We start from the raw sequence: 72,089 nt of genomic DNA on the forward strand, positions 1-72,089 counted from the left end.
TGATTTAAAGGTCAAAATGAATAGAACCCACCTAGTTTTACTATGTTCTCAATGAAGTTGAATTGAAAGCTTTGACTCCAAAATAAAAGTTTATGAAAGCAAATGTTTATGATTAAAGGGAGTCTTATAAAATCAAAGAGTGATGATATGATACATTCCACTTGTGAAAGGCCAATTCTAACTTATGTGAATCAAATGAAAGGTTTTAATGAGCTATTCTACTGAATGATGTTTGATGATCTAAAGCCATCTAAATGACTATGTTTTTATTATATGAACTATTCAGTGGGATTGACTTAGCATCAAATGGGGCATTAAGTAGGATTCGGTAAGGGAATCTTAGTAGCAATCTTTTATCTCATTAACTATGCGCTAACATAAGAGCCCTTGTAGTATTAGGCTAGTGGATCCACAAATACCCCTTAAAGTTAAAGTTAACAAAATGAATGAGGTTGATGAAGTTCTACCCGACAAGTAGTCTCCTCGTGCCAACGTAGGGGGTTATGTTGAATTCCATGTAATAGTTTGCATGATCTTAAATGTCGGTTATGGTCATCTTTCCACAAAATTAATGTTTCAAATACTATGTACATGATTGATTATGCATGCATCACACTATGTTTCCTACTACACAAATGTTCTAATATTTCTTCAATGTTTATGCATGGCTATATACTTAGTACTTTAAAGTACTAATGCGTACTCTTTGCTACGTGATATCACCATGAAGGGATTGGTGTTGCTCCACATTCACCTCCATGTGGCTAGTTGAATTGTTGAAGGCTACATAGTTGGTGTGTTCCCATATTTCGTAAACAACATCCCACCCCTTTTTCTAGCTTATGACATGTATAGACTTTCAGATTTCTTTTTGGTACTTTTGACACTTATCATGAGGGTGAGCTAGGGACATGTCTTAGCCCTGCCAAGTCTATGATGTAGAGGTATTGTTGGACATATGAAAGCAAAGTTGGACTATTTTGGTTCTCATTTGAATGTTTCCCTTAGTCCCATTTTCCCCTTCTTATTTCCATTATTATTGAATGCCATTACCTATGAAAAGCTAGATGATTGTTAAGAGGCTTGGGTGAGGTACCTCCGGGTGTCTTATTCATTGTGTCATGTCTAGGACCTAGGCTTGGGTCGTGACAAACTTTGTATTAGAGCTCGAGGTTTTGAATGGTTATCAAAGTCCAACATACCACGTCAAATAAGGTTTTATTCATGATTATGAAGTACGCCACAACTATGAATAGGAGATTATGGGACGTTTAAGAAAGTTTTCATAAATTTCAACTTCATGTTGTGCCCTAGAGTGTCCTAAGACTTCCTCCAACTAATGCCTTATTTTGTGTCTTCTAGATCATGCCTCTAAGAAGAATACCCCCACCTAGAGCAAGGGTTGATGATGAGGACCAAGCTCCTTCAGTTCCCGAAGCTCCACATTATGAGGAGGGAGTGACCTATGCAGAATTCCAGAACATTATCACAATATTGGCTCAAGACATAGCCAACCAAAATAACCAAGGTATTGTTTCTCCTCCTCCTCAAGTCTAGGATTCGGGACTTCAAGAGAATGAATTCGCCTGAGTTTGATAGTTCCAAAGTAGATGAAGACCCTATGGATTTCATTGATGAGGTCTATCGTATAGTGGTTATCATGAGTGTGCCTTCACATGAGAAGACCGAGCTAGTGGCCTATCAAATCAAAAGAGTGACAAGGGTTTGGTATGAACAATGGGTCATCAAGAGGGGTGAAGATATAGAGCCTATCAAATGGGAGAAGTTTAAAGGTAACTTCCTAGACCTCTTCTTTCCTTTGGAGCTAAGGGAGACAAAGGTCCAAGAGTTCATCAATCTTTGCCAAGGGGGCATGACTGTGAGGGAATATACCCTCAAGTTTACTAAATTGCCTAAGTATGCTCCTTTAATGGTCTCCTATCCAAGGGTAAGGATGAGAATGTTTATTTTCGGTGTTTCTAGCTTGGTATCCAAGGATGCAAGACAGCAATGTTGGTCAAAGAGATGGACATCTCCTGACTTATGTCATACGTGGAATAAATCGAGGATGAGAAGTTGAGGGAGACGTCAAGCGGGTTCAAAAAAGCTAGAGTTGATGGAGGAGGGTTCAATCCTCAAAGGTCCGGTTATGTTGGTAGTTATAAGGGCCAAGGTGGTCAATAATTCTGTCACGAACCATCCCCGTAGGCCGTGACTGGTGCCCGGCCTAGACACCCGTGTACGTACCTATCAGATGTAGTCAAACTGAACTACAAACAATATAAAAACTTATAAAAGAACTCCAATGGTTCATAACTTCTTCATATAAATATACCCATATCAACTGTCTCCTAAGGAGTCACAACTAATCATATCATGAAAGGATACGCAAACCGATAAGGTTACCATTACATAACAATATCATATGTAAGCTAGCAAGGCTGCCACTACATATCAATATCCACAGCATATCATATAGACACAGCTGAACAAACTTATACACAACCCACACATATGTCTACAAACCTCTAAGAATAACAATAGTAACATATGATAAGATAGGGCCCCGCTGTACCCTTGGATAAAGCACATATATACAACAAAAGGATCTGTACCAAAAATCTAAGCTCTGGGACAATAGAGCTCTCTAAGATGGTTGAGTAGAGGTCCTATGCTGAAAGATAACATCACCATCCTCGGAATCAAACAATCAAACTCCCAAATAGGCTAATATATGCACATCCTGAACTAACTCTTTCTTATCATTCTCAATATTGGAAACACTACTCATGGAAAATCTAGTAAGAGCATCGGCAACCATATTTGCCTTACTCGAATGGTATAGTACACTCATATCATAATTTTTCAACAACTCAAGACATCTTCTTTATCGAATGTTCAATTCCTTTTGAGTGAAACACATATTGCAAACTCTTGTGGTCGGTGAAAATATCCACATGGACACCATAGAGATAGTGTTTCTACAACTTCAAAGTAAATACCACTGCCGCCAAGTCCAAGTCATGAGTTGGGTAAATCTTCTCATGTCCCTTGAGTTTCCTTGAAGTATAAGATATTACTTTATCATTTTGCATTAGAACACAACCAAGACCAACTAGTAAAGCATCATAATACACAAACAAACCATCAAAACCTTCTAGTAAGGTCAACACTAAGCGAAGGTAAGCCTATTCAAGTATTGTTTGAACACCCTGTTCATCAAATCCATAAAAGCTGTAGGGGCATATGTTAGTTCAATAGACATAACCAAGAATTCAAAGTGACCATACGGAGTTCTAAAAGACGTCTTCAAAATGTCACATTTTCTTACTCGGAGTTGATGATAACCCAACCAAAGATTAATCTTTGAAAAGCAGCTTGCTCCTTGAAGTTGATTGAACAAGTCATTAATTTTTGGGATGGGATGCTTATTTTTAATTGTGACCTTGTTTAGTTGCCGATAATCAATACACTATGAAGAAAACCATCCTTCTTCCTGATAAAAAGGACAAACACTCAGTCTAATGAAACTTTTATCTAATAAATCCTTTAACTGATCCTTTAACTCTTTCAATTCTGTCGGGGCCATTCAGTCATATCAATATCTATAAGATCAACTTAAGTGAAATTATGAAAAACTAAAACCAGACAATCTCTATAAACTCTTTTAGCCACAACTGAGTCACCAATCAGAGTATAGACCAAAAAAGGCTCTAGCAAGATCTTAGGGCTAACAATGAATCTCATAGCAAAATAAGGAGTAACAAATGATAGAATATTACCCGCATCTAATAACACATAAACATCAAAGTCAAAGACTTTCACCATACCAGTCACAATATCGAGGGAGTCCTCTAACTCTTGATGAGTTTGTAGGGTATAAAATCTGTTTTGGCATTGACCTCCACTTGAAGTAGTAGCATGCTGATCCAGACGACTAATAGCCTGCGTCTAAACCTGGGTTCTAGCCCCACTTCTACACTCCATTTTATGATGACCCAACTTTTCACTCTTGTAGAAAACATCCAATCCCGCTAAGCACTCTCCCCCATATTTTTTCGCATATTTCTTACATAGAGGGATGACTTGACCACCCGAAGCTCCTCCTTATGTCTTAGGATTTGGAACCTTGTCCTTCTCAAATTTTGGAACCGGAGTGTTCGAAGAACCTTGGCCTTGAAACTTTTGACCTTGTCGGAAATGTCCATTACCACTACCAGATTTGTTTCGAGAAAACCCACCTTCAAATTGAGCCTTCTTTGACTTCCTTACATTCTTCTTCTTAAGCTTTTCTCCATTGATTTTCTCGGCATAAGTCATGAGCCTAGAGATGTCCACCTCCTTGATAAGCATAGAAGTTTGGCATTTTTTCATAACTAATTCTGACATTTCCAAAATAAACTTGCTCATTCGGGCAAGAGGGTCAGCTACCAAAGAAAGAGCATACTTGGAAAACTTTGTGAATTTAAGTGAGTACTCCCTCACACTCAGGTTTTCTTGCTTAAGGTTGATAAATTTCAACATCTTCGCCTCTCTTAACTCCAGTGGGAAGAAGTGGTCGAGAAATGCAACTTTAAACTTTTCCCAACCTATGAGACCCTCTTCATCCCTTTCGGCTTTCCATTGGTTGTACCACACTTGAGAGACACCTTTGAGTTGGTAGGCTGCCAATTCTTCTTTCTCCTTCGAAGAAACTCCCATAATTTCAACAGTCTTGTACAATTCATCAACAAAGTCTTGGGGATCCTCATCAATCTTAGATCTATGAAACTTGGGAGTGTTCATCCTCGTTAAGTCTCTAACCCTTGAAGGTAGAGTAGATCTATTTGGAGGAGCAACCAATCCTTGGTTCACTTGAGTAGTCATATTATGGGCTAGCATATGAAAAGCGGCTTGGAACTCCGCATTAGTCACTTGTTCATTCAAAGGGGCATTTGGAGCTTGTGGATCATTTTCAACATTACTTTAGGTGGGAGCTTTTCATAGAGGCATGATTCTGTAATTGTAAAGAGAAAGCATTAGAGGAGGAAAACTTAGAGTTCAACTCTATGGCACGATGAGATCTTAAAAGAAGTGAAGTATTTCCTAAGATGCCCTATAGAATCCATTCATAGATGTGGTGTGCTTCAAACCGATGAACAAGACTTTACTCAACGCGGTATATTAGAATCCCTAGGACACTTGAACCTTATGATTTGATACCAAGTTTCTCACGATCTGACCTAGCGCCTAGCCGTAACATAGAGATTAGAACCCCGAAGGACCCCAACCGAGCCTCTTAGCATAACATTCATGAGCATACATAAGGTAAATAAACAACTATCAAGATCAAAGGGTATGAAAGCATAAACTCAAATAAGCATAAGTCTCAAAATGAGAAAGTGGCCACATAGACTCTTACTATCTAACATACCTCTACTGACTCAATGGAGGCATAAGACAGGCTCCTAGATCACCCAAATAGACAACATAAGAGTAATAAAGTAACAACTGTCAAATATAAAGTAATTTTCATGTCCTCGAACTATAAGGTCTCACCAATAATAAGATAATAGTAAGCATTAGCCACGAGCGGGAGGAGGATGAGCATGATCGTCAGACCTTACATTATGATACAATGTAGGCAAAAAGTATGTGTTAGTACTTCGAATGCACTAGGTATGTGAGAAGATGCATGAACAATAAACATAGGAAATAATCAATATGAATCCTGGGATGCAAGACCAATATCTTTAAAACATGAATAAAGACATGAAAACATAAAAACACTTAACTCATTGATCAATGCATCAAAACCTCATTATCATAAGAACTCATAACTTAACTGAATCTGGTGTGGGATAAGACCTTTAACCGACATATAAGACCATGCGAGCTAATACATAGAATCTGATGACTCCCACATCGAGACGGGGGAGGCTACCTTACCAGGGCATACTTAATTAAATAACTGTTTTAACTTTTCTATGTGGATCCACAAGCTTCGCCATATTGGCATCTATGAATCTATGCGGAAAACATAGTTTGGGACTAAAGGTTGTTACTAAGATTCCCTTGGGTAACAAATGTTTGGTTACCGGACTAAACCACACCTAAAAGTCCTTTCGATGCTTAGTCATTATCCCAGCAAACTCTCATAAAATATGATCATAAACATCATAGGGAAAAATAGTTATAGATATCAATCCATATTTATAAAATAACATAAGAATAGCTCATTTAGCGTCATCATAGTAAAGTCATAGGATTAGCTCATCTATCATATAACTCATGTAATGTGGGTGTAGGCCTTCCATCGTTACATATATTTATTCATAAAATATCTTTAGGGACTTAACTTTTCCTATTATTAACTTACTTGAAACATCATAGAATCATCATTCATAAACTTTTTTGCATAAATTATCTTTAAACTCATTCATAAAGCTTTACTTGAAATAACTTGAAAATCATGATCATATCTCATAAATCATACTTGAAACTAGCATATAGCATGATTCATTGAAATTCAACTTGAAATCATGCAATATGATGTGAATTATGCATAATTAGGCTAATAACATTGATGTATATCATAATTGAGAAGACCCAACGAAAATTATGGAATTAGGGCTTTTAATTAAAGAAATCATAAGTCAAATTGAGAAGAAATCTTTGGGATTCCATGGGTGAAAGGTACCCATCGATGAAGTCCCACATACCTTGACATTTATGATCCTTAAATTTAAGAGAATGAAAGCTTGAACTTGAAGAAATCATTTGAATTACTTGAGGGAGAAGAAGACTCTTGGGAGGAAACTTGGGAGAGAAGACTTTGGATTTTTGGGAATTATGCGAGAATGAGAGGGTTAAGGGAATTTAGGTCAATTGATATGTAAGAATATAGTCCCAAAAAATATCCATATTCATTAATGAAATAAAGGAAAATGACCAAAATAACCCCAACTTAAAACAAAATGTGAAACTCAGGACGGACCATCACCACGGACCATTATGGACAATACGGTCCGTGGTCCCCTCCATGGTAAGGGACTTGAGATTTTTTGAAAAGAGGTGCCCAACACGAGACCTACCATGGTCCGTGAAGGGAAATATGGCCTGTGGTGGTTGGGCCGTGTTACCTGACTTAGAATAAGTTCTGAGGGTCTCTGGGGGGGTCACCATGGTTGGCACTATGACTCGTAGTGTTCACCACGGTCGGTGGTCCCTTTCGTGGACCTATCCCTACAGAGTCTGAGTCTCTAAACATCTACCACGATAGTGCATCATGAACCATGGTGAGGAACATATCTAATTATAGCCTTCGTGGTCATCACATGGTGCCTAAAACAAAGTTTTTCTTGAAATTCATCTTTTGAACCTCTTTTTCTGACTTTCTAACTTTTGGAATCTTACAGAAGCATAGACTATCGGTTTACCATTTTGTATCAAAACACAACTAAGACCAATTCCCTAAGCATCACAATACATAATAAACCCAACAGATCCTTATGATAAATTCAATATCGGAGCAAAAGTTAGTCGATCTTTTAACTCTTAGAAACTTTTATCACATGCTTCGGACCATTGGAATTTCAAATTCTTTTGAGTCAAAGTAGTCATGTGTGATGTAATGGAAGAAAATCCTCCAACAAACCATGTATATAACTGGATAAGCCCAAGAAGCTTCGAATGTCGGAAGAAGATAAAGGTCTAGGCCAATTCTTTACCACCTTGGTCTTCTTAGGATCAACTTGCATACCATCACCAGAGACAATATGGCCAAGGAACACCACCGACCTAAGCCAGAACTCACATTTTCTAAACTTAGCGAATAATTGATAATCCTTCAGAACTCACAAGACAATCCTCAAATGATCTGCATGGTCCTTCTCACATCAAGAATAGATCAATATATCATGAATAAACACAATGATAATATATCCAAGTATTGCTTGAACACCCTGTTCATTAAATTCATAAAAGTTGCAGGAGCATTTATCAGTCCAAAAGACAACCAAAAATTCAAAATGACCATACCGAGTTTTGTGTGACACCGTAAATTAAAAATTCAAACAAAAAGAAAATTTCAAGAAAAGTTGAAAGACCTTAAGCCTACGAGTGGGTCTATGACTCGTAGGGATCTTTATGGGTCATAGAAACAAGTCAAAAAAAGGGCTCAGGGATGGGAAAATTGGTTAAGGCAAGAGTTGGGTTGACGAGTCTATTTACGACCCATAGAAAAAACTACAAATCGTCAAGGCAAGGTATAATGAACCCCAAGCTGTCACCCTCAGAACTTCATCTACGACTTAACAGGACAAGACGTAGAGGAGTTCATTACTCATAGAAATGAGTTCAGATACTCCTTAACTTGCAAGTTTTCATACCTACAAGACGGATCCCTTTGACAACCCGTAAGCTCTACGATAAGTCGTAAAGATAACTCATAACAAAAGTATTGAGGAACGATTTTCAGGCCTTTCTTAGGACCTACAGGACGAGTCGTAATAATGAATCATCATCATATTTATGACCTGTAGACTCAAGTCGTAGGGTTGCCCAATTGGAATTTTAATGATGGGTAGTTTGATCTTTTTCTATGTTCTAGTAATGTATGTGGACATTTTTAAGGACTAGTTTTATTACGAATTGGATCCTAAATGCTCCTAAACTCTTTATTTTCCCTCATTAATTCCCAAAACAATTCTAGTCTTCTTTCCCAAGGTTCCTCAAGAGTTATTCAAGCATTGACTAGGGTTTCTTCAAGATCAAGTCTTCTTTCTCAAATTCAAGTCTAATTTCAATCAAGGTATGTGTGGATTCATTCATGAATCCCTTCCACTCATGGAGTCCAAGGTTTAATCCTCAAAATCTCATGAAATCTCATTACTTTTGAACTTCAATTTTGATAAATTATGTTTGGTTATTTCAATTTCATTTTAAATTATTGTATATGATCATCATTAGTATGTTTCTACGCAAATGATATGATTTCAAGTTGAATGTTGAAAGACCATGCATGAAGCTATTTTATATGATGGATTATTCATTATGTTTATGGAGTTCAATGCTTTCAAGGTATCTGCATGGTTTTCAATCAAATTGATTGTGTATATGAGTTTTACCCTAAGTTGAAGTATGAATTATTATCATGAATTACAAGTACGTTCAAGTTGTGATTTTCATGCAAGTATGAAGATAAGTGACTTAGGGCCCTATGTGGTGACTTAAGGCCTAATGATATGAATTATGTATGTATGAATTATAATATGGAAGGAAAACACTCACATAGCACTTATGTTATGAAATGAGAACTTATAAGAATTTCAAACCTATAATCATGTCTATGATATATTAACTATGATTACTATGCTACGTATGTATTCCGTGGGATTTGACTTAGCACCGAGTGGACTTGAGGTGAGGGCCCTACCAAAAGCCTTTGTAGAAGCTTTATGTCCCATAAACTACGTGTCATCATAGGTTGCCTTTATGGCCTAGCTAGTGGATCCACATATAGCGTATGTACATGATCTGCCTAGTGGGGTAGAGTCTACATTGGCAAGTAGATTCCCCTTTTTTCCAGTTTAAGGGTAGTATCGGCCATGTTGTAGCTCACATTGTATTATTATCGGTTAAGGTTTCTATCCCACATATGTATATGAATATTATGCTATTTTATGATTTTCAACTATATTATTTAAATGCTTCGATCATCATGGCATATCTCATGACTTTACTTATGCTTTTATCATGTATAATATTGATCATTGCATCTTATGATTTATGTTGCATGTTATGCCCACATACTTAGTACATTCAAATATACTAATGTATATTATTGCCTACATTGTCTCATAATGTAGGGGTTGTAGTTGAGGATCATATCCATCCACGTGGCTAGTGAGCTTTCTTATTCCGGCAAAGTCTTGGTGGGTCCTCATCTATCGAGGACAAGTTATGAGTTGACATTTCTTATTTTTAAAGACTCTTGTTATATTTTCATAGTGATGGTGAGCTAGGGACATGTCTTAGCCTCACCCATGTTCATGAGTAGAGGCATCTAGTTGGATAAATATTTCGAGTCTATATGGTCATGTGATTTTCTTTGTTTACTATTCATGGTTTAGACTCTCATGTGATGTTTCCACTTTTACTTTACCTTTTGTTTGATTATGATATTAAAAAAGGCTTGGTTGGAGCCCTTTGAGGTTCGATCGCCATGTTACGACTAGGCTATAGGTCGGATCATGATAAACTTGGTATCAGAGCGTAAGGTTTTAGAGGTCATAGGGTGTCTAACATGCCATGTCGACTAGAGTATTATTCATGGTTGTTAAGTGTGCCACTTCTATGAATAGGAAGCTATAAAATGTTTTAGAAATTCTTACTTCTTTCATGATCTATGTCGTTCGGTTGAGTGTGTTCTAAGACTTCCTTTCCCTAATGATTTTTATTTGCAATTTTCAAAAAAATGGACTTAAGAAGACTACCATTTCCAAGGAAAAATAATTCTAATGAGGCCCGAGCTCCTCCGGCCCATCAAGACAATGGTCCCCTATCGGACCAAGTCACTAATGTGGATTTCGGACCGCCATCACTATGCTAGCCCAAGTGGTGACCAACCAAGGGGTTTTAGCTCCTTCTAATATTCCTACTCTGGCCTCAAGAGTGAGGGACTTTGCACAAATGAACCCTCCCAAGTTTTATGGCTCAAAGTTTGATGAGGATCCTCAAGAATTCATAGATAAGGTCTATAAGATAGTGAGCATTATGGGGGTGTCATCTAAAGAGAAGGAGGATTTAGCATCCTATCAACTTAAGGGCATTTCACAAGTGTGGTTTACCCAATGGAAGGTGGAAAGGGTAGATGAAGGTCCCATCGAATGGGAAACCTTCAAACTCGCCTTCCTTGATCGCTTTTTCCCTTGAACTAAGGAAAGCTAAGGTGTTGGACTTTATCAATCTTCGAAAAGGCAATATGGGGGTAGGGGACTATGCCCTCAAGTTTACTTAGCTCTCTAAGTAAGCTCGTTTATTAGTTGCCGATCCACGTGCCCAAATAAGTAAATTCAGATCGAGGGTGTCCGACTTGGTTGCTAAGGAATGTCTTACCACTATTCTTGTTAAGGAGATGGGCATATATCGGCTCGACTTTCTCCGAATAAATTGATGGAGAAAATCTCAAGGACATAAGGATGAGGGATTCTAAGAGGGTCCGGTATAAAGATAGGTTCTCTAATGCTAGGACTAGAGGCAGTAATAGTGGCTGCTCTCAATAAGGCCATGGTTCGATAAAGAAGTTTGTGAAGAAAAAGGTGCCATACCCTAAAGCTCAAGGAGGAGGAGGAGTGAATGCTAGTATCCCTTGTTTTCCTAAGTGTGCAAAGTATGGAAAGAATCATGAAGAAAAATTCTTGATGGGAATGAGTGCTTTCTATGGATGTAGCAAGGTGAGCCATAAGTAATTCGACCGCTCTTATATTGCCAACAAAGGGGGAGAAGGTCATCCTCAAGGAGGCCAAGTCCAACAAGGCACCCAAGCTCAACCTAAGGATGGTAAATATAATAACTGATTCTATGCTCTTCATGTTAAGCAAGATATGGATGAGACTCCCGATGTGGTTACGTGTATGTTACGGAGTCTTTAACTTTGATGTTTATGCATTGCTTGATTCGGGTGCCAACTTGTATTTTGTTACTCCTTACCTTTCTATGAGATTTGATGTGTGCCCTGAGGAGCTATTAGAACCTTTTTCGGTTTATACTCCCATTGGTGATTTGGTATTTTCCAAGAGAGTTTATAGGAAGTGTCCCATGTCGGTCTTGCATAAAATTATTCCATGTGATCTTGTTGAACTTGACATGATCAATTCTGACATCATTATTAGTATGGATTAGTTACATGCCGCTTATGCATCTATATATTATAGTACTTGTGTGGTTAAGTTTCACTTTCCTAATGAGCCTATTTTTTGAATGGAAGGGTAACGATTCGGTAGTTAAGGGTCGATTCATCTCATTTCTTAAGGTTTGGAAAATGATTTTCAAAGGGTGCATTTATCATATTGTGCAAGTTAAGGATGTTGATGTCGAAACTCCCACTCTTGAATCAGTCCTTATAGTTAACGAGCTTTCCGATGTGTTTCCTAATGATTTGCTCAATATTCCTCCTGAAAGGGAAATTAATTTTGGCATAGATCTCCTTCTCGATATCTAACCTATTTCTATCACTTCTTACTATGTGGCTCTGAAGGAACTTAAGGAGTTGAAAGAGCAATTGAAAGATTTGTTGGATAAGGGTTTTATAAGTCCAAGTATCTCACCATGGGGTTCTCCTGTGATGTTTGTTAGGAGTAAGGATGGGTCACTCCGAATGTGTATATATTATTGGGAATTGAATAAGGTCACCATTAAGAATAAATATCTAATCTCGAGGATAGATAACTTGTTTTATCAATTGCAAGGGGCAAGTTACTTCTTCAAGATTGATCTCCATTTTGGTTATCATCAATTAAGAGTAAGGGAGTGTGATATTCCCATAATGGCATTTCAGATAAGATATGGTCATTTTGAATTTGTAGTAATGTCGTTTGGTTTGAATAATGCTTCTGCTATCTTCATGGATTTGATGAATCATATTTTAAGCCATACTTGGACATGTTTGTTATGGTGTTCATTTATGATATCTTGATTTATTCTCTAAATGAAGAAGATCATATGATCCACTTGAGGATTGTGTTGCAAACATTGAGAGAGAAGCTGTTATTTGCTAAATTTAGTAAGTGTGAGTTTTGGGTAAGGGAAGTTGCATTTCTTGGCCATGCAGTGTCCGGTGATGGGATTAAAGTAGATCCAAAGAAAATGGAAGCGGTTAAAAATTGACCTAGACCATTATCCCCTTTGGATATTAGAAGTTTCTTAAGCTTAGTCGGATACTATATAAGGTTTGTTGAAGGGTTTTCGTCTATTGCTTCGCCTTTGACTAAGCTGACCCAAAAGAAGGTGAAAGTTCAATGGTTGGATAAATGTGAAAGGAGTTTCCAAATATTGAAGGATTGTCTTACGTCGGCTTCTATTTTTACATTTTCTGAAGGTTCAGAGGGGTTTGTTATTTATTGTAATGCCTCACATGTTGGTTTGGGTTGTGTCTTACTGCAATATGGCAAGGTGATAGCCTATGCTTCTAGGCAACTTAAGGTACATGAAAGAAACTATCCAACCCATGATCTTGAACTTGCGGCGGTTGTATTTGCTTTGAAAATTTGGCGTCACTACCTTTATGGGATGCATGTTGATGTGTTCACTAACCATAAGAGTTTGAAATATGTGTTTAGCGAAAGGGACTTGAACTTTAGGCAAATGAGATAGCTTGAACTCCTAAAGGATTATGACTTGAGTGTGTTGTACCATCCGGGTAAGGAAAAGATTGTAGCCGATGCTCTTAATCGATTGTCCATGGATAGTGTTGCATATGTTGAGGAGGGTAAGAAGGAGTTGGTTAAAGATGTTTATAGATTGGCACATTTAGGTGTGAGTTTGATTGATTCCAATAATGGAGTTATTATTGTACATAATGGCTCGGAATCGTCTCTTGTGGCGGATGTGAAGGACAAACAAGACAATGATCCGGTGTTGGTTGGGTTGATGAAGTCAGTTCCCAAAATATCCATTGAGGCTTTTTCCCAAGGGGAAGATGGGATACTACGTTACCAAGGATGGTTGTGTGTTCCTAATGTTGATGGATGAAGAGAGTTCATATTGAATGAGGCCCATAGTTCTCGGTGTTTAATTCATCCACGATCCACCAAGATGTATCGTAATTTGAGGGAAGTGTATTGATGGAATGGAATGAAAAAAGACATAGCGGAGTTTGTGGCTAAGTGTCCTAATTGTCAAAAAGTTAAAGTTGAGCATCAAAAACCAGGAGGTTTAGCTCAAGACATAGAGATTCCTACTTGGAAGTGGGAAGATGTGAATATGGACTTTGTAATAGGTTTGCCTCGTACTAGAAGACAACATGATTCCATTTGGGTTGTTTTAGATCAGATGACTAAGTTGGCTTACTTTCTACATGTTAAGACTTCTTATGATGCTGAAGACTATGCTAAGTTGTACATTTATGAACTTGTGATAATCCATGGTGTTTCTTTGTCAATTATATTGGATAGAGGTACTCAATTCACTTCACATTTTTCTTCAAAAGGGTCTTGGTACTAGATTTAAACTAAGCACCGCTTTCCATCCTCAAACTAATGGACAAGCCAAAAGAGTGATTCAAACGTTGGAGGATATGTTAAGGGCATGTAAAATTGATCTTAAAGGAAGTTGGGATGAGCATTTGCTATTGATTGAGTTTGCCTATAATAATAGCTATCACTCTAGCATCCAAATAGCTCCTTTTGAAGCATTGTATGAGAGAAGATGTAGGACTCTAATAGGATGGTTTGAAGTGGGTGAAATAGCATTGATTGGTCTAGTTTTTGTGGTTGATGCTATGGAGAAAGTAAGGCTCATAAGGGAAAGATTAAAGACAACTCAAAGTCGTCAAAAGTCCTATTCGGACACTAGGAGAAGAGAGCTTAAATTTAATATGGATGATTGAGTGTATTTAAAGGTCTCACCTATGAAAGGTGTAACGTATTTTAGGAAGAAAGGAAAGTTGAGTCCTAGATATGTAGGATCCTATAGGATAGTGAAATGCTTTGGTAAAGTGGCATATGAGTTAGATTTGCCATTTGAGTTGGCTATGGTTCATCCGATATTTCATGTATCAATGTTGAAAAAATTTATGGATGATCCAAACTCCATTGTACCCTTGAAAATTGTGAATGTTGAAGAGAATTTGACTTATGAAAAATTCCCGATGGAAATCTTAGACTGGCAAGTGAAGAGGCTAAGGAATAAAGATGTTGTGTCCATCAAAGTGCTATGGAAAAATCAACAAGTAGAAGGTGCTACATGGGAAGCAGAAACGGACATGATGAAGCGTTATCCATATATCTTTCCTTCCACTCAAATCTAAGGTAATAAGTTGTTCATGATCGAATAGGTTAAATTTGTACGTTTCAGTTTCATATGTCATTCATATGCATGCATGAATAATGAAATTGATTTTTCAAAAAGGCCATGTTTTACGTAAAGAGTGAAGTTTACATGTTCTATGTTCCTATGTTCACGTTGGGTTGCTAGTCCTCTTTCTATGCCTTTCCTACATTAGTTGCATCTCATTCGAGGACGAATATTCTTAAGGGGAAGATATTATAATACCTTGTAAGATGAAAAGTCAAACAAAAGGAAAATCTCAAAAAAATTTGACTGACCCCAAGCCTACGAGTGGGTCTACGAATTGTAGGGATCTTTATGGGTTGTAGAAGCAAGTCATAGACAAGGGCTCTGAGGTGGGAAAATTGGTTAAGGCAAGGGTTGGGTTGATGAGTCTATTTACGACCCGTAGAGAAAACTATGAGTCGTCAAGGTAAGGTATAATGACCCCCCATATTTCACCCTAGAAACTTCATCTACGACTCAATAGGACGAGCCATAGAGGAGTTTACGACTCATAGAAATGAGTCATGCGAAAACTTTAGAGACTCCTCAACTTGAAGGTTTTTCAAACCTGCAAGAAGGATCCCTTTAACGACCCGTAAGCTCTACGAAGAGTCATAAAGATGACTTGTAATAAATGTATAGAGGCTCAATTTTTAGGCCTTTCTCAGGACCTACAAGATGAGTCGTAACAATGACTCATCATCATATTTATGACCCATAGGCTCAAGTCGTGGGGTTGCTCGATTGGAATTTTAATAATGGGTAATTTGGTCTTTTTTCTACGTTCTAATAATGTATATGGACATTTTTAAGGACTAGTTTTATTATGAATAAGATCCTAAATGCTCCTAAACTCTTTATTTTCCCTCAATAATTCCCAAACAAATTCTAGACTTCTTTCCCAAGGTTCCTCAAGAGTTCTTCAAGCATTGACTAGGTTTCTTCAAGATCAAGTCCCCTTTCTCAAATTCAAGTCCAATTTCAATCAAGGTATGTGTGGATTCATTCATGAGTCCCTTCCACTCATGGAGTCCAAGGTTTAATCCTCAAAATCTCATGAAATCTCATTACTTTTGAACTTCAATTTTGATGATTATGTTTGGGTGTTTCAATTTCATTTTAAATTATTGTATATGATCATCATGAGTATGTTTCTATGTAAATTATATGATTTCAAGTTGAATTGTGAAAGTCCATGCGTGAAGCTATTTTCTATGATGGATTATTCATTATGTTCACGGAGTTCAATGCTTTCAATGTATTCACATGGTTTTCAATCAAATTGATTATGTATATGAGTTTTATCCTAAGTTTAAGTATGAATTATTATCATAAATTACAAGTACGTTCAAGTTATGATTTTTATGCAAGTATGAAGATAGGTGACTTAGGGCCCTATATGGTGACTTAAGGCATAATGATATGAATTATGTATGTATGAATTATAATATGGAAGGAAAATACTCACATTGCACTTATGTTATGAAATGAGAACCTATAAAAATTTCAAACCTATAATCATGTCTATGATATGTTAACTATGATTACTATGCTATGTATGTATTCCGTGGGATTTGACTTAGCACCGACTGAACTTGCGGTGGTGACCCTACAAAAAGCCTTAGTAGCAGCTTCGTATCCTATAAACTACGTGCCACCGTAGGTTATCTTCATGCCTAGCTAGTGGATCCACATATAGCGTATGTACATGACCTGCCTAGCTAGGTAGAGTCTACATTGGCAAGTATATTCCCTTTTCTTTTAGTGTAAGGGTGGCATCGACTATGTTGTAGCTCACATGGTCTTATTGTCGGTTATGGTTCCTAACCCACATATTTATATGAGTATTATGCTATTTTATGATCTTTAACTATGTCATTTAAATTCTTTGATTATCATGGTATATGTCATAACTTTACTTATCCCTTTATCATGTATAATATTGATTATTGAATCTTATGATTTATGTTTCATGTCATGCCCACATACTTATTATATTCAAATGTATTAATGCATATTGTTGCTTACATTGTCTCTTAATGTAGGTATAGAAGTTGAGGATCATATCCATCCACGTGGTTAGTGAGCTTTCTTATTCCCGCAAAGTCTTTGTGAGTCCTCATATATCGAGGAAAAGTTATGAGCTGACGTTTCTTATTTTTTAAAGACTCTTCTTATATTTTCATATTGATGGTGAGCTAAGGACAGGTCTTAGCCTCCGCCCATATTCATGAGTAGAGGTATCTAGTTAGACAAATGTTTCGAGTCTATGTGGACATGTGACTTTCTTTTTTTACTATTTATGGTTTAGACTCTCATGTGATGTTTCCACTTTTGCTTTACCTTATATTTGATTATAATTTGAACAAGAGGCTTGGTTGGATCCCTTTAGGGTTTTGATCTCCATATTATGACTAGGCCTTAGGTCGGGTCATGACAAGTTTGAAATCCATCTTCAGAATGTCACATTCCCTCTTTATAGTTGATGATAACCTCATCAAAGATCGATCTTGGAGAAATAACTTGCTCCCTGAAGTTGGTCGAACAAGTCATCAATACTTGGAATGGGATACTTATTCTTGATTGTGGCCTTGTGCAACTGTTGGTAATCAATACATATGCAAAAAGAAGTATCCTTCTTCCGAACAAAGAGTAGAAATACCACATGTAGAGATACTCGGTCTAATGAAGCCCTTAGCCAACAAATCCTTTAACTCTTTTGGTTCTGCCGGGGCCATTGCATAAGAAAGGATAAAGATTGGATGGGTATCAGGAAGAAGATCAATGCCAAAGCCTATCTCCCTTTCAAAAGAAATACCCAGAAGATCACCGGGAAACACTTTTGAAAACTCATTAACGATCGAAACTGACTAATATTGGGTGCATTTATCATCCAATATCCAAAATAACCCATGTTCGTAGTAGAGTTTGAGAGCAAATTCTTATAGTTTAATTTATTTTTCGAATACTTGTGTATGAATATATCTAACCAACATGATTAGTCACTTCCAAGTCTAAATGACGAATAATGAACATTCAAAAGATGATTGGATTGAAAATGGAGCTTGAAGGTGAAGTTGGGAACAAATGTGTAGAAAATACACCATGCTGAAGTGTGTCCACATCACGCAGTTAGCTGCAGCTATTTAGTTTTAACACTTGGAATTTATTTAGCTAAACAGAGGAGTACATGCAAAGTCCGTCACAGACCTGGTTCAGGATAGAAGAAAATGCAAAATTACACTATGAAGAAACATCTCCGCGTCGCGGACTTCACTTTATGGGTTTAAACTTTAATTTTTTTGAGGATATAAATAGTCCACTTGTATTTTATTTTAAAACATTCAGTTTTTATTTGAGGTTTGACGAAGGAAGATGAAAGGAGAACTCTCCTAGGGTTTTATTTCTTCTTCTCTTTTATTTGTAAGTAGATTTTTCATGCTATTAATTATGTTTTAGATTCTTTCAATCATTATGAGTGGCTAAAATCCTTGTTCTAGGGTTGTATCCATAAGATGAAGGTTTTAATATAGTTTTCTTTGGTTAAAAATGGTGTCTTACATATAATTACTCTTATATTCTCATGTATACTATTTTAATGCCTGATAAACATTAAAATACATTAGTTGTCTACCCGGAACTCGAGAGATGGAAAGGAGATAGAACACTAGAATATAAGGAATATATTTTTTCTAGAATTGACAAGGATAATTTATGTATAGGATGCGCATCACACATACCTATACACCACACTTGGTTATTAGACATGATGATATGACTAAAGCATCTGTGTTGGTTCATCCCTATTCCCACTCAATGATGTAGTTTAGCTGTCAACATATGTAGGTAATTAGAGGTCGAGAGACCATAATTGTAAAATCAACCTTGTAAACCAGTAATTGAAAGACCCATTAAACGTCAGAGTGAAATATGTTCTACCTAAAATCTGCCAGTGCTACAACCCTGGAATTGTTTACTCATTTGATCACAACTCACTAAATTTCTGAATCATTTCTTAATAGTAGTTTTAATAATTTAGTAGGTACTATAATTGAAATCAACTTTGTGCGACACACACAGATAATATTTTTTGGAGACGTTATCGGGGACTTTAAATTTGGCAATTTTTTATTTTGAATGTTTCTTAGTTGTTTGTATTAGTTTTAATTACTTGATCTTAGCCGTGATTTCTTGCAGGGGAATTTTCAAAAGAACATTGGAAAGAAGTGGGAACATTGTAGAGTCGCTAATCGAGCCGGAGAGATTTCTACATCTGCAAAGGAGGAGAGTGACTCCTCTATACCCTGTACCACAGGTCAATCTGGGTGATAATAACGAAGTGCCGGTAGAGGTCCCTATAAATATGGCAGCTAGGATAGTACGTGATTTAGCAATCCTACTCACAGCAAATGTCACCTACAACATTCATAAACCGCCAGTTGGAGGAGATTTATAATGAAACAGTACATGGTGCAGCTATTGCACATTAATGGATAGTTCATGAGGTTGCCTTATGAAGATCCCCAATTCCACATCCTGAACTTTTTGGAAATCAGTGACACTTAAACACCAACTGGAGTGTCTCCTGATTACATAAGTCTGACCTTATTTCTATTTTCGCTATTGGGAGAGGTAAGAGGTGGTTGAAGTAAGAACCACCCAATTCCGTTATTACATAGAATGATTTGGCTCGTAAATTCTTAATTAGGTTCTTTTCTTTGGGGAAGACAACAAAGCTAAGAGCCGAAATTCTAAGATTTAAACAAAAGTCGGGTGAAAATTTATATCAAGCCTGGGACAGGTTGAAATCTCTGCTTATTAGTTGTCCTCACCATTACTAAGCTAACGAGTTGTTGTTCCATACCTTTATTGAAGGAATGGAACCTAAAACCAAAAGTATTTTTGATTCAACTGTAGGAGGATTGGCTTTGGAGAAGACATATGACGAGATCTACACATTGCTGAGCCACATATCTCAAGGAAATCCAGAATGGAATGGAGGAAACTATAGGCTTGTCATCCAAAAACAGGCAGGGATGGTTGAAGTTGATGCTGTGACAACTTTGACAGCTCAGATTGTAGCAATGCAAAATATGATATCCACTCACTTTAGCAATTTAGGTTTGGGGCAGCAATAGGCTCCAATAAATATAGTTCAGCAGTAGCAAATGGGGTGTTAAGTGTGTGTCAGTAGTGAACACACGTTAGAATACTGTGGTGCAAATCCTTAATCGATAAATTTTGTAAGGACCGCATAGAGGGGTGGAGGCCAAACAAATTATGGCAATACTTATAACCCAGTTGGAGGAACCATCCAAACTTATCTTGAGATGGAAACCAATAGAACTGGAACTAAGGCGAGGGTCAATATAGGTAGGCAATTAGAGGAGGAGGCCAGCACTACAATCATCAAGGAAAGAATAACCAACAATCAAGTAGAGCAGGGAATATGATCGTGGATGACATGCTTAAGAAACTCATGGCTGACCAAGCTAAGTTAGCTATAAATTTTTGTCAGTATAAAATCACTACTCATAATTTAGAGAAGCAGGTGGGACAACTAGCAAGTGCTCAAAATTCTCACCCATAAGGTGGTTTACCAGGTAACACTGACCCAAAATCCAAGCAAGTAAATATTGTGAGCACACGAAGTGGACTCTCACTAGCGGATCTAGCTACAAAACAAAGGTAATAAAGGATAAGGTAAAGATGAAGAGGTTGAAGCTGGTGAACCAAGCTTACCACAGAAGGAGAAAGAGCCAAAGACAAAACCATCTCCCCCATTCCCATAAAAATTTAAAAAGAAGAAGGAGGAAGAATTTTTTGAAAAATTTATAGATATGCTTAAGCAGGTGCAAATTAACTTACCTTGGATTGATGTGTTGTAGGGTATCCCCAAACATGTCAAGTTTGTCAAAGATATTGTGGCCAACAAGAGTAAGTTAGCTGAGTATGAAATAGTTGCACTCACCGAAGAGTGTAGTTCAAGAATCTTGAACAAAGTAAAGCTACCTGCTAAGCAGAAAGATCTAGGTAGTTTCACGGTACATGTAACCATTGGTAAGTGCAGTAATGCAAGAGGTCTCTGTGATCTAGGTGCAAGTATAAACTTGATGCCTAAACCAACCACCATTTTGTTACAATTGGCTAATTGTTCTGTAGCTAGACCTGAAGGTATTATTAAGGATGTGTTAGTTCAAGTAGGATCTCTCATCTTTTCTGTTGATTTTGTTATATTAGATTTTGAGCCTAATCTAGAGGTGCCATTAATCTTGGGATGTCCGTTCTAAGAAATAGGAGGTGTACTCATTGATGTAGCTACATGTAGGTTAACTATGAGAGCATATGACAAAGTTGAGGTGTTTGATGTGTATCAGGCACTGAAATTGCCTATAGTCTATGAAGAATTATCTGCTATAACTGCCATTGATGAGGAAGTGGTAGCTCAGTACATTTTAGGAAAAGACCCTTTATAGAGAGTGTTGATGGGTCAAGATATTGAGGGTGCCATGGAAGCTAAAGAGCTAGCTAGTGTGCTTGACATTCCAAATTTTAGTGTGTGGAAAAAAATGTGGAGCCATTAAATAGACAACTGGGTCCTTGACCCAAGCCATCTCTAGAAGAAACTCCTAACTTGGAGTTAAAGCCGCTTCCAGCCTATCTATGGTATGCTTTTTTTGGTGTCGATAATACTTTACTCATAATTCTATAATCGTCTTTGTCTAATATGCAGGTTACAAAAGAACTTAAAGTTTTAAAAAGGCACACAAAGGCAATCAGGTGGCAAATGGCTGATCTTCATGGAATTAGCCCAGCTTTGTGCATGCACAGAATTTTTATGGAAGACAGACATAAAGCTAGTGCATAGCCACAGTGCAAGTTGAACCCTATCATGAAAGAGGCAGTGAAGAAAGATATAATTAAATGGCTAGATGCAAGTATAATTTATCCTATCTCGGATAGCAAGTGGGTAAGCCAGTTTAGTGTGTACCTAAGAAAGGGGGAATGACTGTGGTGACCAATTAGAGAAATGAGTTAATCCTCACCAAAACAGTGACTGGATGACGTATTTGCATGGATTACATAAAGCTAAATGATGCTAGAAGGAAAGATCATTACCCAGTGCTATTTAATGACTAAATGCTTGACAGGTTAGCAGGCCAAGATTACTATTGCTTCCTAGATGGATACTTTGGCTAAAACCAAATTACCATTGCACCAGAGGATCCATGAAAGACAACTTTCACAAGCCCTTATGGAATGTATGCATTCAAGTGTATGCAATTTGGTCTTTGCAATGCTCCGACCACTTTCTAGAGGTGCATGATGGCTATCTTCCATGATATGATGGAAAAGTTTGTAGAAATATTTATAAATGACTTTTCAGTATTTGGAGAGTCTTTTGATTTGTATTTGAACAAAGAAGGTATTAGCGAGGTGTGAGGAAACAAACCTCATCCTAATCTAGGAAAAATATCACTTCTTGGTAAAGAAATGTATTGTATTGGGGCACAAAGTTTCTAAAGATGGTCTAGAGGTAGACAAAGCTAAAATTGAAGTAATTAAGAAGCTCCCACCACCTGCGTTAATAAAAGGTGTCCGCAGTTTCCTAGGGCATGCTGGATTCTACTGGCGATTCATTAAGGATTTTTCAAAGATGGCTAGACCCATGTTGTAACATCCCCTAAAAACGTTGTATACGATGTTTCAATTCTCGCCTAAAAATGATACAGCCTTTGTATTTTGGGCATAACCTTTTATAGGATTGTCCAAATTAGGTGATTCAAATTTTTGAGTAACCACAAGATCATTAACTACAACTTTTGTGAAGACCATAATTTACGTTTCGGAGGTTAAGTAGGTCAAATAAATTAATTATTGTAAGATAGTGTGCTGTGATGAAATGGAGTATTTGTAGAAGAAAATTCATATCTCACTGTAGGATGCTCAAAATTAGTTGATTCTTGAACAACATGAAACTAGACTTCTATATCTACAATTCTTATGAATACACCAAATCCTAATAAGGAATTTATCTTATTCAAAAGTAGCTCTGAAAAAGAGTATTCTGTCAAAGATAACTCATTTCACCTACCATGAAAAGATCTAGATACATTTGACATCACTCATGACATAAATTGTCCTCCAATTAACATCATCCATGACATCATAATTTTCTATTAAATTTTCATATTTTTCTTTATAATTATTTTATTTATTGTTAGGTCCCTCTTTCTCACCTATAAATACCCACCTTATTTCCTCATTTTATTCATCAAGCTTTCTCAAGCAAGTCTTCTCTCTATACACTTCTTTACACATTCTCAAATATAGTTTTAGTTCTTAGTAGTGAAGAAATACTATTCTGGTGATTCATATACTCCGGCTAGTACACAAAACGTTCTGACGAGAAGAAAAGCTAGGACTCAAGAGTGTTCATTAAGTCTTTCGGTTCCAACTAAAGCTTCGGATTCTAGGTATGTAAGGCTTCAATGAGAGTATTCCTTCTACTCTCATGTCTAAATTATTTTGATTATATGATAAATTATATTTATTTTCTTTAAGCTTTACTCTAAGTTATGTGGGTGTTTATCCATGGGTTCTTTCATACATGTATTTCAAAACTCTTTCAACTAAATCTCTTAATTTCAACTAAAATAGACCAAATGAATGTTTGTGAAAGCAATATCTATGATCAAAAAGGAGTCTTATGAAATGAAAGAATGATAAAATGATATGAATGATGTATTTTTTTTGCAATAAGGACAATTCTTGCATATTTGAATTATCAAATGTTTTAATGAGCTATTCTACCGAATATGATGTTTGAATTCTCAAGTTATATGCTATGAATATTTTGAAGTATTAAACTATTCCGTGGGATTGACTTAGCATCGAATGGGGCATTGAGGTGGGATTCGGTAAGGGAATCCTAGTAGCAACCCCTTGTCTCATTAACTATGTGCCAACATAGGAGCCCTTGTAGGCTTAGGCTAATGGATCCATAAATAGACCTTAAAGTTAAAGTTAAAGAAATGAATGAAGTTGACGGAGTTCTACCTGGCAAGTAGTCTCCCCGGCCAACGTAGGGGGTTATGTTGGATTAGCTTGCATGGTCTTAAATATCGGTTATGGTTATTTTCCCACAAAATAAATATTTTAAAGGATATCTATATGATTTTTATGCATGCATTACATTATGTTCCATATTACATAAATATTATAATTTTTCCTCAATGTTCATGCATCCTTACATACATAGTACATTCAAAGTACTAACACATACTCTTTTGCCTACATGATATCACCATGTAGGGACCAGTGCTCCTCCTCATTCTCCTCCACGTGGCTAGTTGAGATTTCGTTGAAGACTACTTTTGGTGAGTTCCCATGTTCCAGAAAAAATACTCCTTTATCTTTCTAGCTTATGATATGTTAAGATATTTTACTATGGCATTTCTTCTATTATGATTGAGGGTGAGCTAGGGACTTGTCTTAGCCCCGTTAAATCTAATAGTTAGAGGTATTGTTGGACATATGTAAGTTAAAGATTTACTATTATGATTTCCGCTTATTTATTTATCATCATTACCTATGAAAGGCTAAAAGAATGCTAAGAGGCTTGTTTGAGGTACTTTTGGGTTCCTCATTCGCCATGTCACGTCTAGGCCCTAGGCTTGGGTCATGAAAAACTTGGTATCAGAGCCCGAGATTTTAAATGGTCCTTGGAGTCCAACATACCACGTCGAATAGGGTCTTGTTCATGGTTGTGAAGCGCGCCACAATTATGAAGAGGAGACTATGAGGCGTTTAGGAAAATTTTCACTTCTTTCAAATTCATGTCGTGTCTTAGAGTGTCCTAAGCTTTCCTTTAACTAATGACCCATTTTTTGTTCTCTAGATAATGACTCAAGGAAGAGCACCTCGAATAGCAAGGGTTGACGATGAGGACCAAACTCCTCCGATTCCTAATGCCCAACATCATGAGGACGGGGTAACCCATGCCGAGTTTCGTAGTGCTATTACTTTGTTAGCTCAAGTCGTAGCTAACCCAGGGAATCTAGGTGTTCCTCCTCCCCAAATGCAAAATCCATCCTCTAGGATTCGGGATTTCCAAAGGATGAATCCGCCCGAGTTCGATGGTTCTAAACTAGATGAGGACCCTATGGAGTTCATTAATGAGGTGTATCGGATTGTGGCTATCATGGGTGTGCCACCAAATGAGAAGGCTGAGCTAGTGTTCTATCAACTTAAAGGTATGGATCGAGTGTGGTATGAACAATGGCTTATTGAGAGAGATGAAGAAATAGGGTCGATAGGATGGGAAGAGTTCAAAGGTGCCTTCCTAGACTGCCTCTTCCCATTAGAGCTAAGGGAGGCCAAAATACAAGAGTTCATCAACCTCCGTCAAGGGAGTATGAGCGTGAGGGAGTATGCTCTCAAATTCACTAAGTTGTCCAAGTATGCTCCCTTCATGGTCTCTGACCCAAGAGCTAGGATGAGCAAGTTTATTTCCAGTGTCTCAATCTTGGTGTCCAAGAAGTGCAAAACAACCATGTTGGTCAAAGAGATGGATATCTCTCGGTTAATGACTTATGCAGAACAAATTGAAGAAGAGAAGCTTAGAGAGAGATCAAGGGGTTCAAAAAGGCTAGAGTTGATAGTGGAGGGTTTAACCCTCAAAGGTCCGATTATGGTAACAATGGCAAAGTCCAAGGTGGACAATGATTTATGGGATAAGGTTCCACCAATACTTCTCCTCCAAGGTTCAACAAGGACAAGAGTGGTAAACCAATGATTCCAAGAGAGAATATTGCTACTCAAACTTTCCCCACTTGCAAGAAGTGTGGAAGGACTCACAAAGGGGAATGCTTAGCTGGCTCCAATGCATGCTTTAAGTGTGGCAAGCTGGGCCACCATGCTAAGGATTGTAGAGATGGTGGTGGTAGGACTCAAGGCCAAATTGCTCTTGGTCAATAAGTCCAAGGAGGTGTCCAATGCACCAACCGCTTTTACGCCTTGCATGGGAGATAAGAGGTTGAGGATGCACCCAATGTCATTACCGGTATGTTAAAGGTCTTTTCTTTTGATGTATATGCACTATTAGATCCGGGTGTAAATTTATCTTTTGTTACTCCATTCCTTGCTAATATATTTGATATTTTACCTAAAATGTTATTAGAGCCCTATTTGGTGTCTACCCCCGTTGGTAAGTCAGTTATAGCTAGAAAGGTCTATAGCGATTGCCTTATGTCTATCTTGCACAAAGTTATTCCTTGTGATCTCGTTGAACTTAACATGATAGATTTCGATGTCATTCTTGGGATGGATTGGTTACATGCATCTTATGCTTCCATAGATTGTAGGACTCATTGAGTCAAGTTACAATTTCCAAATGAGCCTATTATTGAATGGGAGGGTTGTGATTCGGTGGTGAAGGGTAATTTTATACTGACCATGCAGCTCTCAGGTACTTATTCAACAAGAAGGATGCCAAACCCAGATTAATCAGATGGATCTTGCTGCTCCAAGAATTTTATATAGAAATCAAAGATAGGAAGGGATGTGAAAATCAAATAGCAGACCACCTATCTTGATTAGAGGATTATTTCCATGTGGGTGCACAAAGGTCGATAAAGGAAGAGTTTCCAGATGAGCACCTGTTGGCATTAGAGGTCAAAAAACTCCCATGGTATGCAGATTTTATGAACTATATAGTGAGTAGAGTGTTTCCCCCCAAAGAAAAATCCTAGTAAAAGAAGAGGCTGATGTATAAAACAAAGTTCTATACATGGGATGAACCTTATTTGTTCAAACAAGGTGTTGATCGGATGATAAGGAGATGTGTGCCTAAATCTGAGGTCCAACTGGTTTTACAAAGTTGCCATTCATCTGCATACGGTGGATATCATTGGGGAGAACGTACGGTTCATAAGGTATTGCAGTATGGTTTCTTTTGGCCTACTTTATTTAAAGATGCTGCAGGTTTTTTCAAAATCTATGATAAATACCAAATGATGGGCACCATATCAAGAAGACATGAGATGCCATTGAATAACATCCTGGAGATAGAAATCTTTGATGTGTGTAGAATAGATTTCATGGTTCGCTTCCCACATTCATATGGAAATCAATACATACTGGTGGTGGTGGATTATGCTTGTAAATGGGTTGAGGCCATTGCTTTGCCAACCAATGACTCTAAAGTGGTAAGTCGCTTTCTCAAGAAGCATATTTTCACAAGGTTTGGCACTCCAAGGGCCATCATCTGTGATAGAGGTAAGCATTTCATAAATCAAACGATAAAGAATCTTTTAGGTAAGTTTGGTGTCAGGCACAAGGTCGCCACATCATATCAATCCTAGACTAGAGGATATGTTGAAGTATCGAATCATTAAGTGAAGAAAATCCTTCAAAAAACCATCAATGCTACAAGAAAGGACTGGGCCATCAAGCTAGATGAAGTACTCTAGGCCTATCGGACAGCGTACAAAACACCAATTAGCACTTCACTATACCATATGGTGTTTGGAAAAGCATATCACCTTCCGGCGGAGCAGGAATATCAACCATATAGGGCCATCACAAAGATGAACTTAGACTTAGAGTTAGAAGGTAGAAAGCATATGGATCAACTTCATGAATTAGAAGAATTCAGGCTCCACGCTTATGAGAATGCAAAATTGTATAAGGAGATGATAAAGAGATGGAACGATAAGCATATTATCGCTTGCACAATTGAGGCAGGCCAAAAGGTATTGCTCTTTAAATCTCATTTGTGTCTCTTTCCAGCTAAGCTCTGATCTAAATAGAGTGAACCATTAGGTACGAATATTGGCACATGGAGCCGTGGAACTATGGGATCACACCAAATCGACCACGTTTATGGTAAATGGCCAATGAGTGAAGCAATATTTTGGGCAAGATATCAATCGTGAAGAGGAGGAAATTGAGCTCGAGAAAGAGTGAGGCCAAAGCTAATTTGTGCCATGACTATAAATAAGGCGCTACGCGGGAGGCAAACTGTGAGGTAGTGTAAGAATTGGTAGTTATAGGTTCATGGTTTTTAAGTTTGTTAAACTTTCATTTTGTTTTGAGTATATTATTAGGATAGTATTATTTGAACATGAAAAACAAAATAAAAAAAGGAGAACTTTGATGATCTCTAAGAAGTGGTGTCTGTGATCTCTCCGCATCACGGACCTAGTTCATCCCAGCTCAAATTTTCCCAAGTATGTCTCAGAAGAATTTTTAAAAAAATTATGTCCAAGGAAAGTGAGCGCCAGGTCCGCATCGTAGAACTGGATTAAACCTATGTAAATTTAATTTTTAAAATTTTAGTGCACTAAATAGAAGAGTCCGCGACGTCTCCGCGTTGCGGACCTAGGGTATTTTTTAAGCAGCTTCTGTAAAAAAAAAAGATGGGCCTCACCCATTTTAAATTATTTTAACCTGACTCGTTCCCCTTTTAACCCTTCAAATTCACCTTTAACTTCATATTTTCAACCCTTCACCGCACTACACCCATTCAACTCTCATCATTTTCTTTTCTCAAGCAAAATTCGCAACGCCCTAGCGTAATTCAAGTAAGATTTTTTGAGTTTTTTCATCACCCACACAAGGTATGTGTTCTTGAACTAGTTTTATTATATGGGTAGTTGAATTTCACATAGGTAAGAAAATGGGCCTCAAGTTGTGCCTTCATAACATTAATTCTTGCTTTTTTCTTTGATTTTAATTATTGTGGGTATGTAAAGACTGCTGAAAAGTTGCTTAGTGTGGGTAATTGTTTATGGGTTAAAGTTCTTGAACTAAAACCCTAGTTTTGATATTGCGGGGAGTAGATATATGTGGTTGTGATGGATCATATGTTGTGAAGTTTTGAGTAAGCATGCATGCTATATGGTGATAAATTTAGTTTGTTTAGTGAGTTTAAGTGTTGGGTGAGCTTCCATTGTCCTAATGTTTGGGTTGAAGTTTTAATTGAAGTTTGGGCATTTACTTGGGATGATGCATTGTTGTTTACTTATGTATATTTTTGTGTGGCATACTAGAATACTGGGAGATTTCTATGAGTTAGTATTATTGGTTTCACCCTGTTGATTTATTCAAGTACGGATTGGTGTAAAAGTATGTATGCACATATTGTTCGGATAAAGGGAAGTTTGAGTAGCTTCATGTAACTTGCATGCTACTATAAATTTTAAGTGTGGGGTTGACGGTTCATGTTATAAGCCTTCAGTTTGCGAATATACGAGTAGGTGCTTATATGTTTTCTATTTTGTGTCTCATTTGCAGGCAATTATGTCATCCCGTCGAAGGCACGGTAAGGAATAACAACTTTTAGTAGTAGAAAGAGGGACAGAGGTGTTCTCTCCATACCATCTGCACCCTCCATGCCATTAGGATAGACTCGAACATTTTGGTTAAAGGCGATAAATCAGGCAGGAAATAAATGGTATAAAAAGTACTCTGAATCTCACTGTATTTACAATGTGCCTATAAAGGATGAGAGCTTGTCCAGAGTGTACCCACAGATTATAAGGAGATTAATGCAACTCAACATGAATTTTTTATTCCCTGACCCAAAGCCGTGCAACTTGCACATGGTAAGGGAATTCTACGCAAACTACCAACCGGATACTTGCACTCATTATATCATAATGCGGGAAGTTAATATTCTTCTGTCTCCTATGGCCATAAATGAGATATTGGGAACTCTGGAGTTTCCTACTACCTCCTTGATGGAGCTCAATATTTTTCATGACCCGACCTAGGGCCTAATCATAATACGGCGGTCGAAACCCCGAAGGGCTCCAACCAAGCCTTTTGTTCATATCATAAGCATACATAAGGTAAAGTAAAAACAGAAACATCATAAGAGAGTCTAAGCCATGAATAGTAAACGAATAATGTCACATAACAACATAAACTCAAAACATTTGTCCCACTAAATACCTCTACTCATGAGCACAGGCATGGGCTAAAACATGTCCCTAGCTCACCCTCAATATGAAACATAACAAAAGTCTTTGAAAATAATAACTAACTCGATGACTAGTCCCCGATAAATGAGGACTCACCACAAATACCATCAGATAGGAAAGATTAACTAGCTATGTGGATGAATATGATCTTCAATCTCAATCCCTACATTATGAGATAATGTAGGCAAAAAATATGCATTAGTAATTTGGAATGTACTAAGTATGAGGGTGTGACATGCAACGTAAATCAAGAGATGCAATGGTCAAGTAAAACACATGATAAGATGAGGTATGTAAAGTCATGAGAAAATCATAATGACCAAATCATTAGAAAAGCATAATTTAGATAATGAAAATACATATGAGGTCGTACATATGTGGGATAGAAACCATAACCGATAATAAGACCATGCGAGCTATAACATGGAATCCCGTTGTCTCCCCATACAATGAAGAAAAAAGGAAATCTACTTGCCAAGGTAGACTCTACCCCGCTAGACGGGTCATATATACGCTATATGTGGAAGGTCAAATCCCACGGAATACATACATATCATAAAAATCATAATGACATATATCATAGTCATGATCATAGATTTAAAATCATAGAGTAGCTCATTTCAATAATACTTGTAATGTGAAAATTGTCCTTTCATCATTACAATTATATTTGCATAATTCATATTGGTAGGTCCTAGGTCACCACATAGAACCCTAAGTTACCTTACTTCATAACTTGCATGAAATTTTTACCTTGAACGTACTTGTGATTCTTGTTCACAATTCATACTTGAATTTAGAGTAAATAGCAAATCATAATCAATTGACTTGAAAATAATGAAATTGATTTGAAAACATGCATGATGTATCAGCCCATACATAATTCATAAAGATGATATCATTTGGAAGTATAATTGAAAATACGTATAATTTACATCATGAACCTTAGATATCAATATAGGAGAATTCATGAAAAAACTGTTCAATTCAACGCAATAACCATCAATTTATATCAAAATAGAGTCATAATCATAATTTGAATCATAATTCATGCAATTGGAATAGAGATCATAAAACCTATAAAATTCATTCTTGAATTTAATAGAAAACTTGAGAAATTGATTGGGATTCATTGATGAAAGAATCCATGAATCAACATCCACATACCTTAAGTGAGAAAATCAGACAATTTAGACGAACTTGAGAGTTTTGATGGAGATCTTGAGTGAATTTATTTGAAGTCTTCAATGGAGTCCTTGAGAGTCTTTTGTAAAGAGAAATATTTGAATAGGTGAATTGTAGAAGAATAAATTGAATTAGAGTTTTAGGTTAATTTATAGAGCTGAATTAGGTCCTAAAAATGTCCAGGTTCATTAGCTAACAATTAGAGAAAGGTCTAAAGTGCCCTTACTTAAAAACTAAATTCTGACAAAAACTATCGCCCAGGTCCGCGATGCAGAGGTGTTCCTTGATAGGCAAATTTTGAGCGAATGAGATTTTTGACAGATTTTGACTCGGGGAAAAACTTCACTAAATGGGAGAAAGTCCACGATGCGGAGATGCCGCGCACTTTACTGTTTTGCGCAGTTTCTCAAAAAATTTACTTTTGATATACGGGTCCTAAAAATCCATCGAGACTATTTTTCCGCAGGTTTTCATCCCCTGATCAATATTCCAAACTCGAATTTACTAAAAAGATTAAGGATAATGCATTACATGAGCGGCCTATTCTCAAGGCATTCTTAAGGAACTTGTGAGCATTTTGAGGAATGTTATAATATCTCCTTCTTGGGAATATTCGTCCTCGAATGAGATTCAACTAATATAGGAAGGACATGGAAAAAGGACTAGCAACCCAACATGAACATGAGGACACTTTGAAAAATGCATAGAACATATAAACTTCATACTTAACATAACACAGTCTTCGAGAAAAAAAATCATTTTCATGAATCATGCATACATATGAATGACATATGGAACTGAAAAGTTGTATTTTAATCGATTTGATCATGAACAACTTAGTACCTTTAGGCTTTAGTAGAAGGAAAGAGATATGGATAACACTTCATCATGTCCGATTCTGCTTACCATGTAGCACTCTCTACTTGTATATTCCTCCGTAACACTTTGACAGACACAACGTCTTTATTTCTTAACCTCTTCACTTGCCGGTCTAAAATCTCAATTGGTATCTCCTCATAAGTTAAATTCTCTTCAATACTCACATTCTCCATTGGCATAATATAATTTCAATCACCCACAAGCATCCTCAACATTGACACTTGAAATACCGGATGAACCAAAGTCAACTCAAGTGGCAAGTCTAACTCATATGCCACTTTGCCAATGCGCTTTAATATTCTATAGGGTCCTACATATCTATGACTCAACTTCCCTTTATTACCAAACCGCATTATCCCTTTCATAGGTGAAATCTTCAAATACACCATATCATCCATAACAAATTCAAGCACTCTCCTCCTAGTGTACGAATAGGACTTTTGACGACTTTGAGCGTTTTAAATATTTCTCTTAGATCCTTACTTTCTCGATTGCATCAACTATCAAATCTGGACCAATTAATGCCATCTCACCCAAGTTTATCTTCTTCCCCAAGTCAAGCTATGTTTTCAAGATCAAGTCTAAGTCTCCATTACTCGATCTTGATGTAGGCTTTGATTACCAAGGTATGTGAGAATTCATCCATGGATCCTTCCATCCATGGAGTTCCAAGTTTTTTTCTAAATTCTTCTTTATGAATTGAAATTCCTAAAGCCCAAATTGTTATGAAATTGTCTTGTATCACTTTGATTATAGATTAACTTATTATCCTTGATTAAATTATGCATTAATTGAGTTGAATTGTATGTTTCCAAGTTGATTGCAGTGGACCCATTCATTATGATATTTTCAAGTATGAATTTATGAAGCTATGAACATGAATTAATGAAATATCTTATGGAAAGCTATAATTTTGATGAATTATATATCAATAATACTTCAAGCAAGTATCTATAGTGTGAAAGGTCATTCTCATACAATCATGTTAAGGAGGTGAAAATATTTTTCTCACCTATTTAAGTATTCATAAGGATTGAAAGGTATTTCTCATTCTTATATGAATCAATCATGTTTATGAGATACTTTTATGACTATTTTCATGATGATGTTAAGCATTATATTTTAATGAATTTTGTTGGGATAATGACTAAGCAACAAGAGAATTTTCAGGTAAGGTTCAGTCTGGTATCCAAAGTAGCTTTCCAAGAGAATCTTAGTAGAAACCTTTAGTCCTTAACAACGTTGCCCTTATAGGTTTTCCTTTACGGCCTAGCTAGTAGATCTATGTATAGCTCATGATGTTAATAAAGGTTTTCATGGAGTCTACTTTGGCAAGTATCCTCTCTTTTCTCTATGTGGGAGTTACATCGGATTCCATGTTATAGTTCACACGGTGTTAAGTATCGGTTAAGGTCCTATCCCACGCAAAGGTATATGCTATGATATGATATCTTATATTGATTTATTGATGCATTAACCATATGCGTATGATGTCTTAAATGTTTTCAAGTTTTACTCATATTTTTAAGATATTGGTCATGCATCCCATACTCATATTGTTTATGTTATTTTTTATTGTCCATGCATACTTCTCACATAATTAGTGCATTTCATGTACTAACACATATTTTTTCCTACATTGTATCGTAACGCAGGATCTGATGATCACGCTCCTCCCCCTCGTGGCTACAGTTGATTTTGTTATCTTTACTTGATTGGTGAGTCCTTATGTTTTGAGGGTGTAACCAATATGATTTTATGTTCTATTTTAATGATGTTTCTTTCTTCTATAGGTAAGCTAGGAACATGTCTTATTCCCCCATCAAGACTATAGTAGAGGCATGCTTGGATGTTCAGTGAGTTGTGGTTCTGATTGTTCGTACATTTTACTTTATGCTTATCTCTTATTGAGACTTCATTGGGACTTACCTTTTGCTTATTATTTCATTGATTTTTTAAGTTACCTTATGTATGCGATGTATGCTAGGAGGCTTAGTTGGGGTCCCTTGAGATTTATATCATCGTGTCATGCCTAGGGCCTAGCTTGAGTCGATATAAATTTGATATTAGAGCATAAGGTTTTAAAGTGTTCTAGGGAGTCTAATATACTGCATCAAGTAGAGTCTTTTCATTAGTGTGAAGCATGGTACACCTACGAATAATAGGCTATGAGGCATTTTAGAAAATTCCATTTCTTTCATGATCTTATTGTGTGATAGAGTTGTACTCTAATGCTTTCCTTCTAAACTTTCTCTTTGCAATTTTAGAAAAATTCCTCCAACAAGAATCCCTATTCAAAGGAATGTTGAGTAGGAGTAACAATCTATAAATGATCTATAAACAAGCAAGTCTCTCATGTGGAGTTCCGAGCCGCATTCCAAATTATTTCTCAATCTGTAGCGGCCCAAGTCAACCAAGAGATGGTTTCTCCTGTGAATCCAAATATGGGTACAGTGGAGATAAGGGTTCATAATTTCATGAGGATGAGTCTCTCGAAGTTTCATGGGTGTAAAGTGGATGAGGAACTACAAGAGTTCATTGAAAGTATTCACAAAATTATGGAAATTATGGGGATTAGTCTGGTGGATATGGCAGAGTTAGCCGTTTATTAATTGAAAGTAGTAGCTAGTATTTACTTTGACCAATGGAAGGTTGAGAGAGCTAGAGAAGCATATCCTATTGCTTGGGATGAGTTCAAGGTTCCTTGACCGTTTCTTTCCCCTTGAGCTAAGGAAGGCTAAGATTTAAGATTTTATTAATTTGAAACAAGGTACCATGAGTGTGAGAGAGTGTGCCCTAAAATTCATCCAATTGTTAAAGTATGCTCCTTTTTTGGATCCGGGGGCTGCTTCTGCACTGGCTTTGCTAGCTTGGATGACGGGTTGTAAGACACTCAATCAATCGAGCGCTATCCCGCCCTTCTTCCTTGATCTACACATTCACGCCCTTTAGAGTTAATAAATGATGGTTAAGAGTCCTTGCTTTTGAGTTCCCACTCTGACTATTTAGAAGGCTATATAGAATAATACCTTAATGAATTAAAGTGGATAAAGCTCAGCATTTCTCTAATTTGAATCAAAAGTTGCTTTTTACTCCTACGCCTTTGAAGGCTGGTTACATCTAATATCTCCTATGAGCCCAAATGAGTAAATGTGTATTGGGTGTTTTTGACTTGGTGTCCAAAGAGTGCAAAACCTCTATACTAATTAGAGAGATGGATATCTCAAGGCTCATGACCTATGCTGAGAAAATTGATGATGAAAAGTTTACAGAATAGGCAAGAGAATCTAAGAGGGGAAGGACCGATGGCGATGGCTGTTTCGCACTCTAGATCCAATAATACTGATTGGCCTTAAATTTTTCAAAGGTACTCGGGCCAAATTTCTTCAAACACTCTATCTCCAAAGTTTGATAAAGATAAAATGTATAAACCTAAGGTTCAAAAAGGAGCTCCGAGTGGCCAAGTCATTCTTCCATGCAAGATATATGGGAGAAACCATAAGGGAAAATGATTGGCGGGTTTGAATGTGTGATATAGGTATGGTAAGCCCCGTGATCAAGCAGAGTATTGTAGAGGTGGTGGTCGACCCAGGCATAAACTCAGCCTATAGGGTGTTTAGTTAAGCAGGGTGCTACTACGGGTGCCGGTGGAGGTCAACACCAAAATTGATTCTCTGTTTTTCATACTATGAAGGATTTGGAGAAGTCTCCTGATATTGTGACGACTATGTTGAAAGTCTTTGACTTTGATGTTTATACTTTACTAGATCTGGGTGCTACTCTATATTTTGTTACCCCTTATCTTGTGATGAGATTTGTTGTCGATCTCGAGATATTGATAGAGCCCTTTTTAATTTATACCCAGTTGGTGACTAGTTTGTGGTTAAGAGAGTCTATAGAGATTGTCCAGTCTCGATTTTTCATAAAGTTACCCCATGTAATCCTATGGAGCTTGATATGATTGATTTTGATGTTATCCTTAGTATAAATTGACTTCATGCACGTTATGCTTCCATATGTTATAGGACCCATGTACTTAAGTTTAAGTTTCCTAATGATTCTGTCCTAGAGTTGAAAGGTGGTAATTTGGTGTTTAAGGGTCAATTCATTTTGTGCCTTAAAGCTTAGAAAATGACTTCCAAGAGTTGCATCTATCATCTAGTCTGGTTTAGGAATACAAATTCTAAAGCTCCTACTCTTGATTGTTGTTAATGAGTTTTCAGAAGTATTTCTCGATGATCTCCTAGGTATCCCTCCCGAAAGAGAAATAGTCTTTGGTTTTGATCTTCTCCCTGATACCCAACCTATCTTTGTTCCTTCTTATAGAATGGCACTAGTGGAACTTAAGAAGTTGAAAGATAAGTTGAAGGATTTGTTGGATAAGAGTTTTATTAGATCGAGTGTCTCTCCATGGGGTTCTTTGGTTCTCTTTGTTAGAAAGAAGGATAGTTATCTTTGAATATGTATTGACTATTGATAATCGAATAAGGACATGATTAAGAACATGTATCCCATTCCGAGGATTGATACTTGTTCAATCAACTTTTGGGAGCAAGTTACTTTTCAAAGATTGATTTTCAATCGGGTTATCATCAACTCCAAGTAAGGGAATGTGACATTCCGAAGAAGGCTTTTCAAACTTAGTATATTCACTTTGAATTTTTGGATATGCCTTTTGGACTAAAAAATGCTCATGCAACTTTTATGTATTTGATGAACAGCGTGTTCAAGCAATACTTGGATATGTTTGTGATTGTGTTCACTGATGCTATTTTTTTCTATTCTCAGAGTGAGAAGGATCATGCTAATCATTTGATAATTGTGTTGCAAGTCCTCAAGGACTATCAATTGTTTGCTAAGTTTAGCAAGTGCGAATTTTGGTTAAGATCGATTGCTTTTCTAGGTCATATATCTGCAGTGAAGGTATGATGGTTTATCCTAAGAAAACCGATGTGGTTAAAAATTGACCTAGACCTTTGTCTACTTTGGATATTTGAAGTTTCTTAGGTTTAGCTAGTTATTATAAAGGGTTTGTGGAAGAATTTTCAGTAATTGCTTCACCTTTGACCAAGCTGACCCAAAAGAAGGTGAAATTCCAATAGACCGAGGTATGTGAGAAAAGTTTTCAAGAGTTGAAGAATATACTTACTTCTGCTCTGGTGTTGACTTTGCCATATGGTTTTGATGGGTTTGTTGTATATTTTGATACTATAGGGGTTGGTCTTGGTTTTGTGTTGATGCAAATAGTAAGGTAATAGTCTATGCTTCTAGGCAACTTCAGGTGCATTAGAAGAATTATGTGACTCATGATTTGGAATTGGTGGCAGTTGTGTTTTCTTTAAAGAGAAGGAGGCACTCTATTTATGGTGTCCACATTGATGCATTCGCCGAGCATAAGATTTTGCAGTATGGGTTTAATTAAAAGGACTTGAACCTACGACAAAAAAGATGGCTTGAATTATTAAAGGACTATGATATGAGTGTGTTGTACTTTCTAAGTAAAGCAAATGTGATTGTCGATGCTCTTAGTATATTATCAATGAATAGTGTTTCCCATGTTGAGGATGAGATAATTGAGTTAGTTCATGATGTTCATAGACTGGCCCATTTGGGTGTCTGTTTGGTTGAATCCGATGAGGGTGGTGTGACTGTTCAAAATGGTTCAGAATCATCTCTTGTGGTGGATGTGAAGAAAAAATAAGATAATGATCCGGTCTTGGTTGAGTTGAAGAAGTCAGTTTTCAAAAAAGCCATTGAGGCTTTCTCTTAAGGGAGAGATGGTGTGCTTAGATATCAAGGTCGATTGTGTGTTTCTAACGTTGATGGTTTAAGGGAAATGATATTATTCAAAGCCCATAGTTCTTGGTAATCTATTCATGCTAGATCCATCATGATGTATCAAGATTTGAGAGAGGTATATTGGTGGAACGACATGAAAAGAGATATAGCTGATTTTGTAGCTAAGTGTCCTAATTGTCAACAAGCTAAAGTTGAGCATAAAAAATTGGGAGGTTTAGCACAATACATTATGATTTCTACTTGGAAGTGGAAAGATGTGATTATGGACTTTGTAACGCATTAGTCTCGTACTCATAGACAACATAATTCTATTTGGGTAATTATTGACCGATTGACTAGGTTAGTACATTTCATTCTCATTACGACTTCCTATTCGGCCGAGGATTATGCGAGATTATATATTCGTGAGTTGGTTAAGCTTCATGGTATTCCTTTGTCTATCATTTTGGATCGAGGCACTCAATTTACATCACATTTTTGGAAATCTTTCTAAATGGGTCTTGATACTAAAGTTAAGATATGTACCACTTTTCATCCTCAAACCAATGGCCCAGACGAAAGAACAATTCAAACCTGGAAAGACATGTTGAGGGCATGTGCTATTGACTTCAAAGGAAATTGGGATAAGCACTTACCATTTATTGAGTTTGCTTACAATAATAACTACCATTCAAGAAACCAAATGTCTCATTTTTGAAACTTTGTATGGTAGGAGATGTAGGTCTCTTATTGGGTGGTTTGAATTTGGTGAGGTCACTTTGATAGGACCCGAATTGATATTTGAAGTTATGGAGAAGGTTAAACTAATCAGAGAGAGATTGAAGACCGCCCAAAGCCGACAAAAGTCCTATGCCGATTAGAGGAGAAAGGAACTTGAATTTAAGATAAATGATTTGGTCTATTTAAAGATTTCAGCTATTAAGGGTGTCATTTATTTTGGAAAGAAAGGGAAGCTGAGTCCCCGATATGTAGGCCCATACCAAATTGTGAGGAGATTTGGCTAGGCGACATATGAGTTGGATTTTCCTTTGGAGTTGGAATTAGTCCATACGGTGTTTCATGCCTCCTTGTTGAAGAAATGCATTGGTGATACTAAGTTTATTGTTCCATTGGAGAGTGTGGGTGTCAAGGAGAGTTTATCCTACAAGGAGGTTCTGATGGAGATTCTAGATCGGCAAGTGAGAAAGTTAAGAAATAAGGAAGTTGCATCTGTTAATGTGCTATGGAGGAACTAAGAGGTTGAATGTACTATATGGGAGGCTGAAACCGATATTATGACAACTTATCTTTATCTCGTTCCCTCCGTTTCAGCCCAAGGTATCTAGCTTCCTCATGATCTATCCATCCAAAATCCTATATTTCATCTCTTTCGTGTATTTTCATATACATGCATGTTCATGAAGTTGAATGTTTTTTTAAAAGAAATGATGTGTTATGTTAGTTTGAAAATCTTATGGTCTATGCATTTTAAATGAGCCATTGTATTAATGTTGGGTTGATAGTCCTCTTTCCATATCCTATCTTTGCTAGTTGAATTTCATTCGAGGATGAATGTCCCCAAGAGGGAGATATTGTAAGACCCCAAAAGTTTCAAGGACGGGAACAAGTAAAAAAAAGAGTGCTTAGTTCGTCGAATGATTCTGCAAGCCGCAGAACGGGTTCGGCAAGATCGAGGGTGGCTGCTGAGAGTTACAAAAATTTGGGTTTTGATCAAATCCTAGTTGGTGATGGAAAGGAAACTCAGTGGACCACTGATCCAATTGACGATCTCGATGAACACCACCAAATAGACCAAAAACTTTGACCTCAGGAACTGTCCAAGTCAGCAATGGAAGGTGCCATTCGGCAATTCGACGGACTCGACCGACATCATCGAATAGGCCCATCAGTTATTTTATTCAGGTTATTTCAATACTTTCCTACCCAATTAATCCCCAATCTACGTCGTTTTAGACTATTTTTACAGGATCTATAACTACCCAAACCCATTGAATCCCCCTCATTCTCTCTCAAGCTATTACAATCAAAAATCTTTTTTGTAGAATTCTCTACCATGGTTATTTTCTTCCCCAGTCAAGATAGGATTTTGAGATCAAGTCCAAGATTCTATTAATGTAGCTTGCTATAGGATTTAATTACCAAGGTATGTGAAAATTCATCCATGGAGTCTCAAGGTTTTCCCTTAATTCTTCTTTATGAATTCAAATTCCTAAAGCACAAATTGTTATGAAATTGTCTTGGGTCACTTCGATTATAGATTATCTCATTGTCATTTATTTAATTATACATAAATTGAGTTGAATTACATATTTTCAAGTTGATTGTTATGGACCCGTGCATTATGATATTTTCAAGTATGAATTTATGAAGCTATGATCATGAATTGATAAAATATCTTATAAAAATCGATGAATTTGATGAATCATGTATCAAGCAACTATTTATAGTGTGAAATGTCATTCTCACACAATCATGTTAAAGAGGTGAAATAATTTTTCTCAGCTAATCAAGTATTCATAAGGATTGAAAGGTTTTCTCATTCTTATATGAATCAATCATATTTATGAGCTACTCTTATGACTATTTCATGATAATGTTAAGCATTATCGTTTGAGTAGTAGAGCTTTTTATTTCGTAAATACTCATACCGTAAATACTCATACCGTAATGGGTATTTTGGGCTATTCGATAACTACGATTATTTAGTTGAAGGGTAATTTTAGATAACTAATTTAATTAGTGAGTTAAATTAATAATTCATTAAATACCCTAAACCCCATAATTATTAAAATAAAGTAGAATAGGGTAGTAAATAATATATTTTGTATTCTCAACTTTCGAAAAGAGAAGATAAACAAAAACTAAGATGGGCAGTCGGCTACACGAGAACAACATTGGTGCTTTAGGTAATGGATAGACTCTTCATGCTAGTTCTGCATATTGTTACGATAGATAATATGTATTATAAAATTACTTGATTCAATTTAGTTGTTGGGTAGTGAAAGTATATTATTAGATTAGTTTGGCAGAAATTAAGAGAAATAGTAGGAAAATAGGTATATAATTCTATGGGTTTATGGCCAATTATGAAAGCATGATTACACCCTAATCATTGGAAATCATTATGATAATATTTGGGGTGAATATGAAATGAAAAATATTAGGAAAGAAATGGCGGTTCTGTATATGTTTAATAGTGCACCGCCACTATTTTCTACCAGTGGTCTCGTCTTTAACTATTTTTATTTAATTATCACATTATAATTTATGTTTTGATATATTGAGATAGGTAATTGAATATTAGGTGTATTTTATTATATAAATACCATCAATTTTATGATATTTAGAGGGAATTGAGAATTAATCCTAGGCTTGAGATTTAGGAAATTGATTATAGAATTGGGTAGATTTTTGGGTCTAGGTTAAATATATATAATATTGGTGTCTACGAACTTGTTTACTTACGAATATTTATACTTATTAGATTGGAAACATTCTAAGTCATCAAAGAAAGAAAAATCACAAGTGAATTAGCTTGCTTGACTTCAGTTCTTCAGTTGAGGTATGTTATGATTTATTCTATGTCATAGATAGACTCTTAATAGTGATTGATAGTCATTGATTAATGCGTGACGTTTACTATGCATTTAATTATTCTGGTTTGCATGATTGATAGGTTGTGGTGATTAGTCTATAATCTCAAGACCGTGAAATCGATAATCTTGAACTTACCCTCTCAAAGGTGATGCCTTGAATAAAGAAGGTCTGATAAAATATTGTTAATGAAGTGGAATGTGATAATAAGAATAATAGTTAATTATATTATGGGATCGGGTTCCATGATCCGGCACGAGATTTTTAGATCGGGTGTCATGAGCCGAGATGATATAATTGGATCGAGTGTATCGAGCCAACACAATATATTTGGATTGGGTGTCACGAGCCAATACGATATTATTAGATCGAGTGTCACATTCTGACATGGTAATATTAAAGGAAAATAAATTGAATGACTTAATATTGTCCAATCTCAAATAACTCATTTCTCAAAAGACCCTGGTATAGATGCCTGAGTCCTCATGTATAATCTTGATATTGTCGACTGATTACGTAATTATTTTATTGTGTTGTCACTTGATCTTGATCTTGTTGTTTTGCACATGTTAAGTGCTATAGTTGATTTACTTCTATTACTTTATGCATATTGATTTCTATTTTGAATCGGACGATAATACCTACTCAGTACATGTTGCCATGTACTGACCCCTACTTGTATTTTTCTTTATTTTATTTTGTGAAGTGTAGCGAGTGTTCTATCAACTTGGACTCGACCTCAGCTATAGTGAGTGTCTAGCACATCATATTCCAGGGTGATCTAGTCCTTCTAGCTCGTGTTGAATTCTCTCAGTCATGATAAGATGTCCTTAGTTTTTGGACATAAACTATGTTATTTATTTTTATTCTAGCATTCGATACTTCCAGACTTAAATGTCCTTGATGTGATGACTTTCAGATTCTGGAGAACGTTTGCAATAGAATTTAATGGTTTTTTTATTATTTCTTACTTTCATAAATTGAGCTTCCACATTAGTGTCGTATCTTATAAGTTGGTATTTGTACCATTGATTCTCTCACTTAGTAGGTTAAGTGTGGGTGCCACTCATGGCCATTTTAGGTCATGATAATGAGGCTCACCAGTGTGAGAGGAATGCATGAGCACATTATGAGAATGCGAGACTTAGCGGCTCAACTAAAGATTCTTGAAGTCGAAATGTCTGAGACTTTTCTTGTGCACTATATTTTGAACACTCTGTTTACACAGTATGGTCCATTTAAAGTCTCTTATAACACACATAAATACAAATGGTTTATTAATGAACTTATGGCCTTGTGTATTTAAGAGGAAGGCCGATTGCTGATGGAAACAGGAGAAAGTGCATTCATGACTACTCAAGAAAAAAAGACCAATAAAGCCAATAAGAATTGAAAAGAAAAGACACCACTTAAAACTGACATTACGAAAGAATCCAAGTTTCGCTTGTACAAAAAGAAGGGGCACATCAGGAAGGATTGTGTCAAGTTTCAATAATGACTTGTTAAGAAAGGTGCTTCAATCTCTCTTATTTGTTATGAATCTAATATGATTGATATTAATCATAACACGTGGTGGATTGATTCTTCTTCTACAATCCATATAATGAATTCCTTGCAAGATTTAAGAAATTTGCGGAAGCTAGTGGGAGCTGGGTAAAGCATTTTTTCTGAAAACAAGATGCAGTCACATGTGGAAGCTATTGGGACATGCAATGTGGTTCTTAATAGTGATTTTATTTTAGAGTTAGAAAAGACTTTTTATGTTCCTAATTTTTCTGGGAATTTAATTTCCATATCAAGGATTGTATCTTTGGGATATTTCTTCGTTTTAGAAGGTTATTCCAAACTATTTTATAAATCTAAACTTGTTGGATATGGTACATTGTCTAATGGTATATTCTATCTTAAATTACAAAATGATTCCACTCATAATACTACGCATGTCCAAACTGGCACTAAATGATGTGTTATGAATGAAGATTCTTTTATCTTATGGCATCGAGATTGGGATATATATTCATAGATAGAATAAAGAGATTAGTAAATTATGGAGTATTTAGTACTTTAAATTTTATTGATTTCAATAATTGTGTGAACTATGTTAAAGGCAAGCAAACTAACAAGTCAAAGAAAGGTACCAAGAGGAGTTCAACCATATAGGAAATTATACATTCAGATATATGTTGTCCAGACATAGACGCATATGGTCAAAAATACTTTATCACTTTTATAGATGATTACCCATGATATATGTATCTCTATATGCTTCATAACAAAATCAAAGAATTAGAAGCCGTTACGATTTTCAAGGCTGAAATAGAGAAACAATGCGAAAAGCAAATTAATATTGTGAGAACCGATAGAGATGGTGAGTATTTTGGTAGATACACTGAGAATGGACAAGCATAAGGTTCATTTGTAAAGTTTCTTCAACAAAATGGGATTGTTTCCCAATACACAATGCATGATTCTCCGAATCAGAATGGTGTAGTTGAAAGAAGAAATCAAATATTATTGGACATGGTATGTAGTATGTTAAGTAGCTCTAAGCTACCTAAGTCCTTGTGGATTGAATCTCTTAAGATGGCAGTGTATATATTAAATTGAGTTTCAACCAAGATTGTTTCAAAGAGACCTTTTGAATTATTTAAAGGTTGGAAACCTAGTTTGGCACATATACGCATATGGGGATGCCCGTCTGAAGTTAGAATTTACAACCCATAAAAAAGGAAACTGGATCCTAGGACCATTAGTGAATATTATATTGGATATGTCTAAAGGTCTAGAGGATACATATTCTACTGTCCATCTAACAGTACTAGGATTTTGGAATCAAGAAATGCAAAATTTCTTGAGAATGACTTAATTAGTAGGAGTGATCAATTTCAAAATATAATTTCTGTAAAAGATCGACCTTCCACTACAAATCAAAGATTGATTGTCGCACATCATATCCCTTAAGTACAATTGGGTGTTGAGCAACCAATCAATGAAATTCTACAAGCTACTGAAATTGTCCCCATAGACCAAGTTGTTCAAGTAATTCCTGAAATTATTGAACAACCACTTGAACAACATGATCCTTAGGAAAATGTTGGTGTAACATTAAAAATATCTACTGGGAAAGAAAATCAGCAATTTCTAGTGACTTTGTTGTATATTTGCAAAAATCTGATATTGGAGTGAAAGCGATCCTAAGTCTTTTTCACAAGCCATGAATTGGAAAGAGTTAAAATTATAGTACAATGCCATGAAATAAGTGATAAGTTCTACGAAAGGTGGATCTTGTCAAGCTTCCGAATGGTGTTAAATCCATTATATGTAAATGGATCTTTAAGACTAAAATGGACTCATAAGGAAATAGATAAAGATATAAAGAAAGACTCGTTGCTAAAGGATTCACTCAAATATAAGAAATTGATTATACATAAACCTTTTCTCCTGTGTAAAAAGGATTCCTTGCGTATTATATTGGCATTAGTAGCACACTTTGACTTAGAATTGCAATAGATGGATGTGAAAATCACATTTCTCAATGATGATCAGATGACTTGAAGTAATTGGCTACTCTGATTCAGAATTTGCTAGCTATGTTGATTCACGAAAATCAACTTCCGGATATATTTTTATGTTAGTCGGTGGAGCTATTTCAAAGAGAAGTGTCAAACATACTCTGGTTACTACTTCCACTATGGAGGTTGAGTTCGTTTCTTATTTTGAGGCTACCTCATATGGTGTATAGATTTTTTTTTTATTTTTTTTATTTTAACGATGCTTGAGGGGGTTAGGGGTTGAGCAACACCCCCACATCTTAACATTAATAACAAAAAAGAAAAATACAAGGAGGGGGACATAAATCTTACATCCAATCCTATTGTGGTTCATAAGACGGTCAACCTACTAAGGTCGGCTAACTCATCCCTAATACTATTAAAAAGTAAACCTAGACACTATGCACCTAAAAAAATAGGACTCATCTCGATACAAAGAATCTAAGAATACATAAATATGGGAAACTCTCCCCTTATAAGATATAATAATAAAATATCTTCAAAAAAGCTATAACTAACAACCTAGAGACAGCTTATGTAAAGAGTTCTAAGTGACACCAAAAATTGCCTTATGAACAGGCCAGTGCACATAATTACATACATCTAAGGGGGTTCTTTGATCTTCTTCCTCTTTCTTCTTTTAAAAGTGGCCATTCCCATTTTATCAAGGTGGAGATATACTTTGGTATTCTCATGTAGTTGCTTCCTATTGAAGTAGATTTTAGGTGTAGTGACAGTGTTGCTCAATTTGGAGAGTTTATCAGCAGGGAAGTTGGCTTCCCTCAAAGTGTGAGTGCACTGGAAGTTGGACAATTGTCTTATGATACTTTGTAGCTTTGCAAGAAGTTGAATAATACTGCGTGGAGGGATCACTTGCTGCTTGATCCATTTTAACAGTAACTCAGAGTCAACCTCAAAGATTACATTAAGGTATCCCAAATGGATGCACCAAGCAAGACCAAAAATAGCTGCAATAATTTCAAATTGGTTATTGCTTCCCTCCCCAAGGGGTGAAGAGTAAGCACAAATCATATCCCCTTGGTGATTTCTTAGAACTCCCTCAGCTCCCATTTTTCTTGGATTACTCAAAGCACTTCCATCAGAATTAAGTTTAACTCACTGATCAGTATGTTTTGTCCGACACACAGTAGTTTCATTTATGAGCTTAGAATTGTCGACTCTATATCCAATCCATTGAGATTATATTGTGACAATTCAGCTACTATTTTTACCGCTAAGAATAACAAAAGTGGTAGTCGAAGCAGGCACACTAACATCAAATATTTAACCATAAAAAATGTGTTGAAGATAAGAAAGTGATAATTCAACACGCTAGCACTAAAGTTATGCTGGCTGATCCTTTAACTAAAGGCATGCCACCGCATAAATTTAAGGATCATGTAGTAACAATGGGACTTAGTCCCACTATGTAAAAATTTCATTGTAACAATGAATGTTCGTGAAACTCTGTTTTATATGATAATTCTTGTTAAATGTGTGCACATTCAGTTTTATTTTCAGAATTATCGCTAAAATAGGGACCTAGAATAAATATTGAGTTTATTCATTAATTAATATGGGCTAAAGTTTAGAAGCATAACACATAGTGATACATGGAAGATACTACTCGCTCCTAAGAGGAACTATCGCTATGATTCATGTATTATATTTCACTTATTGGATTAGAATAAGGGACCAAGTGGGAGAATGTTAGAATGATGGCCATAATTTCCATGGGCCATAACTTCCATGGATGTGGCCATAACTTCCATGGATGTGGTCCATAACTTCCATGGAAGTTTACAACTATATCCACTATCTCCACTACTCTTCAACTACTCCACTCCCACTAATGATAACTATCACTTCCCACTAATGTTCTTGATGGTAGAACAATTATAAATAGAACATGTCTAGTTAAAGGTACTCAAGCACAAATTTCTTTCTAAACTTCACACCATCTTGAGTGAGGTTTGAGTTCTTAGAAGACTCATCGGATTGGAAAACGAACGCCGACAACTTCTACTATTGTAACTATGGCTGAAGGTATGTCGATATGTTATTTCCACTACGCTGTTGGACTGTATAATCTTACAGAAATAATTAATAACCCCAATCTCTCAACGGTTAGTTAAAATCCTTGTTCAAATTAGCTTCATTAGAGTAAACCAAAAGTCTTGCTAAATCATAAATCCTTTGGGTTTAATATTGACTTTTTGAGTCATTGTTGCACTTGCACGACCACATACATTTACATGTGTTTTTGGAGGGAATATTGTGCTATACGAAATCGAACTCACAAAGTAAGGCATAAGTTAAAATAGAATATATATATATATATATATATATATATATATATATATCTTTCTGGTACATGAATTTTAACAAAATAATATATTTCAAAATTGTGGACCTTTGTAAGCAAGGAGATGTAAATATTACGAAAGTATTTTAAGTAGTATGAGTAGGGAAGAATTCTAACATTCAAACAAATTATAAAGTCAACAGGTACGATGGAGCAACATGAACTATTACAGTACTATATCAATGTGCAATAATATATTTCTAACAACCTTTTCCCCATGTGCAATTTGGTCCTACTTTTTAGAATTGTGGTCATAGAGAATAGCGGCTAGTTGACTCACAGTATATAGTAGGTGACTCCATTGGCTGAGTTAGGATAATCATTACGAGTTTAGAAAGAAATGGGTAATTTTTATTTAAATTTTCTGTCTGATTAAAATTTAATTAATATATGTATTGGGGATATATTCAGATATTAAAAATCAAAAAAATAAATAATTCAAAACTCATAAATTAAAATTCTTGAATTTATTTTTTGAATCACAAATAACAATCAAAAGGAGAGAGAATTATTAGTGTAAAGCCTATTTGAACGTTTGTTGTCTCTCGATGTATTCTTCCGCTATTGGCTGTTCCTTATTAGACTCACGACTCAACTCATTAAACGACTATGATTTGATTCAATATTGTATGTCTCTATCTATTTCAAGCAGATATCTTAGTTTATTGAACCAACTCTCTCTCTCTTTAATTTCTTCTCTTCTAGGCACACATCACGACTTGTATATTGAGTTGCACGTGGCAAAAGGATGGAGGAGGGACTTATGTCCGAGTGATGTGGCTAAAGAGACAAAACGAGAAAATACGTGGACATCATTGTATGGATTGCCTATGCATTACATTAATATTGGATGACTCTACAAACGGTATTATCACGCGATTGACAATCATTGATCTTAGTACTTTAAAACTTTTTATTGGTTGCTACCCTGTCTTTATAGCCTATAAATAGTTTATTTCATCTATTTATAAAGACATAAGGAATACAATTATAATACATTTATTCTTGAGCTTCAAGTTTTCATTATTTACTTAGTCTTTGTTCTTTAGCACTGTTCACTCACAATCGTTACCGGAGTTAAGACCTATCCATGGATCTAGTGCTCATGACATCGTCAAAGCTTGAAACTTCATACGATTTACTCATTTACTTATTTACTGTTATTTCATTTATTAGTCTTACTATAGTCAACTACTAATAATCAGATCTAATGAATGTCCTTGATCTCATACAAATTTAAATATATCTTTTTCCGATGAATAACTATTGAATATTGAAGAAACTCGAGAAAATAAAAAAATCATATATAAAAAATAAATATAGTGCATGTTCATTGTCCAACATGACTTGTGTTAGGATTGTTTCGTTACGAACAAAGTTATCCGAGATTTAATGATCCTAGGATCTCGATCGTAATCGCGGTAACCAAACGACCCCTCAATGTTTACAAACCTGTTTATGATGGTGTAGAGCTGCTCCATAACAACAACAACAACAACGAACCCAGTGTGATCCCACCATGTGGGGTCTGGGGAGGGTAGAGTGTACGCAGACCTAACCCCCACCTTAAAAGGTAGGGCGGCTGTTTCCGAAAGACCCTCGGCTTAAGAGAGAAGAAACAAGGGAGGAGAAACAAGGAAAAACAAGACATAGGTCAGTGAAGCCAGGCATATAACAGACAATATAAAGATATGAATAATGAGAGCGATAAAGCGATAAAGTTAGGGTAGGAAAGATCGGGGATAAAGGAGCATTAACTACTATAGATAAAATAGGATACCCAAAGTAGACTGGGCCAACTAATATAAGCAGTAATCCCATGCAAAATCATATGTTAAGACAGATGAGCGCGACTACGACAACTATGGAGAACCGATCGGCCACCTAGCCCACTATCTTAGTCCGAGTCCTCCATAGCCTCCTATCTAAGGTCATGTCCTCGGAGAGCTGCAACTGTGCCATATCATGTCTAATGACCTCTTCCCAATATTTCTTCGGCCTCCCTTTGCCCCTCCTGAAACCGTCCATAGCCAGCCTCTCGCACCTCCGCACTGGAGCATCTGTGTCTCTCCTCTTCACATGCCCAAACCATCTCAGTCTCGCTTCCCGCATCTTGTCCTCCACCGATGCCACTCCCACCTTGTCTCGGATATCTTCATTCCTAATTCTATCCATCCTAGTGTGCCCACACATCCACCGCAGCATTCGCATTTCCGCGACTCTCATCTTCTGGACATGAAGTTTCTTGATTGGCCAACACTCCACCCCGTACAATAGGGTCGGTCTAACCACCACTTTGTAGAACTTGCCTTTGAGTTTTGGTGGCACTTTCTTGTCACACAGCACTCCGGAGGCGAGCCTCCATTTCATCCACCCTGCACTGATGCGGTGTGAAACATCGTCGTCGATATCCCCATCTTCCTGTATAATAGACCCAAGGTATTTGAAGCTTCTTTTCTTTTGAATGGCCTGGGTACCAAGCCTCACTTCCCCGTCAGCCTCACGCGGCAGTCCACTGAAACTGCACTCCAAGTATTCTGTCTTGGTCCTACTCAATTTAAATCCTTTAGACTCCAATTATTCTATATTTTAAATTGATTTTCAGAAAAATGATATCATACTATTTTCCTCTAAATAACTTAAAATCTTCTTTTCTATTTCATAAAATTGCGGATGATTTTCCCCTTTGGCATAGGATAAGATTATAAACTTGAAACATATCTAGAAGACTTGCCAAAAGTAATGCAGGAAGGAAATTCATTCAATGTATCATCATTTTCAAGAAAATTAAAAAAAAAGTACTCCATTAGGTTGGACTTTGAATCGATCAAACATACTTACTTTTGGATGTTCAAATTTGGACTCATTCATTTGGTCTTCAGTCTTCACTTGCTAGTTAACATCAATGGTAAATATTGGTAACTTGCTCCAATCACAGGAGCTAATAAACACGTGCTACAAACTTTTATTTACTTCTCTGCTTGGAAAAAATCGTTTTGCTACTCCCTCCGTCTCTTAAAATATTTATCGTGTTTTTTATTTATATGTCTTTTAAAAATATATTAATTAAAAAAAGATGTTTGATTATTTTACGCCTATTTATGTCTTAAAATATAATATTTCTCTATTAAATATTTACTCTATTTATACGTTAAAAGTAAGATATTTATAGTTTTCAAAAACAGTTATTACTAATAATAAAATTAAAAAACAAAAATTATCTTAAACTTTTAATATGACAAATATTTTAAAACCAATATTACTAATAAAGACTACGAGTATTTTGAGAAGGAAGAAATAATTATTAGATGTAAGAATTTAGTGGTTCGAGATGTGAAAGAGCTACCAGTCCTAACAATGAAATTAAGAAAAAAAAATCAAAATATCCTACTAGAATTTGAATATATATTTTATTTATGGTAAAGGAATTCAAAAATTTTATATATGTGAAAAAATGTTTTCACTTGACCCTATTTATGCGGTATAATTTATGTTAATGGGATTTAATTTTATATAAATGAAAAGAGGTTTTGATTTAAAGTTCATTTGGACATGCGATATAAAATTATGATATGAAATTGAAGTTTTGTTTAGAGGACGTACAATTTGAATTTTTTAAATTATATTTTTTTCGTAAAGATGAAAACCTCACAAGTTGGAAAAACTATCAAACAATCCCAAATTCTTATACAATCTTACTAAATGAGTAAGTCATAGTTCATAACAAGATATTGAAAGGTCACGATCCAAGCTAGACCCTAGACGTGACACGATGATTAGAATCCCGAGGAATTCCAACCAAACATCTTAGCATACATAGCATGACATAAGAATAACATGAAATCGAAAGTAAACTAAAATGCAGGAGATGAGTCTTAAAAATGGAAAATCTCAAAAAATGAGAAAACAAACATAGCATCCGAAATAAACAGAAAAACATACTCTTCTTGTCACGGCCCAAGCTAGGCCCTAGACGTGACACAATGTTTAGGATCCCGAGGAACTTCAAACAAGCCTCTTATCACAGCATACATAAGGAAAATAAGAATTATCGAAATGAAATCATATTTGCGGAAGATAAGTCTCAAAAGATGAAATCTCGATCGAAAGAGAATTCAAACATAATAGTCAAAAATAACGTTAACATGCCTCTACTAACTAGATGGGGTCATAGGAAAAGCCCTAGCTCACCTAGATCATGAATATAAAATAGTTTGAACATCACAAAATCCTCTCGTTGCTAAGTTAATCCCAATTGAATAGTAAATTATTTATAATTCATATCATTAGGAAAGTCAATAATCAATACCAATCCACATCATAAAATATATCATAGTAATAACTCCTTAAATCATGAATTCATAACTTTGTTCATATAGACACTTAACTTTCTAAACATCTAAATCATGATTTTTTTCATATTGTGAGAAAACCTTTCACAAATTCATTCATTCATACTTGAAAACATAGTTCAGAGCTTTCCATAAATCATTCATAAATCCTTTCTAAGTTCATGATCATAAATTCATAGTTCATAATGAAAATCATTGACATAATGCATGGGTCCAAGTGAAATCAATTAGAATCTTATAGTAATGTGAATTCATGCATAATAGAGTAGAAAAACAATAATTGAAATCAATTGAGAAACGCCATGAAGAATTGACATGAAACCCTCATAGAATTGGGTAAATTGAAATTGGAGAATTGTATTCCTTTGGGACCCAATGAATGAAAGGAATTTATTGGTGAATTCCGACATATTTGGAAATCAAACTCTTAACAATAATGGAGTTTGAAGAACTTAAAAATTGAAACTCTAGATTTTCTTCCTTGAACTTGAGAGAGAATTGGAGAAGATGAGTTGAGGAAATTTTGAGAGAAGGAGAGAATAAAAGGAAATAGGGTGTACTTTAAGGGTATAAATGGTTATGAGGGTAGTTATAAGTCCAAAATGATGTAGTTTAGGGGTTAAACAAGTGGAAAAGGTCCAAAATATCCTTACTTAAAATCTGCCGAAGTGACATTACAGACCGAACCTACGATTTGTAGAAAATGTTATGGTCTGTCTAATAGACTCGTAGAAACTTAGGTCCAAAATTTAGGTGCATTGGAAAGTTACTCATCGACCCAACAACCCGTTAAAATGGATCATAGAAATCCCTACGAGCCGTAACACCCTCTTCGTAGAACCTTGAATCAAAACACCCCACTCCTACAACCACAACCATATGGGTCGTAGGAAATCTTACTGGTCATAAGACCCTTCCGTAGGACTAGTGCACCAAAACTTGAGCTACTGGAATTGAACCTTGGAATTCATGACCTTGGTCTACGGATCATATACTTTCTTACAGACCATCAAAAGGGTTAGAAGAATTGGTCATATACCTAAGCCTTAGAAGTTACTATACGATTCATTCCTACGGATTGTAGAAATTTTTATGGTCTGTAGGAACCCTTCGATGAATGATATCACACAAATTTACAATCCTTCAATGCCTTCCTACAGTCCTTAAGATCACCTCGTGGGAGGTAGCACCAGTTCACTTTTCTGCAAAAAAATTTCTTATGTTTGGCTTCAACCTTCTGGGGTCTTACACTTCTAGCTTGAACATGCCTCTACTAAACTAGATGGGGACATAGTACAAGCCCTAGATCACCCAAAACATAAGAAGTGCACAATTCTGAACATAAAAAGAAAAAACATAGAAGGTTGATGTGTTGCGAATTAACGACACTTCTGATGCTCAAAATGATGAATTGTAGGGAGTTCTAAGCATGTTTTTTTAGATATGATGTGTTTTTGTGTTAATGTGTAGGAAAGTTAAATCATGTACATGTAAGAGCAAAGTTGCATAAAAAGAAATGAAGCTGGAAGTCCACGAGACCCTCCACGGACCGTGAAGACTTATATGGTCTATGGACTTGGCCATTAAGGAAATACTGAGAAAATCAAAGAATTCTCCAAGGACATTGTCATGAGACCATATACGGGCCATGAAATCTTTGATTTGACCGTGTACTTTTCCATAGAAAACTGCTAAGAAGACCAAGGAAAAAGGCCAAGGGAATTGAGAGGGGACCTAATACGGATCATGAAAGTGTTCACGAATCGTAAATTGCTCTGTGAAAGGCAACATAGGAAAAACATGAAGGAACTTATACGAGACCCTCCACAGGCCGTGGAGCTCTTCACGGACCATGAAGATGCCCGTGGAGGAAAGATGACCAAGATGGTTGTGCAACTAAGTCAAAGTTCACAGGCTTTTGTATGGCCTGTGAACATCAGTACGGGTCGTTAAGAGGATAGTTTGTTTAGGATTTGATTTACTTTCTATAAATAGCCCATGTAGGGTTTATTATGATGTTACACAGATTTCATGCAGTTTTAAGAAGTCTAAACACATTGAACAAAGGCATTGAGTTTTTGTGAATGATTTTTGAAGGTTTTGAACGTGATAACAGTTATTACATTCTTCTTGATTCGGTGTTCTTCCATCGTTTTGAGATTAATTTCTTAATTATCATAAGTCATTGCTACATGAATTCTACACAAATTTGTGACATCTTTCTTACGGTCATGAGTAGATAAACTCTACAACTAGGGTTGTGGAAATTATCATAAAATAATAAAGTAGGCAACTTATAAGTTATTCTCAATCAATGAATTAGCATGCATTGTTGTTATCATCATTTAGATTTATTTTTAATTAGTGCACGCATTAAAACCTTCTTAAATTCAATACTTACTCGGGACAGGGGTAGTGATTAAAAAAAATAAGTAAAACAGAGATTCAAAGTTACAAACCTTTGTTTAAAGACTTGATCCTGGGAGGGGATAGTCTTTTGAGGTCAAAAGCAAGGGTTAGGTAGTAATACATTCTAAGACCAAGAGGTAAAGTAGGTAGTAATACATTCTAAGACCAAGAGGTAAAGGATGAAATTCATCTAATAGGGCCAAAAGGAGTTTAGGTGTCCATAACTTGCTAGATATTGCATGCGATGCATTGAAACGGGATCACTAATATGATACGTCTACTGAGTTACGTGTCATGGGGAACACAGTCCTACCTACATTCTCATATTAATTACAACTCTAACTTTGTTTTACTATTCTATTGCAAACACGATTACCAATTACTAAGTTAAACATAAAACCCCAGTTTACTTCATGCATTTTTACTTTTGGGAAATATTGACCACAACCGAACATAAGTGCTTGTAGACTTATTTCCTCCGCATTCCCAATGGGATCGAACCCAACCTAGTTGGGTTCTATATTTGACATCGGTCGCTTTATAATTCTTAATTGAAGTGTAAATTTCGAAGTATCAAATTTTGGCGTTGTTGCCGAGGAATACGGCTTCGAAATACTCTATTAGTACTTATTTCAGTTTATAGTCCTATTTCCTAATTTTATTTTTGTTTCTGCAGCGTACATGTTAGTGCATGCCAAATACTTAAAGTAAGGGTGAACTACTAATCCCTTATAATTTTGAGCTTTAAAGAATTACTTAGTTAAATGAATGCACAAGAGAGTGAAGTGCTGAGGTTGAGAGAACTTCCTGAAGCTCAAGCTAGAGCTAACAATGGTAACAATGATAATCTGGGGGTCGAATAGGAATATATGAAAGATGGGTTGGATTCTCAGCATCGTCAGTTAGTACCACAAGGTAGGAGGTGATGTGTTGCACATTTACGACACTTTCGAAGCTCAAAATGGTAAACTAGTGTGGGTTTCAAGAATGTGTTTGTAAATATGATGTGCGTTTTGGCTATTTTGTAGGAAAATTAAGTCGCGCACTAGTTTTAGGCCATGTTGCTGAGTTTTGATGAAAAACCACTGATGTTGATGATCACAATTTCCACCACAGGCCATGAAGCCTTATATCGCCCGTAGAGGTTGGCCGTTAAAGGGTAGGTGCTGAAGAAATTTTACTTAGTCAAACTCCACGAGACCCTTAACGGGTCATGGAGTCTATCACAGATCGTGGTAGGTGGTCGTGAAAGGCATGCTGTAGATTGTTTGAAAAATTCAAGTAAAGAATCAAGGACCCTACCACGGCTCGTGAAGAGGACCACAAATTATGAAGCTTGCCCGTGAAGGATCAGACAAAACTCATAGTTGTGGAGACAAATCAAATACGACAAGCATAACCACGAGGCATGAACAACAATACGGGCCATAAAGATTGGACGTGAACATGTGCCGACTTAAGTTTTCCTAGTTGATTTAGGATTTAGTTTTTTATTATATAAATAACCAAAACTCATTTTATTTTAAGGGTTATGCAATCTTACAGATTTTGAGAGCTTTGAACATTGTGTGAAGTATATTTTAGAGTACTTTCTAGAATCAAAACGTTAATAGAAGTTTAGTTGGTTCCTTGATTCATTCTTCGATCTTGTGATTCAATGTTTATTATTGCATAAATGTCAGTATTATTTTTATATTCTACATCAATTCTTGATGCTTTACTTATGAATATGAATAGTTAAAACCTATAACTAGGGTTGTGGAAACCATGATGGAATAACGAATAAAGAAAATATATAAGTGGTTTTGTCCATTATTTAGCATGTGTTGTAATTGTCTTCAACTTATTTTTCCTTTAATGAGTGCACGTGTTAAAACTCACTTGTATTTATTACTTGTTCGGAAAAGGGGTAGTGATTAGGAAAATAAAAATACAATAGAGATTCAAAGTTACAAACCTTCGTCTAAGAATTTGAGCCCTGGAGGAGATAGTTTTCTGAGCTCAAAAGCAAGGGTTAGTTAGATACACATTTGGAGACTGAAAGGTAAAAATTAAATTCATCTAATATGAAATGAAAGTGTTTAGATTTATATAACATGCTAGATTTTTTATGCAACGCATTGGAATAATATCACTGATATGACACGACTACTGAGTTACATGTTATGGAGAATACAATCCTAGCTACCTTCTCATATTATTTAAAATCTTAAGTCAATTTTACTTTGTTACTGTGAACATAGTTACTTGTTATTAATTAAACAATGGTAACAATGACAATATGGTAGATGATCACAGAGATGTAGAAGATAAACCTCAGCATGCTCTACCAGTGCCAAGAAGTAAAGGGTAACAGCGGCCCATTGACTTTGCTTTAGAGGATGACGATCCGATATGGATGAGTTGGAGCCACTAGGGCTATATTTCTTTCTCCACTACAACCAGGCATGAAGTTCACCATTACTAGAACCATGCTTTAGTTCCTGAACTTGAAAGGAATATTTAAAGGAGCAGCTAAGGATGATGCACATCAGCAATTAATGAACTTCATTGCTACATACAAATCTTATAATATCCCTGGAGTTAGACAAACAATAATCTGTCTAAGGTTATTTCCATTGTCTCTATCTAGGGAGGCAATCAAGAAATTAAATAAGCTTCCGCATGATTCTATCACCAACTGGAGAGAGATGAAGGAAGCATTTTTGGATCAATTCTTCCCACCTTCAAAGAAGCTGCAAATCAAAGATGAGATCAATGCACACAAGCAGCTACCTCATGAAGCATTACATGACTCATGGTTGAGATTCAATAAAAAGTTAAATCAATACCCAAATCATAATTCACAAAAGAGCACTTGATGGAGCTATTATACAGATCTTGCAATTTTATGACTAAGTTGGTCGTTGATCAAGCTTGTAGTGGATCATTCATGTCTAAAACTTTTGGGGAAGCATCGTCTATCTTGGATCAGGTTTCCAAGGCTAGCAGAGATTGGCACACAAGAGATTTTGAGATAGGAGGAATGGGCTATATATTTGAGATGTCGGTTGAGCAAAGACAGAGAGAAGAAGAGCAAGATCAGAACATGGCTCATATAAAAACCCAAATAGATTTACTGACCAAGCACTTACTATCTGGAGGTGCTGAGAAAGTAAATGTAGTAGGGGGTGCAAATATTTATGATGACCTTGAGATAGAATTTGATGAGAAAGCTAAATATATCAACAATGAGAGGGGTTTCCAGAATTATAAGTCTAAAAATCAAGTCAAAACTTTCAGAAGGATGGCTATTATGACTGATCTAGAAATCGTAATCAAGAGAGCTAGAAAAATAAAGATAACTTTAAGAATGACTGAAGCAGTATGTATGTACCTCCTGGAAACAGAGATCAAGTTGGAATTGGTTCTGGAAATTCAAGAATAGAAGATATGATGGCCAAGATTCTGCAAAAGGTAGAGTCGACTGATGCGGGTGTTAGAGATTTCAAAGGCGATATGTATAACATGGGTGAATTGGTAGATTTACACTCCACTACTATTAAACAATTAGAGCATCGAATATAAATGTTATCACCGGTATTAAATCATATGAAAATATGGCACACTTCCCAGTAAAACTGTATAAAACTCAAAGAAAAATGGGCAATGTATGGCAATGACAACTTAGAGTTGTAAGATGATTTAGGGACAAACACTTGCATGTAATGAGCAGAAAAAGGATATTGCATCTGACACTGATGAGTAGGCAAAGAGTAGTACAAATAATGTTGTTAAGGTAGATAATAATGATAGTGAGGAGATAGTAGTAGAGCCAAAGTTGATGGAGAAGTCAAAAGGCAAACTGTAAGTTGATGTAGAGGTAGTATAACCATTGCCACTGATTCATAAACTGCCTCTTCTATTCCCATAGAGATTAAAGAAGAAGGCTGAGGATGGAAAATTCTTGAAATTCATTACTATGCTGAAAAAACTGTCTGTGGGAATTTGATTGGTGGAAGCATTGAAGAAAATATTGGGATATACAAAGTTTATGAAGGACCTTGTTACTAGAAGAGGACAATCACTTTTGAGCCAGCCGATAACCTACACCATTATATTACTATTGTTATAAGGTCATTGGTTGAAAACAAGGAAGATCCAGGCACACTCACCATTCTATGCACTATTGCTGCATTTAACTTTGCAACGGCTTTGTGTGACTTGGGAGCTAGTATAAATCTCACGCTACTTGCTATCTATAGACAGTTGGGCTTGTGAGCCCCCAAACTAACTATAATGAGGTTGTTGATGATTGATCGTTCAGTGAAGAATCACATAGGGATTTTATGTTATATACTAGTGAGAGTCGACATGTTTATAGTCCCTACTTATTTTTTCATCTTGGACTGTGAGGTAGACTTCAAAGTTCCCATAATATTGCGAAGGCCATGTTAAACCACAGGCAGAACTTTGGTAGATATGGAAAGCGGGGAGCTCACCTTCAGGATGAACAATGAGAAAGTCAAATTCAATGTGTGCAAATCGATGAAGCAGCCTAGAGACATGACCGTGATGTTTGTGATCGATGTAGTTGATGAAGCAATCATTGAGTTATTTATTGAGGAAAGTTCATTGTCGAGACTTTGGTTGCCGTGATCATGAATTTTGAGGGTGATATCTTAGAGGAGTATGATGAGACTGTAAGTGCTTTGTAGGGCATGGGATGATACTCTTATGCGCTTAAAAAGTTAGATCTTGATCTAAAAATAGACTAACGCCTCCCGCAAAACCATCCATTGAGGAGCCTCCTGCACTTGAGATAAAAGAGTTGTCGTGTCATCTGAGGTATGTATTTTTGGGTGATAATAATACTTTGCCAATCATTGTTGTTGTATATCCAAATGAAGGGGAGGTTAGAGCAATTGTCAATGTCCTGAAGAAATACAAAAAATAATTGGTTGGACCATTGTTGACATCATTGGCATACCCCCTGACATCTGCACTCATAAAATTCTGGTAGAGGAGGATTGCATTCCTAGCATTGAGAACCAGCAGAGATTGAACGCACTTATGCAAGAGGTGGTGAAAAATGAGATCATTAAGTAGCTTGATATAGACGTGGTTTATCCAATTTCAGACAACAGCTGGGTTAGCCTTATCCCGTATGTCCTTAAAAGGGAGGTATGGCGGTTGTTGCTAATGAAAAGAATGATTTAGTTCCCCCTCGATCGGTCACAAGAAGGAGAGTCCGAATGGACTATAGAAAACTCAACAAGTGGACCCTCAAAGACTATTTTATAATACCTTTAGTGTACCAGATGCTAGACAGGCTGGTAGGTAGAGGTTGTTATTGTTTCCTAGATGGGTACTTTCGCTATAATTAGATTTCTATAGCGCTGGAGGATCAAGATAAATCCACCTTTAAATGTTTGTATAACACATTTGCGTTCAAGTGCATGTCTTTTAGACTACGTAATGTGCCTACCACTTTTCATAGGTGTATGACGTCTATCTTCTTAGATATGGTGGAGGATACTCTGTATGCTGGGTGATACTTTTGATGACTATTTGTTCAATCTTAGCATGGCATGGTAGAGATGTGAAGAGGGTAACTTAGTTCTTAACTAGAAAAAGTGGCATTTCATGGTCAAAGAAGGTATAGTGTTAGGCCACAAAATTTTTGAGAAGGCCTGGAAGTGGACAAAGAAAAGATATAGGTTATTAAGAAGCTACCTCCTCCAATCTCTGTGAAGGGTATTCTATGTTTCATGGGACATGAAGGCTTCTACATGTGATTCATGAAGGACTTCTCCAAAATTGCACATCCCTTGTGCATGTTGTTAGAGAAAGAGGTAAAGTTATATTTTGATGAGGCATGCATGAAAGTGTTTGAGTACCTAAAAGAGAAACTGATTTCATCTCCAGTGGTTGTTTCTCCAGACTAGTCTACACTATTCTAGATCACGTGTCATGCTAGTGGTGTCTCTTTGGGGGTTTTCTAGGGCAAAAGTGCAAAAAGATCTTTCATCCCATGTACTATGCAAGAAAGACACTTAATTCAGCCAGAAGAACTACACTTTCACTCTGTAGGAGTTGCTAGCAGTTGTTTATACCTTTTAGAAATTAAGAGCGTACCTTTTGGGAATAAAGGTGATAGTGCACACTGACCACGCAACTCTGAAGTACTTAATAGCAAAGAAAGATGTAAAGCCACGGTTGATCAGATAAGTTCTTTTGCTACAGGATTTGACTTCGACGTCAAGGACAGAAAGGGTTGTGAGAATCAAGAGGCGGACCACTTGTCAAGGTTAGAAGTTGAGAAAAGAGATGGGGATAAGATTGAGATTGATGACTCATTCCCAAATGAGTAGGTATTAACTACTACTCTTGACCTCATTCCTTAGTATAATGACTTTGCCAACTATTTGGTTAGTGATATAATGCCTGAGGACCTGATATTCTAGAAGAAGAAGAAGTTCTTAGATAATGTGAACATGTATTTCTGGAATGAGCCTTGATTTTTTATGATGTGTGGTTATAATATGATCAGGAAGTGTGTGCCAAAAGCTAAGATGCTAAGTATACTTGAGGCTTGTCACTCTTATCCAAAAGGTGGACATCATAGTGGAGTTCGAACAACTCAAGAGGTGTTTAAATAAAGTTACTGGCCCACCATCTATAGAGACGTATGATATGGCGAGGAGTTGCGAAAAATGCCAAAGTCAAGGTGTTATATCAAGGAATCAAGAGTTGCATATGACTCCAATCTTAGAGGTTGATCTTTTTGATGTCTGGGTATCGACTTTATGGGACCATTTGTAAGTTTATTTGGGATGAAGTATATTCTGGTTACAGTTGACTACATCTCCAAGTGGGTTGAAGCACTTGCCTTAGCGGACAATGAGAGTAAGAGTAGAGATGACTTTCTAAAGATGAACATCTTTTCTAGGTTTGGCACTCGCAGAGACATCATCAGTGATGGGGGTCCTATTTTTGTAACAAGATCTTTCAGACTCTATTAGGAAAATATGGTGTAAAGCAGCACAAGGTGGCTACCCCATATCACCCTTTTTCAAGCGACCAAGTGAAGTGTCCAACAGGGAAATCAAAGAGAAATTGGCTACGTCTATGAATGCAAAATAGAACTGACTGGTCAAGAAAGCTTGATATGCACTATAGGTATATCAGACAGCTTTTAAAACACCCATTGGTATGTCACCATATCAGTTAATGTTTGGAAAGGCATGTCATTTTCCTGTAGAATTAGAGGACAGGGCATTATAGGCACTAAAGAAGCTGAATCTGAGTTGGAGTGAAGCTGCCACTATGAGGTTAGAGTAGATTAATGAGATGGATGAGTTCCATCTGATAGCATTTAAAAGAGCACCTTTGTACATAGAACGAATGAAGGTATATTATGTTCGGCGTATTGAGAAGAAAGAGTTTTACCCTATTGACTTGGTGCTGTTGTTTAATTCTAGACTCAGATTATTTCCCGAAAAGTTGAAGTCCAAATGGTCTGGACCTTTCACTATAGCACGAGTATTTCCACATGGTGCAATTGAGCTCAAAGCTCAAGATCGGCATAAGTTCAAAGTGAATGGGCAATGTGTGAAGTTGTACTTGGGAGAAAAAAAGAAGCAAAGATAGTTGAGGAGATCTAACTTGATGAAGTCTACATAATCGAGGAACCTGCATCATGCCGCAATGTTAAATTAGGCGCTTCATGTGCGGCAATACATGGAGAAGCTTGATGAAGTTTTAGTATTCAAGTGTCCCGCGTTATGCTGTGATGTTGAATTAGGTGCTGCTTGGGAGGCAACCCAAGGATTATACCTGCAATAAATAGGCTAAATTTTGTTTTGAAGTTTTTGTATAGTGTTACGGTGTGTTTTGTGAGTGTAGGGATTCAAAGCATGTGAAAATATAAAAAATTGGGCCAAGTCATTCCTCTATGGTCCCCTATACAGATCGTATAGAGTGGGCCATGGTGAGGAAGCGTAAAGGCAACTGGTAAATTGGGCTTCAGGTTCACTATTGGGTTTACAGTGCGTGAAAGTCTTCACGAATCTTTTAGCCTTCTGTGAACCCAGGTCTGTTTCTTATTGTTTTTGGCTAAGTCAGTGAGTATGAAGGGGTTCCACGACTTATGATGATCTTTATGACAACTACTATGGTTGTGGTCCCTTGTCTGCTAAAATTAAAAGCACCCGACCCGGTCCAACCCATGACCTAAATCCTAAAGTGTAAATGAGTTTTTACCCAAATTCTCACCCAAAAAAGGTCAATTTTTGATTCCTCTTCATAATTCAAACACTTTCCCACTCGTCCAAACTGCCAAAATCAATAATCCTACTCACTAATCTCCCAGAATTTGAAGTGATATGAGTGTCTGGTTGTTGATATTATCTGTGTCACATCGCCATCATCATCTTTATATCCTAATTCTGTCCATTCAAATCATCGAAGTGAGTCCCTTTGCTTTGATTTTTTTTGGAAATGAGTTTATTTGTAAGTATGTGTTTAGGGTCTGATTATATTGTGAATATGTATGTTTGGGGTGGTTTTAATTAAAAGTGTATACGTATCAAAATGACTTGTGAAATTATTGATGAATGTGTTCAGTTGATGAAAGTGACTGAGTTAGGGATGAAAGCTCTTGCCACTACATGTATTACACTTCACTGACCTTGGCGGATTCCCATTGTCTCCACAGTTGAAATTTTTCTAAGTATAGGTTTATAGGAGGCATCACATACCATGGATGCTTGACGGACCATAAAGTCATCCGTGATCCAAAACATAGAAAGATTGCACACAATTTTCATGACCCCACTCACTAAAACCCTTTATGGGACCTTCATGGCCTTTAAAGATGCACCATATATGTAACACCCTATATTATCCTGACCTAAACTAGGTTCAATGAATATGAGAAAAATTGAGGAAAAAGGGCTGACCCTGAGGACCACGAATATCCTCTACGATTTGTAGAGGGTTTTACAAGTCATAGGGATGACTTGTAGACCTTCCCGGCACTTAGTAAAATATGAGATTCTAAGAAGCCACCTATGACTACCATTACAAGTTGTAAGGATTTCTATGAATAGTAGAAATAACTCATAAAAACACATGACACTTAACCAAATTTTAGAACTAAAAGGTAACTTCTACGAGTGATGTTGATGAGTCATCGAAGTGTCTACGAGTCATAACAACGACTCTTAGAGAAACTTCAAAGACTCAGAATTGCAAACTTCTGAGGAACCTGTAGGATAAGTCATGTTTACGACTCATCGAGTGGCTTACGACTGGTAGACTTGAGTCACAAACCCTTACTTTTTCTATCACTTCCCTACAATTCATCAAAGTTCTTACGAGTCGTAATGACGACTCATAGATGACCAGTTTTAAGTTTTGATGAAGGGTAGATTGGTCTTTTTCCACCCTTCCCAAATAAAAACCTTGAATGTTTTAGGATTAGTTTGAGTCCCTTATCAATATCCTAAACACCTAGAATCTCATTAATACTTAGACTAATTGAGAGTGGGGATTGGAGAAGAGAAGAAAGACTAGGGTTCAAGCTCTTCGAGTAAGGTATTTGAAGTTTTGATTGTTCTTTGAGTCCATGTATGTAAGGCTGAACTAAAACATGCATTTTGTTCTTTCATGTGCCCATGATTGTGATAGGTTGATTGTCAATGGATTTAGGCCCCATGAATGTGTTCTTGAAAATTATTTTCTTAAAAATAAACATATCTTAATGATTATTAATAAATTTATGTTTTTCTATGAATTAATTCCTTTAAAAAATGATTTGAACTAACTGATTCATAAACCCTAATTGCATGTTGATGGATATTAAATGCATATCCTTAAGGATTGAGTCTAGAGCTTTGAATTTGTGAATGTATGAATGTGATTGTGATGTGAGTATGATGATAGTGTTGATGAGCTTGATAGTCCTTTATACTTTATAATTGAACCCATGTGAATGGTCTTAATTGAATATTGTCATAAATGATTGTTTAAAACTTCTCTTAAATAAGTGATTTGAAATGATTGGGAAATTGATTGGTTGAAAGGATTGAGTTGATAGAACTGAGAAAATGATAAGAGTCCAACTAAGACTTATATGATTTGGTTTGATTGGAATGATTGTCTTATGAGCTTGAGTCTTGGGAGGAGTATCGAGCACCAAATTAGGTAAGGTAAGTAATAAGTTGAACCCAATAACTGGTTCACCAAACATAGGAGAGGATTGAACCATTAAGTTAGATGTTTCCTATTTTATTGTCCTGATATGATGGGACTTGATTAGTTTTTGGATCCATGATTGGTTGAATCGTTCTTACACTGGCAAGGTACTAAACGAATGTGGAAAAAATGTCAGCTTGTTGTACTATCAATGGCTCATAAGTGATGGTTTTCGGATAAAAGAAACTCTCATATAGGTCTTAATAGTACTCTAATTGGATTGGATTGTGAATGATTAGTCTCTGTCTAAACCTTACTCTTGTTTTAGACTTATGACATCCTGATTGAGTTCCTTATCCTTGATTGAGTTACTTGAGTTGATATTATTCTACCTTATTCATGTTTCATTCTGCCGTATTATATACTCATGCATTCCATGTGATGACGTCCATTTAGACTTGCATCATTTCATGATGCAAAGATAGGTACTAGAGATTATCAACAGGCGCTTTGTTGAGAATATATTCGTATTCAGCTGATAGGTGATTCCTCCCTACTTCTAGCGGATACCACATTTATATTTCTAGCTATTGAGTTTAGGTTTATTCATTTGACTCAATATAGACATGAACCTATCATTAGCATCATTTACATAGTTGATAGAGACTTCATACACTAGATTGTTGATGTTATTAATTTATATCATTTTGACTAGTTTCATTCGTACTAGTTTGTTGATTGGATTTGATAGATGGTTGGCCTCTGGCTTATCTTATGAGTAATTTTCTTAATGAGTTGAGTCTTACATTATTAGAATATTGATGAATGATTGTGTGATTAGACCAAGTAGTTTGCTGGGGGACCAGCGATGGTCTTCAAGTGTCGTCCACACCTAGGGTATCCTCTTGGGCATAACTGTTACACCCCACACTTTTAAACTCCGAATGTCTTACGAGTTCCTTAGATATTATCATGTGAGCCGGTTATGCTACGACACTATCAAGCGACTCTACAAAGGGAGAATGTGATACTTCATAGTAGGGAAGGTTGGAAATAGAGCCATAAGAATCCAGAAGGAATTGGAGGCCAAGTGATTAGTCGTTGGACTCGATTTACCTACGTAAGATACTAACTTAGAAGTCTTACATACCTAATCTACTTGAGGAGATACCAAGCTTGCGTAGCACGGATTACATAGGCTCTTAAAATAAGACGAGATTATGAACCCACGAGGAAGAGGATACGACAACACGTGGCAGCCTAGGAAGGCGACACGTGGCAGCACCTCAAGAAAGAAGGTGACCCACTTGCTTAGGGTCAAGTAGGTGATCCACCTGCTTGGGGGAGGTGGACCCCCACTCCACATGGCAGCCCCTTATTGGCAGCATGTATGTGTTGGCCCAATGGGGTCCGAATACGTGTCACCCTTAGGGGCTGACATGTGTCACCCCCTAAGGCAACATATATCTACATGTATTTTGACTAAGGACTTCATTTGTTGTCCAAAACTTCAGCCAAAGAGAGGAAAAAAAACGTGAAGAACAAAACAACAAGGCAACCATGGTTTAGAAGAATTAAAGGTGAGTCCTTCACTTTTCCTCCATGAATTAACTATCTACGGTGTTCCCTAAGCATGTGGAGGTGTATATATGTATCTTATGATGTTTACGGAATTAATTCTTCAGCTTGGAACTTGAGAGAAAGTTGAAAGAACAAAGAGGGAAAACGTTAAAAACTAGTTAACAAACCCATTTTTGGAAGGGACAATTGTTAGTAATATTGGTATAACTTATTTTGTACAGCTTCATTTCAGGTGATTCAATATGTTTTGGAAAGGTATTTCATATGTATATAACTTTCATTTAGACTTTAAAATCCAGTTTTGCTTTATCTTCTCTAAAAAGGGTGATGAAGTGTAGAGGAGGTACTGCCCAGATTTTGGTTTTGGAAATCTTACACGGAATGCTGTTAGTGTTTTGGGCATATCTTTTTGTACAGAATTGATTAGGGGTGATTCGAAATTTTATGCAACCCTAAGACACATGTATATAACGTTCATGAAGGATGTAAATCCTGTTTCCCTCAATTACCCCTTCGAAACGAACCGACAAGGTAAAACAAGAAGCTGTCCAGAATTTACGTTTTGATATTTTTGAGCGAGGCGTTGGGAGTTTATGTTATATATTGTTGGTGTGAATTGCGTAAACATATATTGTAGGTTGTTGTTTTTGGTTGGCTGCAGTGTTTAGGGACCTAATTAGAAATTTGAATAGGGCACATTATAGGGGAGGTTCTGCCCAATTTTCGTTAACGCCTTAACTAGTTAAGGAACTAGTCGAGAAGGAGAGCGAAGGGATGAATGCTATGAATACTCGTGGGTAGTCTAAGTTGCTGAAAAGTCTAAGGTTGTTAACACTTGCATTATTTCTGTGTTAAATAGGTTTCGAGGACAACGACGTGAACACGATTAAGGGGAGTCCATAAGAGGTATGTGAAGCTTCTCTTGGTATGTTTTTTGTATAGGTATGTAAAGCCTATCTTTTCTCTTTTGGCATGTCTTAGATATAAGCAGGATATGATATGAGCTTTGGAGGTAATTCCATTCCCAGGTTCTGAATATGACTTCAGGACCCTCACTCACATTTGAATGTTTAAACTTTAAAGTAGTAAGCTGCTATCTTCGAGTCTTCTATATGACTGAATAACAATTGATTCGACTAAGCTCTTGTTTGTAAAAAAGAAAGGCTCTGAGATAACCAATGCTCCGACTTCTATAAGATATTTCACATTGGTATATGTCTAAGATTTCTAAAAACTCCTTTTTACATAGTCCTTAGTGACAGTTAGAGAGTATACGTCAGATACCTTCTGCCCTGATCCGCAGGTGAGGGTTCACTTGATGACTTCATTGAGTCTCAGATAATGATTTAAACTGTGTTTTGTTTCTCACTACTCTACTCATGTATACTGTAACCCATCTTCTCCGAGTCTCGGGCCGGTCATATGATTTGTTCAATTCACTGCATTGTTCGTCGAGTCCCTTGCTAGAGGGCCGGCATCCGTATGTATATATATGATGTATTGTAATAAGGTGACGATGGCCTGGGGCCTGATACTGATACTATATGATGTGTTGTAATAAGGTGATAATGGCCTGGGGCCTGATACTGATACTATAATGATGTGTTGTAATAAGGTGGCAATGGCACGGGGCCTGATACTGATACTACATATATGATTCACCGGACCCTTGGCGGGGGCCGGCTATATTGAAAATTTGAGCATGCATGTTTTTGTGAGTCACAGAGTAATGGTACATGTTTCTGATTTGATAATTGGTTCCCCTGCTTCTCTATTTTGGATATACCTCCAGTTGTACTATGTTACATTTTACATACTCAGTACATATGTCGTACTGACCCCCTTTCTCGGGAGGCTGCGTTCATGCCCGCAGGTACAAATACAGGTTTTGAGAGTCCGTCAGCTTAGGATTCCACGCAGCTCAGCTAGAAGAGGCTCCATTATATTGGGGCCTAGTTTTTGATACTATCCACTGATGTATAATATTATTTTGTCCATTCGGGGGTACGGCGGGGGCCCTATCCCACCATATGTTGTCATTTATATTCTTAGAGGTCTGCAGACATGTATATGTGGGTTGTGTATGTCAGTTTAATTCAGCTGGGTCTACCTGATATATGATATATGCGATTATGTTATGGCAGCCTTGTCAGCTTATGTGCCCTGTCATGTTGTGATACAAACGAAAAGGGCTACAGGTTTATGAAAATGTTATCGCCTAGTGGGGCTCTGTTACATGATATTGTCTTATTTAAGATTCAATGTGACCACATCTAATAGATATGTGTATGGGGGGTCCAGGTCGGACCCCAGTCGCGTCCTACGGGGTTGGTTCGTGAAAGAAGTGGTATCAGAGCTGTTCGTCCTTGGAATTTCTGTAGACCGTGGCTAGTAGAGTCTTGATTATCGTTGTGTTGCGCGCCATATCTATAAACAGGAAGCTACAGGACATTTAGGGTGTTACCTTTCTTCTACATCTGAGATCGTGCTATAGATCCGAGTCATAGGAAAATTCCTTATACTAACCTTGGATCTTAACAGAAGGACGACATCAACCGAAGGAAGTAATTGACGACATGAGACATTACGAAGCATGCAGGTAAGTAAAGTAAAGGCATAGAAGATATCCGTCGGGTAAGGTATTGAAGTAATATTGAAATGTAAAGTTGAAACCAGAAAGGAGAGCAGACAGGAAGTGTAACAAATGCAGTTTGAAGTTGGACGTATGAGGTGAGTCCATTATTTTTATATTATTATTATTGACATTAAAAGCCCTGTGTGGCTGCGATATGAGATGATATTGAAAGCCCTGTGCGGCTATGATATGACCTAAATATATATATATGATGGCCCTGTGAGGCATTGTTGGTATTTTCTGCGTGCAGGTTTTGGGATAGTAAGAAGTGTAGAGGAAACTCTGCCGAAATATTTCCAATACAATAAGGAGGGAATACAACATAGTTTATAACATATCGTGGAAGTTGATACCAAGTACCTCTATTATGGTTAACTAAAGCCGTAAGAGGTACTCTTCAGGTCGTCGATAAGGGACACCCTCTTTACTTGGGGAAATTTATTTCGAAGAAACAAAAGTCTGTCTAAGCAGTATAGTTCAGACCGCAGTATCTCCAACCATAATTGTGTTATAGGAAAAAAAAAGAGAAGCTCAGGTTGAAGGGTAAGGTGTCTAGTAATTGAGCTTCACTCTTTTTGAAAGCCCCAAGCCCTCAATTCCTATCGTAAATTAGACGAGTTTTTCATAACTCGAGGATGAACTTGAAAGGGGACCAGGTAGGGCAAGTATTAAAAAGAAAGTACTATGATGTTAAGAGGTTTTGGGTTCTTCCAACAATGGTTGGAAAATGGTTCACGATAACAGTTTATAGTTTTCCACCGACTAATTGGGAAAAGAACTTCTAACAGAAGCACCTCAAAGTGATGTCAGGAACTTAACACGAATACAAATTAAAAGGGGGATACATAAGTATGAATTGAACAGTGTGATACGAGTATGCAGGGATAAAGTAGAACCACTAGTAAGACGCACTTAGTACGTGTTGACTAAGTTAAAGGCCTGCGTTGAGAACGTAGTAAGAGCATGGGGCTTAAGATACAAAAAAATGACGTGTGTACACAATGTCGCCCTAGAAATAGTGGAACCCTTAAGGGACGTGGATGGAAAACTTAAGGAACAAATGGCGCAACTTCTATTCGCCCCAAGAAGAAAAGGATATAGGTTGGGATAAAGCTACTACTTCAAGAAAACCTTAAATAGTTATCGTCGGAATACTAGCACTGCCTAATTGGAATTGGAACAACTACAGGTGCGAAGTAATTCTGGAAAAGGAAAAGTAGAAGGTGGCCTTAGATGAGTTGTTCCTTGGGTCACATTTAGCCAAGGCTCCGTACGCGGATAGTCCAATTATAAAATATGAAGATAGATGGAGACATGATGCAGTGCCAAGTAGATTGGAGGAAGAGATTGGGCGAAATTGAGATTGGACAAAGAGACATAGAGCAAGGTACAAGAAGATAAAAGTACGAGTACCCTCTAAAGGGGGGAAGTTAATGAGGAAAATGGCAAAGGTAGGAGGAGGCAATTGATATAGCAATCTATGTGAGATAGGCGTCTAAACTTCAATAAGATATCTTGCTAAACCAAGTTAGAAAGGTCCGCAAGCTACCAATAATTAGATGGAAGCCAGAATGCTACATAAGGCAGCGTTAAGAAGTTTGTAACGAGACCATGAACAACATAACACTAGAAGGCGGCTGCGTATAAAAATAAAAGAGTGTAACCATAAAAGGATATCAACCAACTTAAGAGACATTATGAAGGATAATGACAGCATGCTAGACCAAAAGCCAGGATGTTGGTTATAGAGTTAGTCGCAAATGATGTTGCGACAGATAAATAACCAAAGAAAAAGGAATAGTAAGCCTCCTGTGGTAGAAAATGAGGAGAACACAAAGTGAATAGAGGATAGTGGAGCTAAAGGTCTATGCCGATACTGGATGCAAGATAATAGACGAAAGGACAGAGCAAAACGTAAAGAATCGCGAGACAATGCTGAGGTAAATCTGGAGCTAAGTTGAGTGCCCCACCCATTATGGAAAGGATTACAATGAAACACGACACGAAGACTTCCCAGAGAGGTCACCCATCCCAGTATTACTCTCTCCCCAGCATGCTTAACCTCAAAATTCTAATGGAACTTAATGCGTTAGTGCTGGTATGATCACGCGAGATGGAAGAATCGGAACTAGCGGCGGAGGAACGACATGAGATTATGTTCCTAGAATACTATACGTTACGTTGAGGGTATTGTAAAAAGGATTTAAGCAAGACAAGAAGGATTAGCTAACTGCTAACTAACGACGCACTCAAATGCCACAACTCTTCAACATAGAACCAGTTTGTTACACCCCACATCTTTGAACTCGAAAGGTTCCTTAAGTTACTTAGAAGCTAGTATGTGAGCCACTTAAGTTACGGCCCTATTGAACAACTCTAAGAAGGGAGAATATGACACCCCATGGTAGGAAAGGTTGGAAATAGGGTCAAGAGAAGTCGGAAGGAGTTGGAGGCCAAGTAACGAGTCGTAGGACTCGACTTATCTACGTAAACTACTAATTTAGAAGTCTTACATACGTGAGTTACTTGATTACATACCAAGCTTACGTAGAAAAGGTTTCATAGTCTATTAAAGTGAGACGAGATTACGAACGAGATTACGAACCCACGAGGAGGAAAAACAAAATTGCGCGGGGCAGCCAATGGGAGGGTGACACGTGGCAGTACCTAAGCAAGCAGGTGACCCACCTGCTTGGGGTCAAGTAGGTGACCCACCTGCTTGGGGGAGCTGGGACCCACTGCCACATGGCAGCCTCTCCTTGCTTGCATAGATACGGTGGCCCAATAAGGGCTGGACACGTGTATCTTCCTAGGACCACCAATATACATGTATATCATGTAATATTTTCTGTTTGTATTCACAAACTCCAGCAGCAACAAAGGAAACTAAAAACCCTAAGCTAGAGAGAAAAAAAGGGCGGCCAAGGGAAAAAAATAGGTAAGTCCTGATTTCGTTCCGTAAATTAATTATATAGCATATACAATGATGATATGAAGGTATTATAAGTATAAAATCATGGCTTGGTGCAGCAAAAATCGGACAGCAAGCAGCCACGGCGTTCAAGTCGCGCTAGAAAAAGTTCTGAGGCACAATTTTGGCTAGTTTTGGCCAATTTCAGGTAAGGTAAGGATTCTTCTTTAAATTTTGACTTTATGGTGTTATTATAGGGTGTGTTACACACCTTGTGTACAGCTGAAAGTTGGGGAAAAGTCGTAAAAAGTTTGACGTTCGGAATAAACTAAATTAAAGTCGCTATAGTTGAATTATTGTCGAAATAGAGTGTTGTTCATGTGAGGTGCTTCTGCAGGGGTGTGTCTTGTGGTTGCAGGGTCTAAATATGTTCTAAATTAGGTGGTGGAGCTGCTGGTTGCATCCACTACGGTTAAAGGTTTGGCAAAATAAAAACTAGAAACCCTATTTTGATATCGTATTTTTGAACAAGACGTTTGGAGTTTATGTTGTATATGGTTGGTGTGAATTGCTGCAGGTTGTTGTTGTTGGTTGGATTTAGGTCTTAGGTACCTGATTGGAAATTTGTA

The 72,089-nt window shown here is 36.7% G+C and overlaps 2 protein-coding genes and 1 non-coding gene across 3 annotated transcripts; 1 reads left to right on the forward strand and 2 right to left on the reverse strand.

Moving 5' to 3' along the window:
• Positions 1-19,766: 19,766 nt before the first annotated feature.
• On the reverse strand, positions 19,767-19,873 carry LOC129875364 (small nucleolar RNA R71). Its single transcript, XR_008763161.1, has one exon. It is a non-coding gene; the product is annotated as a small nucleolar RNA R71 (small nucleolar RNA).
• Positions 19,874-26,801: 6,928 nt separating this feature from the next.
• On the forward strand, positions 26,802-39,118 carry LOC129872473 (uncharacterized). Its single transcript, XM_055947456.1, has 3 exons — positions 26,802-27,242; positions 36,873-37,007; positions 38,960-39,118. Exons 1-3 carry the CDS (start codon positions 26,802-26,804, stop codon positions 39,116-39,118), a joined length of 735 nt encoding a protein of 244 aa, XP_055803431.1.
• Positions 39,119-45,631: 6,513 nt separating this feature from the next.
• On the reverse strand, positions 45,632-46,099 carry LOC129872476 (uncharacterized). Its single transcript, XM_055947459.1, has one exon. It carries the CDS (start codon positions 46,097-46,099, stop codon positions 45,632-45,634), a length of 468 nt encoding a protein of 155 aa, XP_055803434.1.
• Between the last annotated feature and the right edge of the window lie 25,990 nt (positions 46,100-72,089).

The sequence above is a fragment of the Solanum dulcamara genome, chromosome 11, assembly GCF_947179165.1.
Source record: "Solanum dulcamara chromosome 11, daSolDulc1.2, whole genome shotgun sequence".
NCBI lineage: Eukaryota > Viridiplantae > Streptophyta > Magnoliopsida > Solanales > Solanaceae > Solanum > Solanum dulcamara.

Bases quoted from the DNA above. Each gene is read 5' to 3' on its own strand.
- LOC129872473 (XM_055947456.1), top strand. From the start codon at position 26,802: ATGTATAAAACAAAGTTCTATACATGGGATGAACCTTATTTGTTCAAA. The intron at 27,243-36,872 runs GTAAGTCGCTTT...TTCTATTCTCAG, and splicing joins CAACCAATGACTCTAAAGTG to AGTGAGAAGGATCATGCTAA. The intron at 37,008-38,959 runs GTATGATGGTTT...TCCTTGTTGAAG, and splicing joins GTCATATATCTGCAGTGAAG to AAATGCATTGGTGATACTAA.
- LOC129872476 (XM_055947459.1), bottom strand. From the start codon at position 46,099: ATGGGAGCTGAGGGAGTTCTAAGAAATCACCAAGGGGATATGATTTGT.